This window comes from Lytechinus pictus, chromosome 12, assembly GCF_037042905.1.
Source record: "Lytechinus pictus isolate F3 Inbred chromosome 12, Lp3.0, whole genome shotgun sequence".
Taxonomy (NCBI): Eukaryota; Metazoa; Echinodermata; class Echinoidea; order Temnopleuroida; family Toxopneustidae; genus Lytechinus; species Lytechinus pictus.
In genome coordinates this window covers 7678502-7746793 of record NC_087256.1, presented here as the reverse complement: position 1 = coordinate 7746793, position 68292 = coordinate 7678502, and the positions used below count along the sequence as shown (strand labels likewise).

Here is a 68292-nt window from a genome sequence, read left to right as displayed (position 1 = left end):
AAATGAAAAAGTATGATCATGATAATTATAGTGATGATTATAGTATGCCATCAATCAGTTTGTTTCCGTCGCAATGTGTGTATATTGTTATTAAATAAGAACATTCTTTTCCAGGACTTTAAAACAGATGGGTGGAGGTTCAAGATGACAAAAATTTAAATGTTTATGTATATGATATTTTTTAACACATGACATAAAAGGACCCCGATGAACCAAAAAACAACTTTTGTTGATAGGGTGTTCTATCCCACCAGGCATTGGTGAATAAATACATTTTAATAAATCAATTAATTCAAAAGGGTGGGAAAATAAACGGGGGGAAAAATAAACGGGAGTAAACAGGGAAAACCCCATGGACGTAAATCCCAGAGGGCCGCAATTTTGAAAAAGTACAAATAACTTTTCTCAGATTTACCCCTCCCCACATCCAAGTGCATGATGTTTGTTCCATTTAATCTACAACCCTTTTGAATATCATTTCATTTTTGAAGTTATGTAAAATAAGTAAATCGCCAGGGATCGCTGTCATAAAAAGTTATTTGCAATGAGGTCTGACATGAGGCGAAAGATTTTCGGACATTATTGAGACTACCTGAAATAGATGTTGTTCTATTTCACCTTTTTCTTATTCATTCCCAGAAAATTCAGAGAAAAAGAAAAATACCTTTGCGTTTCTATAGAGTATAGGCTTATCACTTCATTTATTTGCCTGGTTATACACACTTTACCGATGTATGTCATGGTAGTTATATATTAAGTTCGGCATTCAGTAACTTGAACAAGAAAATATACCAAAAGCAAGATGTGCACAAAACGAAAGTCACCCCTACTTGTATATCCAAATACCTTGACTTGAACGATAACTTTTGGTCAATAATATTTTGCAGGAGAGCATCGATGTCCTCATTATCTATCTATGTGGAAATGAGGTGCCTATAGTCATGAAAGAGTGAGCCCACATCAAATGCAAAAATTTCACTTTAAAAAAAGTCATAATGGTCGTTTGGTGATCAGTAGCTCATATATGGTGCCTTTGTTGTATGCGGTTGGATGTAATTGATATTAAAACATTTTATCATGTGACCCCATCAGATACCTCTCATGAAAATATTGAGGTTCAGTGAGCTCAATATAATATGATCATATTTTTACAATTTTTTTAATAAGTGAAATCAATTGATGGTTTCAGAAAGAATAATCATTCATTCTCTCTAAAGCGGATATGAGGATATGAACATCGGATGTTTTTTTCATGTTATTCTTGTTATTGTTATGGACTTGAATAACTAAACTTGATTATTTTTTTCTTATTTTGGCAAAAAGAAATATCTTTTGAGTTTGGAAAGGGATGGCAGTTTTACATTCTATATGAGCACACTCATGCGGTACGTAAATTTCATTTTAACACATAATGTATATTAGCTGATATTACACACTGATGGTTCAAGAAAATGTTGGAGAAATATCATAACATGACAGTTGAGTTTTGATTGTTTTAATGTTTGTTTTTGTTTCATGCACTTATAAAGTATTTAAAACATGTTAAAATCCAGGGTTAAAATCGTCTAAGGAATGACGGTAAGCCCGATGGCACACGAGAAGCCACACAGTTTGTAATTTGTGCTAGTCTTATATTTTTTGTCCGAATGTGCATTTTATCATGATCATGCATTAAGAAGAAAAAAGATATTGCCAGTCGGGTTAGATTTAAGAGAGAAGTTGTATACATCATGCTCAATAAACATATCACTTTGTACATGGTCCAGACAATTTTTGTCATTTTTCTTTCGTATGGGTTTATAATAAGCTTACTTGTAACACAAATTGAATTAAAAAAAAAATTATATAAGTAAAGTACACTGCAACAATCCCCTACTTTTCCCCTACGTCCAGTGAAGAAACGCTAGTTCATGCTTTTTGCATTAAGCAATTTCCAAGAACACCATGCATATCAACCACTCTCAAATGTCCTAACTTGTAATTTTAGTGGGGGTAATGTTGAAAGATCCCCATCCACAAGAACATTTGTGTCAATCACCCCCCCCCCCCCCACCAAGCATACCAATCGACACCCATGGTCAGAGAGTATGACAAAAAGGGTTGAGAAGTACATGTACTTTGTACAGATTAGTACAGAGCTGTGAAAGGGATAAGGAAAACAGAATAAAAATCATTATTGATTTTTAAAAGTAGATTAATCTCACAAATTTGGATTTTGATGCGTGCATTAGATTTTGGAAGAAAATCTTTACAATTGTCCTTGGAACTTTTAGTTTATTTATTTACTTTACATGAACATGTAGATAATGCGTACAATTATTTTTGTTGTTCAGCTACATTATTATATAGCTACAGGTAGCCAGGAAATGATATTGCCAATGATGTACATGAAGCCTCTTCGATAAAGACCCTGACCGGTGTAAAAACAATCATATATTAAAATAAAGGTAATGATTCTTCCAATAGTTAAAAATATTAAATAAAAATCAAAGAAACTACTCCTCCAAAGTACGCTTCGATTGAGCACCCCCATGTCGCCTGGAAATGATGACGTCACGTTGTGTCAGGAGGGTTGTGGTTCCATAGGTTTGTGTACAAAAGCATTGGGTATTTTCTTCCATTTCCATGTTATGAATCCATTTTTTTTTCGTTTTCAGATGAAAATGGCACTCAAAATTATTCACTGTTCAAATTGTTGTAAACCTACAACTATTCACTACTTTTTTGTGATTTCTTTGTTTGGCTCTTATTGGGCCTAAATTGCTATGTCAGGAAAAGTTATTATACATAATCTAAATGCAGATAGAATTGAAATTTGCGCCAAGTAAGCAGGAAATAAATATGGCAAAAACTAGTTCAAAACTGTAGATTTCATAAATTCAAGCTTGTGGGTAAAAATATATGTGATATCCCTCTGTGATAGAAGTGAAGAGAATGAAATGCGTTATCTGGAAAGCAAAAAAAATCACCCAGTGTTTCTGTGTACAAACCTATGGAATCACGACGCTTCTTACACAACGTGACGTTAGGGTCTCGAGGCAAGTGAAAAGCACAATAAATCCTATTTTCTAAGCGGGGTTCGAAGCCCGATAATTGGAATATTCTTAAGCAAAATACTCAGCTGGGAAGCGGTGAAAATTAATATAGCATACCTTGCTGTATTTAGTAGCTTATAAGCTTTCGATTGGTATATAATTTATGAATTTCATTTTCGGGTCCGGTCTGGATCTATAAATAAAGGCATCTTTTCTCATTACCTTTGAAGTACAGTATTTATGAAATATATTTTTTGCAGCCATTATGAAAGAGCATTATGTTCAGATCTACATGTACCTTGCCAGTTAATTAAATTGCTAGTAACTATTCCATTGCAGTGTAACTTTTACATGTAGTTTGCATAGGCGGATCCAGCTTTTGGCGAAAGGGGGGGGGGGGGGACCGCCGAGCGGCGCACATATTTTTGCACTATAAATGAAAATGAAAAGGGGAAAAGTCAAATTCAATTCAAATTCAAATTCATTTATTTCACTTCCATCAAACAAAAACAAATTGTATACCATATATAAACATAAATATTTGTATCCGTTGCAAACAAAATTAATAATACATATGTTGTGAAAAAAAACACTTAGACGATTTGGGCAACACATTGTAGGTTTTAAATATATATACTATTTTTCAATAGAAATTAAATTAAGATGGAAATGGAGGAACCCACTAAAAAGCAATGCTGGTACAATGTGGGCCCCTCAAGAAATAGATAACACAACAAATAACAAAATAACAAAGTATAAATACAGATAATCAAATGAGAAAAGAATGAATAAAGGAGAGGGAAATACTCACAAAATAAATACAAAGTAATAAAAAATATACAGTTTGGTGAAGGACAAAACAACCCGTCCTAAAAATATCTACCCTTCCCACCCCCCCCCCCCCAGAAAAAGAGAAGAAAAAAAGGGGGAGAATGCCCTGAGAAGATGGATGGGTGCTGCTGTACGTAGGAAGGCGGATAAGCGGAGAGGAGAAAATAGAGGAGAGGATAGACACAATAATGAGCACATCTGAGAAGGACTTGTGTCAGTTTTTTTGTTTTTTTTAAGAAACAAAGGATAATAATTATTTTATGTTTTAATTGTAGTTTAAAGTAATAATGATGACTTGACAGAAGTCTGACCCTGTCAAATGCTCTTTTCAAAATGTAGGATTTCCAGTCATGCCATTTTGCATGACCACACGCAGATAATATTTCCGGGGGGGGGGGGCAAATCTCGAACATATTTTTGAAAAATAAAAACGGACCGAGCTGCTCATGTGGCGATTATTATTTTTTTATAAAGTGTAATAAAAGTATTTGGTACACATCTCACATTTGCACATTTTTCATAGTTTTCATGAAATGTTAAGGGAAAAAATGTGTTTTCACAACAACTGATCGGGAATTTGCCCCCCCCCCCTTCCCCCTTGCTGCGTACGACCATTCCCTGAAGTCCACTTAAACATATATCATTACAACATAAAATATACATGAATTTAGACATATAATCTTTCTTAGACATATATAGAGAGAGATTGAAAAACTTATTAAAGAAAGAAACAAGCAAAAAGTAACACAAAATCTCGTGTACTAACCCTTTTATTGCGATGAGGCCGATACTTGTGTATATTAATTGAGATGCAATTTTTTTACTATATATACACAGGGGCGTCAATCTTTTTTTCACATTGGGGGGGGGGGGAATCATGAATCAACTTTCCAACGGCGCTCGATCACACAAAACAAACAAACTCACACACACTCATATATATATATATATATATATATATATATATATATATATATATATATAACTGAAATTTTTTAGTAAACTGACCTGAAAATAGGAAAAAGGTGCCTTTTAAAGACTGTTTGTAGTAACTCATGAGGAGAATACATATCTCACTACACAGATAATGCGAGTGCCGAGGGCGAGCTGAAATTTCTTTATATTCTGACCAGAAAGCTTGATATCCTCTGCATTTTGGTACCTATGATTAAGATGGGTATCTAAAAAAGACAAAACATGCGAGCGCAAAGCGCGAGCTTAAAATTTTGATATTTCGATCTGAAAAAAAATGACAGTTTAATGGACGTTTTTAATAAAGAACAAGATTATATCCAACAAAAGATTATTGCAAATCGAAGCGGGACTTCTTTTGAGGCTTAGAACTGAGAACGGGACATTCTATTCACCTATTTAATGATGAAAAGTGTGGGGTTTTGCTACAGAAATGGTGCGAGCGCGAAGCGCGAGCTGAAAATTTTTGTATTCCAATCTGAAAAGCGGACAATTTGAGCACGATTTTAAACAAAGAACGAGTTGTGTAGCTCAATATCGCTTGCTGATTTCTGTGTAACATTACTATCTTATTTTATTTTTGTACATGCGGAATTATTGGAGGAGGGGGGGGGGGGCAAAACGATATGTTTGCCCCCCAATCATTTCTATTGGTGGGGCGAAGGACTATCTTGGCCCCCTGACGAGCTTGAAAAAATAGCCTTTTTTGCCCCCTGACGAGCTTGAAGACCTTTTTTTGTTTTGCTTGTCAATTTTTTTTCCAGGTACGAAGTCCTTTATTTGTGATTGAAGACTTTTTTCTTGCTTGTCAATTTTTTTGGCGGACGGTTTTGCCCCCCCCCCCCCTGTGGAAAATTGTAGGTACGCCACTGTTTAAAGTGCTATACTGTACGTACAAATATGACCGACTTGTGAGTTTTGTTTTGGTCATGGTTCTTTAGGATTTTTTTTGTTCCAGAGAGAGTTTACTCAGTCCACTTCAATATATGCAAAAGGGAGACAATTACTGTATTCTTGTTCTACTGCAAATTCCAATTATTGTTTGGTCAGCCATATTATGAAAGAACAGTACATTTCAGACCAAACTTGCCAGTTAAAGGACAAGTCCACCCCAACAAGCTGACTTGAATAGATAAAGAAAAATCAAACAAACATAACTCTGAAAATTTCATCAAAATTGGATGTAAAATAAGAAAGTTATAACAATTTCAAGTTTCGCTTAATTTTTCAAAACAGTTATATGCACATCTTAGTCAGCATGCAAATGTGGGGACCGATGACATCATTCACTTCCTATTTCTTTTGTATTTTATTTTATGAAATATGAAATATTTTGATTTTCTCGTCATTGTCTGTTAACAAAGTTTCATTCCTCCCTGAACACATGTATTTCCATTATTCTAACATTTTGTGGTTCGAGCAAAGGGGTACTAATATTGTCGAATTCGTAAAAATTGAAATAGTGTATTATTCAAACAAAAAACAAAAGAAATAGTGAGTGAGTGACATCATCGTCTCTCTCATTTGCATATCACCGAGTTGAGTATAGAACTGTTTTGTGAAAAATAAGCCAAATTTTAAAATGTCATAACTTTCTTATTTTACATCCGATTTTGATGAAATTTTCACCATTATTCATGTTTGATTTGTCTCTATTTATTCAAATCATTTTTTTTCTGGGGTGGACTTGACCTTTAATGACTTTGCCATTATTTTCCTGCTATATATTACTGTCATGCGAACAAAAGAAGCAACTCTGTGGAACAAGTTTATGAGGAAATGTGTAAAATTGTCATTGTCATTTTACATGTGGAAATATAGAATTTCTTGCTTTTTAAGTGACTCCATTTATGAAACTTGGGGCCACGTGACTTCAATTAAACTGGCATCATGAAGAAATTACATAATTAACCCAAATCAAGGGGAGTGTCAATTTTGAAGGATATAAAGTCGCTACCCTCTTTCCATATATACCCAGTAGATATATTCAAGAAGACATCGTGGCCTCGGAGGAAACTTTCGAGAGCTAGCTTTGTTCTGTAGGATCTTCAAAGTCGTTGTTCCCAACTGTTTGGAAATATGCAGGATGGAATCTCTGATAGAATGACGTTAATTTCCCGTCGCCATCACACCATATATGAAAAAAAACGAAGATAAGTGATCAAGACTTGTCTGATTTGGTAAACACGCAAGAAACTGAATTTGGAAACCGCGCGCTGTATAATTATGTATAGGCCTACACCCCGGGGGGGCCACTTACATTGACGAGTGGATACCATGCGCGACCAAAAAAACACGTAAAAAGGATGTCTTTTTCACGATAGGGCACGTTACGTACGTAACGTGATAAGGGTGTCAAAAACACAAAAATATTGAAAAAAGGGTATCTATTTCGCTGGGACAATTACGTGTTTAGGGTCGAATTTGCGGGGATGATAAAACAAAATTAAAATGTTTTATAAAGGATGTCCTTTTTGCCCCAACACTTCGTGTTTAGAGTCCAATTTGCGCGAGGTGTAGAAGGTGGGGTCGTACTTAACCAAATAAGGTAAAGCCGACGACCTAAGGACCCGTAACAATAAAACATTCCTGTAGGCTGTACTTGTTTAGGGGTTCATTTCAGGGAATATTTGCCAAGAGTATCGTTTTGTTTCACGCCAATACTTATTAAGGGGTGCATTTTCAGAATATGGAAATTACGTGTTTAGGGTGCTTTTCGAGACCCCATGGTCGCGCATGGTATCCACTCGTGAATGGAAGTGGCCCCCCCGGGGCCTACACAATACAACCAGGGAGTTGGGAGTCTCCCTAATACAACAGCGCAGCACGGCAGACGGTACAGTACACAAGTCTATGGCTTATGTTGTGCTGCTTTGTGCGATCCGATTGATTATGTAATCCATATACGATAGTCTACGCTCAAAAACCTTATTGTAGGTATCAGGGGAAACATACACGATGCGATTCATTTATGATGTTTTTGTGTGTTTAATTTGATTTCTTTTATAATTATTTACAACGAAAAGTCCTTTCTTAGGTAATTAATATTCATTTTATCGGTAGATCACACCATATTTCCCAACCCAGTAATCTTCCCTGCTGTTAACAAAGACTAACAGCTGAACGGGAGGCGTGTCCACTTTTAACGACTTTCCCTCAAAAATCTGAGGGAGTGACGTCACCGCTGAGCAACTGATCTAGACGATATTTCCTCGGAGTACAGGTTCTCGGTTTTGCGCGCACACTCGGCTGGGCGTACGCACGGAATAGAACGTACATGTATATACATCGGTGCAAATAAATTCGTTTAATATCGTCTAGAACTAGACTAGGTATTCTAGGGAGGGGGAGGGGGTTCTCGTATTGCGAATTTTGTAGAGCAGCTCATAGGAGATGGTCATCTCTCAAATTTCAGGAAATCAACGCGCATAATTGGTTATGCGAAGAAGGAGGAGGAGGAGAAGAAGAAGCAGAAGAAGCAGAAAGCAGTAGAAGAAGAAGAAGAAGAGGAAGGAGGAGGAGGGGAGGAGGAAGTGGAGAGAGGAGGAGAGAGATGAGGAGAAGGAGGAGAAGAGTATGCGTATGGCCATGGGAGAGGAAGGAGAAGATGAAGAAAGAAGAGACGAAAAAGACTAGAAGAAGAATGAGGAAGAGGAGAGGGGGAGGAGAAGAAGAAAACAATTGCATATAATTTGGCTCTTACATTAAAAATCATCTCCTTGATCAAGGTATTCTGTATTTAAATAGATCAGCAAAATATTCAGCCATTTTCCTCAAAAAACACGATTTCCTTGAGGTCCAAATTTTAATAATACTCTTAATCTTACATCTCGCGAACAGTTCATAAATGCAATCTCACAGCGGCAAGCGATGTATGAGTGCTATACTCTCAACATTAAGGCTCATTGGATACAAAATGCAGATTGAAATAATTGACAAGTCGGTCACTCATAGTGATACCCATGTGTAAAGAAATGATTCTAAAGGGAATTAAAGGGATGGTCCGGGCTGAAAATATTTATATCTTAATACATAGATAAGAATTCACTGAGCAAAATGCCGAAAATTTAATCAAAATCGGATAACAAATAATAAAGTTATTGAAGTTTAAAGTTTAACAATATTTTGTGAAAACAGTCGTCATGAATATTCATTAGGTGGGCTGATGATGTCACATCTCCACTTTCCGTTTTCTTATGTTATTACATAAAATCATATTTTTTTCATTATTTCATACTTGTGTGAATAATATGTCTCCCTTATAATGAAATAAGTTGCAGCAATAAATATCTAATGCACTAAATCAGTTGTCAATCCAACTTTTCTAGTTCTTGGAGGAAAAATTTTGAATAAACCTTATTTCATATAATAAAATACAAAAGAACAAGTGGAGATGTGACATCATCAGCCCACCTAATGAATATTCATGACGACCGTTCTTACAAAATATTACTTAAAGGAGAATGAAACCCTTGAAACCAGCTGAATCCATATCAAAGAGAAAAATCGAAGAAACATATTGTTCAAAGTTTGAGGAAGATTGAATGAATAATAAGAAAGTTATGAGCATTTGAATATTGAGATCACTAATGCCATGTAGATCCTCTCATTGGCAATGCGACCAAGATCTGTGATGTCACACACGTACAACTCCCTCATTACTCTAGTACTTATTTCACTTATATTCTCACTTTTATAGAGTCTTTCACAAGGTGAGGTGTTCTCTTTATGAGAGGACATGTACAGAGGTTTCACAACATTATATCATTGATGAATCGTTTGTCATATGATTAGAATGAGCAAAAAGAGATGTTTTGGGGTATATTTTCAGTGTCCAAAAGGGGAGAGTTGTTCATCTGTGACATCATAGATCTTGGTCGCATTGCCAATGGGAGGATCTCCATAGCATTAGTGATCTCGACATTCAAATGCTCGTAACTCTTCTATTGCTAGTCCTATTTTACTCAAACTTTTGTTGATCTTATTCTTTGATTTTTCTGCTTTCACAAAAGCTAACTTGCTCCAAGAGTTTCATTCTCCTTTAACTTAAAAATTCAATAACTTCGTTGTTTGTTATCCGAATTTGATGAAATTTTCGGCATTTTGCTCAGTGAATTCTACTCTATTTATTAGGCTGTAAATACTTTCAGCCCGGACCACCCCTTTAAAGCAGATACGAACCAATAGCGCCATCTCGAGTCCTCAACTACACATACCTGCATGGCCAGTTTCCTGACCCATAATGCCAGTGTAGTCTAGTTGTAGAGACCCACTTGATTGATAACACACTATAATTAACTACTCGATACCTTTATACCGCAGTAATTATGTTACCAAGTAGCAAAACAATTACTTTTCCTCTCAAAACATTTTAGTTTCACTATACAAATACTGTATACAATTATAGGTCAGTTTATTCTCTGTAGTATTGATATCTGGAAACGTATATGTATTTATAACACACAGTTCACTCCCCCTTTAAGTTTTGGAAAGATTTAAAAGTACACTTGATTGAACATCCCCGTGTTTCAAAATATTAGCGGTCATTGCAGACGAGAGATAACGCGAACTAGTTTATTCAAAGGCATACAAGAAACCTAGAACCCAATTCCAACTGCTGCCCTTGAAGAGATCTTCTATGTCTTATCTGGAGTGCAAAATAGTCAAGCATGTTAAACTAAATATAATTAGCCAATCTGGATGTGAAGACATACTGTAATTGTTATTTTGGCAAGTGGAAAATGGACAAAATTGTATGGAGATGGCAGGTTGTATACAAAAAGTGAGACCAGGGCCTCATAGCATTAAAGTTACTATTAATTCATAGTAATTCGGTTGTCCAATAGTAACTACCATGGTAATAATACATCCAATCAAAATCAAGTTCTCCACGGAAGTTACTATTGGATGCAAAAAGTTACAATAAAAGTAAATTTTATGAAACCAGGCCCTGATCGAGTTTGACCATTTATTACCTTATTACAGGACAAGACCACCCCAACTAAAAGTTGATTCGAATAAAAAGAGAAAAATCCAACAAGCATAACAATGGATATTTCATCAAAATCGGATGTAAAATAAGAAAGTTTTGATATTTAGAAGTTTCACTTAATTTCACAAAACAGTTATATTCACATCCTCGTTGGTATGCAAATGAGGAGACTGATGACATCACTCACTCACTATTTCTTTTGTATTTTATTATATGAAATATGAAAAAAATATTCCCATTTTCTCCCTCCTGTTGTGTGAAACGATTAATTCCTCCCTGAACATGTGCAATTAGCATTGTTTAATAATGTATGGTTCAACCAAGTTGGTCCTGATTGTAAAATCTTTAAAAAATGAAATATTGTATAATTCAAACAATAAAAAAAAAACAAAAAAAAAACAAATAGTGAGTGAGGGACATCGACTGTCTCATTTGCATATCACTATTTTGTGAAAAATATGCGAAACTTTAAAATGTCATAATTTCTTATTTCACATCCGATTTTGATGAAATTTTCAGCGTAACGCTTGTTTGATTATTCTCTATTTATTCAAATCAACATTTTTCTGGGGTGGACTTGACCTTTAACATAATATATAGACAGAGCAAGATTGCACCAAATAAGTTGAACAGAAAATTGGAAATAAAAACAAATGAATGCATGACACCATACATAAAATATGTACACAATTCTTTATTTACAATGAGTTTGGTAGCTGGCAGAACAACAGCTAATAAGGCTGACATAAATAATTACAGCACTTTGAAAGCACATACATAATAATATAGATCATGAACACTTACACATTAACACTTGCATTCAACAGTATACTTTATTTGGCCCTAGCTTCAGTTGTACTTTATACTTATCAAATTTAATGGGGTCCCTTACAAAAAGCTCAATTGCATTGCAATATTCTGCTTTAAAATAAATAATCAGAGCAAGAGGGGTATTTCTGAGGTGGGAGACACTGTTACCAAAGGTTGATAATAAACTTCTTAAATTAGGGATAATAATGATGCTATTCCACTTTCATATAGCGCTATATAATAAGACGTCTCAAGGTTTTTACAGATACATTATCCCCGCCATTGAATCCTGCCTTGCCAGCAAACTTTTTACACACTTTCTCCACTCCATGGGCAGCATTTTCACAAGAGTTTCCAATCTTAATTGCTAGGCATACCAGATAGGCTTTTGCATCCTCTTGGAAACCATTTAACACCTGGGTGGAGGCAAAGTGTGGGAGGATGCATGATGGCTTAAGTTAAGGAGGTGAAATTCAATCAGTGTTTTGAGTTTTCTAGTAGCTTGTGACCTTTGACTTGGGTTCAGCTGGCTTCAGACTACATCTGGTATACAGTTAAAATTTTGTGTAATGAAAAAAAAAATCATCTAATTTCTTTGTCAATCTGACAGATTCCTTAAGGAGAATCAGATTAGGTGTTTAAGTTCACAATCCCATTTTCCGAAGTCTTTATGCTTTACGAGAAAGTGATCATGTAAGCTGATAATCTTCGTCTAGTCTGCAGGAACAGACCATGATTGAAACGTTTGATCAACAAGTGGGTCTTCACAAAAGACTAGCTAAGATACAACTTGCTCTTCCCGAGCAAGTTGGACCTTCTGTACACAAGTCACTGTAGGCTGAGAATTCAGACCACTTTCCTTGAGTGAAGGGTTTGCACAGCAGACTACCCTCCATCTAGCAGCAAGCAACAGCTTAAGATTGAACACTATTTACGGTGTACATTTATGCAATACATCTCTCAATGGACATACTGTATGGTCATCTTCAATACAAAGGGTAAGAAAAACATCTTGGGTTCTGATATATCTGGCAACTCTTCCTAAAAAAAGAGACCCTAAGCAGCATGACAATAATATAGTGACTTGAAAGTCTGTAGAAATCACCCATAATGCACGTGCATCAAATGCAGAGCATGTATTCCATTGAGAACCAAAAAATGTATTTAAAAAATATTTAAAAAAAGAATATCAACCAATTAAAATGTCATGTATTTAAATTTTGACTAGGTATGTTGATCATCATGCCACAAAATGAAATCAGATCTATGAAAATGAAAAATAATAATAAAACCAGTGTAGTAATTACTTACATTCATCTCTGCCCGTTTAACAAACATGAAATCAATAACATTTGCTAAATCTCTAGCAAATTCACTCTCTACATGTATCATTCACTAACAGGTAAAATCATTTTTAAATGCTGCAGTGAAATATCACATAATAGATTAAACCTCTAAAAACTGAATTTAGCAGTTTTAGTGAATTAGTCCCAGAACATACAAATTATGCCTAAGAAGATTTGATTTCCCACTTGGTGCACTAGTGCCCTTTGGTAAGGAATTTATCCTCATTACCAGTTTCCTCAGAGAGGACCTTAAGCCTTCAGTCCTCTGGTTGCTTTCTTACAAGCATTCACACAATAGCAACCAGGTAAAAATAAAATCACCACCAAGAAACAGAATAGCAGGATTCAACGATGGAATTAATTGATACAACAGACTAAATGGGATAAAAACCCATCCATGAATATACTTTTCTTGATACATACTCACTGAAATGGAACAAGTCATAATATTGATTGTGCATTCATTACATTGATATAAAAGTGTGACAAATACAAAGAATAGAATAAACAAACTTCATTGCATGATATTTCATTGTACATATGAAAGGGTAGATTAGAGACATAATCTCGACTTTCTTACTGGAATACACTTGAGAGAAGATCAGTCACAGATATCATTTTCCAAACATCACAATGCTTTGTGGTTCTCTCCTCAAATTGGCAAAACACCAATATTTACTTTCCATTCATATTCTATCAGCAGTCAATATATCTAAAATAAAACTGTTATAATAAATATATTGCATAATGCAGTACAATCTGCCAACTTTAGTGGAAGATTTATTTATGCATCTGAATAAGTTGGGTGCCAATTTGAGGATGTGAAAGTTTGTTTGCATTGGATAACTTAAGTTTGTTTTATTGAATGCAAGCCATGTATTTCATTATACTTATTTCATAATTGAATTACCAAAACACATATAATTTCTTATACTAAGGATTCAAATCAATATGAACAGATTTTCAACTAAGTGTAATGCGAGGTTTGAGCAAAAGAGTATTGAGAGTTACCACTTCTGAATATGCTACTAAATCTCATGCTTCAGTTAGACCAATGAAACCAACTCTAGACCAATCAAAGCAAATATGTTATTTTGAATGGTATTTGATCAGTCTGAGTAACGTCAGTTTCGTTGGTTTGATTGTGGCATAATAGGCTTCTGGGAAGTGTTTCAATAACCTAAATGGCTTTATGAATGAATTAAATATGGATTGCTGAATGGTATGGCCAAAAAATTTCCTCCTCATTCGAAGCCAACTACATTTCCAGATATCTAACTTGAACTGAGAAAAAAAATGCCCTTTGAATGAAATATAATTATTTATGATAAGATTGTTACTCTGAATCTGCATACTTTAATTTTAGCTGAAGTGATTATAAAATGATTGACCACACCCATTTGGCTTGTCATATTTCAAACCAATTGTAAAGTCATGCATACGTTTCCAACACATTCGTCCGACATACCCCTGGACCTAACAGCCTAAAGTCTGTTTGCATAAGCCTCTGGTCCTCTACTGACTTTCTTTGAATTTAAAGAACCAAAAAACTTCTTACCACAGGTTTAGGTGCTCATGGATTAAAGAAAAGGACGTTCAGGATCTTACATAAAACAGTTATCAAGGTGGACAAGACTGATGAATCAGCAAAAGATGGAAAGAACACAATTGGTGATATCAATTTTGGTGTTGACATTAGTGCTGGCTGGTGTTTAAGTCGAGAGTACACATTTGGCCACCTAAGATACCCCCATCACCAAATGCAGATTTACACCAATCATCAACACTATTGACACTATCAATGGCTCAAAAGTTCAGATCTTGCACTACCTTTAATTCAAATGCCGAGGCTGGCATAAAAATTGACCAAACACCTATACCATCTGTCAACACTGAACTTGAAATCACCATGTGAATTGGAGATATAGAAGAATGAACAGGTTGGAAGAAGAGAAAAGGATCAACCCGATAAGTCACTTGAATCAAATTTGTCTTGGTCGTAGATCTCTGCCCGGACCATCCTGCCACCAAACCATCTACTGTTGAGAGCATCAGCTGCTTGCTCGGCTTCTGTTGAGCAAAGAATGAAATATAAAAATGAAATTTAGAACAGGTTATGTTATGCATTATTTTTACGCCTTAATTGATCAATAATTTTTAAGTTACTCATAAAATCATGAATTTTAGTATGATTTGCCATTAATGTATTTGGTTGTGTTCCAAAAAGGCTGAACATCATTTATGCACAAATGGCTATATGAAGAACTGGGGCATGTTGCATAACAAATTAGCCATGAAAAAACTCTGGCAAAAAAATTGTTATTGATAATAACACATTGAAAAACTCTCCCAAAAAAAATGCAAGAGTTTCTATTTCATGCAATAGGCCCCTGATGTATGTATGAAGTGCCATATTGACAGCCCCAAGTCTGCTTTTGATAAAAGCAGAAGAATTAGATAAATATCATACATGTAGTTTTGACACAATTAATCAATGAATTAAAAATGAACTTTAGATAATCAAAATATACTAAAAATCAAGGAGTATGTTTAGAGTAGTGAGTCTGTGTGACACAGGTATGAGATATGTTCAAAATGCAATCAAATTTTGGTAAAATGATATCCTTGTTGCAAGGTCAATTCTGTACAATTAAACCAAAAAAGGAAATGAATTCGGAAAAACATTTTTTTTAACATGTTGCAACCAAATCATCTTTTGAGGTGAGCCATTCTTCTGTAACCAGCAAACTCCACAGAGCTATCTCAATAACACAAACTTGGCTCGGCCATTCTCTGTTATGGTACAAGGGTCACATGTTTTCCGCATCGATTTGCTTATCTTGTTCAAACATGGCTAGGAAGTTTAGTCATGGTCATTGGGTGACAACGAAGGACACAGTGGAAATGATAGCACAGGGGGATCTGACGCAATGTTTACAAACAAACTGAAATCTACATCCATCATCAATGGAAATGTACATGAAGAAATTGGATTGTGCATTTTGAAAGTGACCTTGAGCTGAAAGGAAAAAGAACTAGGCTGGGTTACAACATCTCATCGATGATATCTGATGATGTAGGAAGTTCAACAGAGCTTATTCAAATATTGACTAAAATGACCAAATTCTTGAGATGAAAAGTGAACTAGTAAAGCTAATCAGTCACTGCAGACTGGTCAGTGAATAATTATTTTTAATTAAGTAGGACAGTTCAAATGAACTGATAGCAATATATTCTATACAGCCATACTTTTTTTCAATATCTACGATATAAATGATCCCATGCACAAATCATGATTTAGATTCTTGCTATTGAACGGAAGATGTGTGTTGTCAAACAGAATACATCATGAGATAAGCTCCACCTGTTGCATTAGTTGGGCATGTCCTCAGCACGCCCCTCCTGTCCCCTTCCCATCTGGGTATACTCATTCCACCACGTGTAGATTACAGCCTTTTTTTAGATGTTAACTTATCTACCACTACCATTGGTAAACATTGACAAATCAAGAGATAATAATACGCACCTCAAACAAGTCAATGTTTGTATTGGGAGTTTTTATTGCTTCAGGCTAAAGGGCAGACATAATAACTAACTGATGATGTTCATTCATAACTTTATATTTTCCTGCATATAGTAAGATAGATATCTGTGTTTCTATTTTGATGTGAGAATTCACAAAGGTTTGTGATTGGCCTTTGAACTGCACAACTAAATACATCTGCTTACTTATTTAGGATATTTATTTATTTTATTAAGAGGAGTTAACAAGCACTACATTGCTTGCAATATCGTTTGAACATATTTTTCCTCCATCAGTTTTATATAGAATGAAAGAAATTGCCCTTGAGAAATTATAAAAATAACTATCAACTAAATTTGACTGCAAATCGTTTTGATGAAAAATGAAGCTTGTCCATCAAGCTAATTCTGTCACTTTGGAATTGTGATAGATGTGTTAATGTAATATATATCATGCCTTGGAGATATTTTCTCTTCACTGAAACATTACAGAAAAATAAATAAGTTTTTGGTTCCTTGTTGTTTCTTCAATCTGGTCACTAACAAACTAAGTTTACCTTGATTTAATTCTTCACACAGCAGATTTAATTTGAATACATTTCAAAATCTCTTTAAAGCACTTCACTGGTAGCTTTGATACACCTTGGATAATAATTCTCCCTCTCAAAATGAGACGATCCCCAACAATGTCATTTAAAGGTCAAGTCCACCCCAGAAAAATGTTGATTTGAATAAATGGAGAAAAATAAAACTAGCACAACACTGAAAATTTCATCAAAATCGGATATAAAATAAGAAAGTTATGACATTTTAAAGTTTCGCTTATTTTTCACAAAACAGTGATATGCACAACTAGGTGAGTCAGTCGATGATGTCCATCACTCACTATTTCTTTTGTTTTTTATTGTTTGAATTATACAATATTTCATTTTTTACAAACCAACTTGACTGAACCATATAGTATTAAACAATGCTAATTCCACATGTTCAGGGAGGAGTTAATCGTTGTTTCACTTGGCAATGAAGAGAAAATTAGATTATTTCATATTTCATATAATAAAATACAAAAGAAATAATGAGTGGATGACGTCATCAGTCTCCTCATTTGCATACTGACCAGGATGTGCATATAACTGTTTTGTGATATTAAGCGAAACTTTCAAATGTCATAACTTTCTTATTTTACATCCGATTTTGATGAAATTTTCAGTATTATGTTTGTTGGATTTTTCTCTTTTTATTCAAATCAACTTTTTGTTGGAGTGGACTTGTCCTTTAAGAAGTCCCTTAAAATTTGTTTGTTCTAGGCAACTGCCTTCATTTCCTACGTCATTCTGATTTTTTGTTTCTATAAATAAGTTAACTGAAATTGTGAGCGCTTTGGGCCATGTGAGAAAAGCATTTTAGAAATATTGAGCATTATTATTATCATTAAATGTAGAGCACTTAGAGTGCCATGTCTAAAAGACAAGAGAGTTATAAAAATCATCTATTACTATTATTATTCACAGTTTTTTTGTGTGTATTAAATAGGGATGATTATTTCTTTGCTTGTTCATTAGAGATTAAAATTTATGTAAACATGCTTTCTAATAGCATTTCAAAAGGTAACAGCACACTGCTCAGACACAAAGCCCTTTTCATATCAAAGATACACTCATAAGGTGTCCTAAGTAGTAGCTAGGTCATCATCGCTGTGCAAAATCAATAAACTTTCAAAGTGTTGTTGTTCAGTCATAATTATCAATTTCATTCTAAAATGGCCAGGGGGTTTAATCAACCAACTTATTTTCCAACAACATTCCTATGTTGGAAATTTTTCTGACCAAGCTATTCACAGACTTTTAACTTAAGTTTTGCACATCTTTTGAGAAGAAATTTACGTCACCGAGGTATGTTATTCAGAAATTACAGAATATTTTGTAAGTGCATGTTAGATCCATAATTGCTTCAAAATCAAAATGAGATTTTTTTGGGTACAAATTCAAAGCAAATTACTTTTTTTCCCTCCTTATTTATAAAGATATGACGATTTTCACTTTCATTGGCTGAAATTAATTGAGATTTTTATGCTAAATTGTTTATCCCGATGTAGCTGAGCACCTAAAAATGTGTTCCATGCATAAAGCCTAAAGTAATTTACAAACAGCTTTACGAAACATCACCCTAGTACTTGCAAAAGAAAGTTTAATACAAATATTGTAAATTTGTAAGAATAATTGACAATCGATTGCACATTGGTTATCATGACATACCTTACTTCCAGAATAAACCCAATGAGAATAATTTAATTTTTTCTTACCTGCTGGATCTCCAAATTCCACAAAGATTTTGACGATGACCTCCGCATCTTCCTCTTCTCCCTGTCTCTCTTGGTAGATGACCACTCTGTTGACCGTTCCAAACTTGCCGCATTCTTCCGTCACCTCTCCTTCCAGGTCATCATCAAGGTCCTCTACGCCCACCATGTTGCGCAACACCATAACACATGACTGGAATGTGAACAATATCAGTAACTTCATTATTGTCTATTGTAGAAACCGGTATTCAAGTGTATAGGCTCTGTTTTCAAAATCTAAACTCATTCTGCATATTCAAAAGTTTTATATTCAATATGTTATAATTATTCCCATCATCAGCAAATGCAATATGCAGGGAGAAATGTTTTCACAATGTTGAACTCGAAGTGAAAATACAACCAAAGAGAAAATGTTGACAGTTGCAATAAGATGGAATTTTGTTGTTAATCTATGAGTCAAGTAAGTGTTCATAAAAATAATACATGTTTGAATGAAAAAAAGCATGATTTTAGTGTTTAACATACTTAGTTTAGTATTTGATTAAGTTTTGTATGCAGATTGCTCAGTTACAAAGCTATTTTCATATCAAAGATACACTCATAGGTGTCCTAAGTAAAGCTAAGTCATCATAGCAATTAACTGCATTATTATAACTTCAAACGACCCCTACATCGTACATGTAATACTTGGCTTGGTCCATTCGAAAAAACTGACTAAACAGAGGAAAACATTTCATGAAAGTCAGAAGTAGAATCCACTTGGTCAACTAGCAATTTAATCTATTGTTTTTCCAACCATCACTTTGTCTAAATGTCATTAAGTCTATGCAAAGATAGTCTTATTTCCAATTTGTATCCTTTTGGTTGGTGTTCGAACTGGATAATAGGCAAAATAGCATTGCGTACCTGGAAATAAAAAAAGTGGTAAATGGACTACACACCAAATTAGACCAAATAGTTAGTAGATAAACTGGTTATAGACAAGTAGGAATAGACAAATGAGACAACAAAAAAAGTAGGGAAAGTGGGTGTAGACCAAGTAGCAATTTACTGCTTATATCACTCAAACTTACATCTGATTTTCTGAGTAGTTTCTGCATGACCATGTGCCTTGCGTTGCTGCCTGATATCGTCATGTTCTCCTGCTCGCTGATGGTCTGCGGAAGCTCTGCATCTTTCGTCTCCACCACTTCCTCCTTGGGTAGTTCCGTTGTGATACCGGCCGTTGCTGCGGCTACCATGGTAGGGGCCATCAAGCCAGCAGTCATCCCGGGGGCCGTCGTTAGGACACCAGGAGCTGCTGTGGAGATAGGGATCGTAGCAATCTGGGGTCTGACGGGTGTCACTCCTGCGAGGAGGCATGTCGATTTGATTTGCATCAATTAACTACCAAAGTCACATCACATGGATATAGTGCATTTGAAATGCATTATAAAGGAACATGATGCATAAGAGTAGTCTAGTTCTTATTGTTGCTTACATTTCTCCATCATTTTATCTCAATAATCAATTCAATTTTGTTAAAAAAACATACTATAATAGGCTTTATTTATGGTTCCAAGGAACTTATTTATTCATTTCTATCTTTCGACAGAATGGCCTCTTTGTTGTACATCAGAAAATATCTTATTGAGAGACCTTAGCATTTAAAGAATTAAAATATTACAGATGAAAATGAGTAATTGTACATAAAATTCAATCCAAGTCCACAGAGTGAAACAATAGTTTCAATTTCCTTATTTTACAACTGTGGCAAATAATGGGTAGAAGCAGATTGCTCAGACACAAAGCTATTTTCATATCAAAGATACACTCATAGGTGTCCTAAGTAAAGCTAAGTCATCATAGCAAAAGTGCTGAAATTACATTCAATTCAATTATTGTACAATAATTTGTTTACTATTCAACCAGCCCACCCACCCACCTATCTCTCTCTCTATCTCTCTATCTATCTTCGTCAGTATGCATCTGGTTTTTACAATTTGCATTAATGGCCAAATAATTCCATTCCAGGGGCCTCACAGAAAATGCCAATGTTACAAAACCCATAGCAGTGTTCCATAGGATATTTTATTTTTATTTTATTTTTTTTTGCAGAAGAAAACATTTACCTTTCCTCCAAGGCTCCAAGAAACATAATAAGCAAATGAATTTTGAAGAAACCATAATATTTTTGACAAAAAGTGGAAAAACTACTGTAAAAAAAAAAGAATTTCAAATTTCTACCCACTCCTAAATAAACTACATTTGAACTATGACGAATCACAAGACATGCATTATGCATGAAAGAATCAAAAGATTTAAATCTCACCTGTGATAACTCCAGCAGCTGAACTTGCCATGACGGCATGGGGCATACCCAGAATGCCAACCTGAGGCGTTGCCAGAAGTCCGGGAGCAGCGGTCAAGGCGGTAGGGTTGATGAGGCTGGTCGGGGCTCCACTCACCATGCTGAGAGCTGCAGCTGCAGCTGGTGCTGTCACAGCATCAAGGGCCTGGTGTGAATATCAAGAAAGAGAGAAAGTGAGGGGAGGGCAAGCAATTTAGATTTGTACTGTACTTCATAGAGCAAAGAAAATACATTTCTTAAGGAATGTAGTTGCAGCAAACACGGATTTTAGGGGAAAGTCTGTAAAATCACGGTCAATTGTCATCACAACATGGTACATCTAGATCAGCGGCCCATTTCATAAAAGCTTGTTATAATAACAAATTTTCAATAACAGTTTAAAGCTACTGAAATCCATCACTTTGATTGGCTAATAGTAAACCTGATATAGAAATGGTGCATTTGTTATTATAACAAGACTTTACAAATTGAACCAAGGTGGGTGTTTCGTAAAGTTTTTTTAAGTTACGAGCAACTTTACAAAAGACTGGTGATCCTTTCTTGGGGTAATGTGGTAAGTGATACACATCGGTTTTCCACTAGCAATGATTTAGTTCATAAGAAAGGGTCACCAGTCATTTATAAAGTTGCTTGTAACTTATGAACAGCTTTATAAAACACTCATAAATGCAACTCTGTGAAATCATGAAATCTTAGCTGAAAAGTGACCATACTGAAGACCACCACTACTGGAATATGCACATTGCTCAGACACAAAGCCCTTTTCATATCAAAGATACACTCATAAGGTGTCCTAAGTAGTAGCTAAGTCATCACAGCAGTGCACAATGTCTTTCTAATAACTCTACTCCTTCAAGTGCTAATCCTGGTATAGAATTATCTTACAGAATTGGGTCCCAGGTACCCTATATTAAAGTAAATGAAGGTTGCCTAGACTTTACTTGGGATTTAATATGTAGCTTACACCACTGCTATCAGTTCTAAATTCCTCTGTAATTTTTTTTTGGTATGTTTTTATGCAATGATTTTGCTATGTAGAATCATACATTCTTGGTAAGATTTTCTATGCAATCAAATTCAAAATAATTTATTTCTTCAACTTCAAAGACTATCATAGATCAAAGGCCTTGGCTTCCAATGCAATGTTAGCAAAAGTAGCAAGAATTTGAACATTCTTAATGAGTCAAGTATGCATTCTTGTGCAGAGGCACGATAAAATTTTAGTGCTTTCAAACTGATGACATTATCTAGCTTATTGATTCTGTTGACTGAGAATCTAACTCAAAGGTTGAGATATATGATTGCCCTAATACATTACATGTAAACATCAAAGGTAAAAGTCCCTCTAAAGAGGCAAGAAATTCAGAGACTGTTTAGCAGGTTTGAACATTCAGATTGTTGCTTACGTCACTTCCATTGAATCGACATTACCTGTATCTTAGCTGTAGCAGCGGCGGCAGCAACAGCAGCAGCGGGTGGAAGACCAGTGCCAGTAAGAACAGCAGGAATCGCAGTCATTGTTGAAGGGGTAATCGCCTGTTGGCAGAGAGGATAAAGAGATGGTTGAAAGTCTCTTTACCCTTTCATCACAACATACAAAATTTTCAAGATGATTTGTTTTCCCCTTCAAATCGGAGGAAATGTATGTTTCTTGTATACTGGTACAATTGTTCTTGAAATAAACTAAACATCTCTGGAAAAACATACACTAACAAAGAGTTTAGAAAAATGGATGTGCAATTTTGATATCAAGAGGGGGGAATTTTCGCGCTGATCTTGTCCAGCGTACTGGGCACACGATATAGGTTAACTTCGGCAATGGAAGTCTGGTGAAGCCCGAGTTTATATCGGCGCAGATCATTTAATCATCAATTTCATCATCATAGATACATCTGTAGTGCTAAATGAAAGCTCTTCATTATAAGGCCTATTTTGGCTTGCTACTGGGCAATGTCCACCAAGCAAAAGTGACATAATGATTTTACCATTTTACCATATGTTTATCATAATCTACAATAGATTCCATCCTGTATAATTAACAACACCTATAACAATGGAAATATCAGATGGGGACAGATTCCCCATGAAACCTCACATTTCGGACTTCACAAAGCACTTACTCTTCCAACTCTAAGAAACTGGCCTCCGAGATCAAAGAGGTTCATCGATGAAATGGCATCCGAAGCTGACTGCATGTTCTCGTATTCAATCAACCCATGACCCCTATAAAAAGAAAGGGAAATGTAACAATGGCATTTCATATTAAAACAAAAATTGAAACTAGAATATAGAGAATTGAATTTTTAGGTATGCACATTTCTGAAAGCAATGGAAAAAAAAGTGGAGCGCCTGTGGCAGTCTCACCTGCATCATGCGATTCAATATAGCAGCAGTGCTGACTTTGAATACTATAAAATAATTATTCACAAAAAACACCATTCATATAATGATACAATAATACGTTCATTGACAATAAATGACATTTGACCTTGATCATGCGACCTTAGACTTGTCAGTGATACTTGATTACCCCTATATCCACATTTTATAAACTATTTCTATGTTATGACAGCAATCTAATAATTACCTCCCAAATGGCCAGTTTATTGACCTTTGACATTAGTCATGTGACCTGAAACTCGCACAGGATGTTCAGTGATACTTGATTACTCTTATGTCCAAGTTTCATGAATCAGATCCATAAACTTTCAAAGTTATGATGGTAATTCAACAAATACCCCCAACTTGGCCAAAGTTTAATGACGTTAGTCATGTGACCTGAAACTCGAACAGGATGTTCAGTGATACTCTATTACTCTTATGTCCAAGTTTTATGAATCAGATCCATAAACTATCACAGTTATGATGGTAATTCAACAGATACCCCCAACATGGTCAAAGTTCATTGACCTTTGACCTTGGGTCATGTGACCTGAAATTCGCACAGGATGTTCAGTGATACTTGATTAATCTTATATCCAATTTTTATGAATTAGACCAAAAAACATTCAAAGTTATGATGGTAATTCAAAGAATACCCCCAACTTGGCCAAAGTTCATTGACCCTAAATGACCTTTGACCTTGGTCATGTGACTTGAAACTCAGGCAGGATGTTCAGTAATGTCCAAGTTTCATAAACTAGGTCCATATGTTTTTAAAGTAATGATGACATTTCAAAAACTTAACCTTAGGTTAAGATTTTGATGTTGATTCCCCCAACATGGTCTAAGTTCATTGACCCTAAATGACCTTTGAACTTGGTCATGTGACATGAAACTCGGGCAAGATGTTTAGTATTACTTGATTAACCTTGTGGCCAAGTTTCATGAACTAGGTCCATATACTTTCTAAGTTATGCTGTCATTTCAAAACTGAACCTTCGGTTAAGATCTGGTGTTGACGCCGCCGTCAGAAAAGCGGCGCCTATAGTCTCACCTGCGAAAACTACAGGCTTATTCATAATTATACAGTTCATACTAAGCAGTAAAAAAAGGTGATATGTACACAAAACAAGCAAGTATTCCTGGCTTGAATTCAAGTGAGTACCATCAGCATCATCTTCATCATTATCAAGACCATCATCATCACCACCACCACCACCACCACCCCTATCACAATCACCACGACCATGGCACCACTACCATCATTATCATCATCATCATCATCACCACCATCATCATCATGACAATCGGCACCATAATCTAGTCATCGGTCCTGTACATTTTCCATCAAATAAATTTCTATTCATGACAAAACAATAAAAGGTAAGAATGGGGCTTACTTGTGTTTTCCTCCAATAGAGTCTGATGGTAGACTACAGGTTACAATTTTACCAAAGGCTTCAAATACACTGCACAAGAAAAAGGGAAAATATTGTATTATTACAATAGAGCATTGTGACACAGTGGATTATTTGATAGACTTTGAAACAGTGGGTCATTGGTTGAAATCCCAGCCATGCCGCATTTTCCTTCAGCAAGAAATTGATGCACATTGTACTGCACTCAACCCAGATGAGCTAAATGGTTAACAGCTTCTTCAAATCTGGTGTTTGTCTGAAATTCATCTTGACTTCATTTTTTTCATTGTAATAAAAATTACTGTATTAAAAAACAAGCCAATATTTGCATTACCTTCTTTTTTCTTCCAAACACATTTAGCTTACCGCAGTCATAAGTTTTTATTTTATGATTCATGCATTATGTAAATGTTCAGCAATAACTAACCTAGTGGAAATTTGGGCGATTAAAGAAACATCGAATTAGCCAAATAAAGTGACAAGGTGTAGCAACAAACCTTTTGATATCATCAGCTGAGAGATCTGAATGAATTGATGTGATAAATATCCTAGGCTGATTCTTAGCTTCTTCCATAATTTGGTCTACTACTGGCTGTGCCTGGGGCATATTGCTTGGTCGACCAACCTGCGAAACACAAAACAGACAGGAGAAACTATTACAGGGTCTAGGATGCAGTAGGGGATCTCAGAATCCGGTTTCATAAACAATATATGCTTAATAAAGGACTCTTAGGATATTTAATTCCATACACCATTAACTTTGTGCTATACACGTGACTATCACTGTCAATCATGTCAATGTTACCACCAAGTTTTATGCAACTTACACCCCTTACCCCACTGTTCCTGGTCATGACACAATCAAACAAGAGTTATACCTTGAAAATATACATTTGAAATAGGCATTTAGACACATAAAAAGACAGGATTTGGGCTGGTTGAGTTGGTTTGCACTTGGATCCCATATTGAAACGCCTCAATGCCCCTCACAGTGGCCTTGGATATTTTCTGTGCCCTTTTTAATTTTTCCCCATTTGTGCCCCGTCTTATTTTTGCCCTTTTTGCTCTTATTTTTGCCCTTTTGTAAATGTGACCTCTGGAAAATTTATTATCATTGAAAGAATAAGACCTGGATTTCTTCAACCAGCTTTCTGAGCCCTTACCTTGATATTCCTTCCACCTATCATGACACCGTTCATCTGCTCCAGGGCCAGCTGGGCTGCTTCAGGAAGGTCATACTCCACAAAGGCAAATCCCTTGTGCTTCATGGTGATGGGGTCCCAGGACATGTTGATGCTCTTGATGGGACCGAAGGGATGGAAGGCTTGACGGATGGTGTCTTCCTTCAGTTCAAAGCTGATGGAGCCGACGTACACCCTGCACATCAGGGCGATAGCACGCTGCCTCTGGGCTTGCATCTGGAGGTTGGACATTTGCTGCGGGAAAGAGAATACGGAATAACCAGTTACGTTTAATCGTTAAGCTCCAGCACTATTCAAGCCTACAGTCGAGGGCCAAGAACAGCGAAAAAAATACACGGGGGTGGCGGGCGAATTCGCCCCGAAAATGCCAAAAGTCGCCCTCCAAATCACCCAAAATCATGCTTTCGGGGGCGACATAAAATCTTAATGTTGCCCCCGAAATTATTGCCGAGCGATAACAACTCAGCGGCTCAGGAGCACCATGTGCCCGAGTTCTGCTTACCATTTAAAAATCATCCAAAATCAGCACTCAAAATCATGAACAAGCCTTGAAAATAGCGAAGAGCACAGTTTCAAATTCCGAAGTTGCGTATTTTTTTCTGTACCACATTTTTCCATACCCATGGTATGAAAAAAATAAATAAACGCAACTGTCGGGAAACACTTGCATGTATAGGGGTCCATTATGACTACCACCATGTGCAATTTCTAATGCACATTTTCCCCTACAGATATCACAATTCTGTGATAAAATAATTCGAAATACACAGGAAATAAATCCCAGAGTCTAGTAACCTCGCAATGGTGAGTTGTCATTCGGCTTTGCTTTTCAAAACGGCCTATTAACATCCAAAATAACTTACCTTATTTGTTAATTATAACTTAAAAAACCTTTTGTTTTATTTTTCTAGGGGATGAGGTAAATATCAGACAATAAATCATCAAACGAAGCTCCATCTATTTTACAAGGCCGGCGGGAGGCTCACGCACGCACGCATTGGCGCTCGTACTAGCTAGCCAGTCTGAGCTCTGTCTCTCTGACAGATCTCTGGGGGACAATTCGCTCAGTAAAGGCCTCAATGATGGTGATTTTCTGTTTCAAACAGAGTTTACATTTCGGGTATATTATTTAAAACTGCCAATAAAGTTTGAAGATTTCTTCATTGTCATGTATATTTAATAAGTTATTAATAAATACATTCTCACCGAATTTAGACTCCCCCATAGAGAAATGCAATTTTCGTAGAGATCTGCGTTTTCAAAGAACTTCAGGAAAAGTTAGGGTATGTCGGCCTTTATCACATGGCCGAGTACAGGTTATTATACTGGAATAGACGGAGTAGAAATTAGATATTGAATTCATTTATATCCAAGTTCAACTCACAGTCACACCCACCCAAACACACACACACCCAAGATTTTAAGCATGAAAAAAATAACTTAAAAAATCATACATTAAACAATAATAATTCATTAATAAGTGAACAGGTATTCCTCAAAATACAAAAAAGTAGCATTTGAAAAGAGCACCTGAAATGCAAAAAGTAGCCCCCGAAAGGTAGAAATGGAGCCCCTGAAACTAAAAAAAAATTAAAAAAGGAGCCCCCATAAAAAATGTATGACAGATTCCATAATTTGGAACATTCTACAAGTGTGACATTGTTTTTTAAGAACAGACTTAGTAGGATGTACGAATTAAAGGAAACATACACTACAAGCCAATGTCACTAAGTATATTGATTCCTCTACCTACATCTGTTTGAAACATGTATTAACCAAAATACATTTTTAATGGGTTGTTTGAGAAGTTGGACTTAGTATGTGCAAAAAGTTAAGACGTAATATTGATTTCTACCTGTTGCTGGTGTGCTAATGTCTGTTTGACCAGCACACTCTTGATGCTCTGCTCCATGGCGTACTTCTTAGCTCTCATCACTGCCTCCTGCTGCTCTGAGCTCAGCTTCGGTAGCCCCATCATGGACGGCATCCCAGGCATCGACAGCAGGCTCTCTTTCTTTGCTCCAGGGCCGGCGAGCACCGGCCCCGTCTGCTCGGCAAACTGGAACTCGAAGCTCTGCGGTGCTGACGGGGGCGAGGACTGCTCTTCGCCTGCTAGGTCCGATAGATCGCCATGGAGGGAAGGAAAGGACAAACTGAGAATGTTAGAGACTGTCTTGTCTAGGAAGACTTGATGGTATGCACTGTGTGTATAACATGCATGTCACCAATGCATACCATCAAGAGGTTATACCCTTTGAGCCCTTCCCCAATTTTTAAAAATTCAAAGTCTAAACCGATTACAGTGAAAGAGAAATTGGAGGTAAAGGCCGATTGGCATATTTGAAGAAAAACACAAGAAGCAAGAGTTTGAATATCCTACTCCCTTTCCATTTGCCTTTTTTTTCACTTAAAACTACTTCCAAACCAAATATATATAGCTTTGATTGTTCAAGCCAAAAGAGAGAAAGAAAAAAAGCCCACCCCATTTTCAGTCTAATGTTGCTCATTTGAGATAGCATAACTTCTCCCTTGACAACCAAATCAAAATCAATCCCATCTATACAACATTAAGAGGTCACAGCAGACAACATACAAGAAACGAAATCACATAAAAATGCTTGTTTTATACCAACGCTTGCCACAAAGAAATGAAAGAGAAAACATTGGTATAGAGATGAGTGGCAAAGATCTAGAATTCAATCCACCATTCTATACAAACAGCACTGTTTGTTTACCACTAGAGTAGCGTTAAGGGGTGGTTGGACCGATAGCTGAATGACGGGTTGTGGTGCAGCATCGGGCCAATTTATTTTTTTACATGGGATCGATCCGACTGTCTGAAGAGCGGAAAGGTCAGCGACCTCACTGGCCATGGTGGATTGCTTGTGGGTCGACTAAGGTCAGAGGTCATACGTTTATATATGACCTCTTCACCCCCTTTCACACATGCTGCTAGCTGAAGCTACATGGCATAAAATAAATAAATAATGCAAAGAAGAAAAAAAATACAAAGACAGGGAAGAAAAAACCTTGAGTCATATCCAACATCACCAAAAGACAAATATCATTTGCAGGAGAGGGCAATTCTTTGTAATTATGGCTCTGTGGTTTAATAGTGGACTCTAATGTCAGTTTGAAGGGTCCTAAAAAATAAATTCATAACATTTGGGAAATTCTAATTTACCAAGTTATCTGGGTTATTATTGTGATATCATTGGAAGGATTCCACATTCAAGTTTTAAAGAAATTCTGTATATAAATTCGCGTCATCCTATATACATGACCATAGAAAATTCATAAATAGACCTACAATTTCAACATGTACAGATGACACAAATACATTTTCAAGATTGGCCATGTGGTATATGTAAAATAGCTAAATTCTTCAACATTGAGTGAACTGGAAATCTCTTAAAATTGAATGAGGGTATAGTAAGGGGAGCAAATTTTACTGCAAGGGATTAAAAATGTACCAATATGGCCATCAGAGTAATTTTAATTTACACTACTGATCAAAGTGAAGGGAAATATGGGATGGGAGAAATAAAGAGAGAAAAAATGTGATGATGTTGTCTCAGTCGCCCAGTTCTGTCAGCTGCTCAGAAAGACAATGCATCACTCCCTGCTGCTTTCGCTTTTATATGCAAATAAAAGACGACCAAAAAACAAGAGAAGAAACAAATAGGTTACGATACATGGGGCCTTAAAGCAGGCCAAAATAATTTCCTTCCTTCTCAATTTTACCCTTCACACCAACACATAAGCTTCTTTGAAAAAAAAGAGATATCTGATATTGTAATAAAAAAAGAACATTTGTCTCTACTTGAAAAAAATATGTACCACTCTGACTTTAAAATCAACAATGATGCTTTTTTTTCTACCACATGGAGACACTTAATGCACTTCACCCATTTGGGACTATGAATTGATCACATTTTATTCCTCAAATTGGCAACACTAGCATTTTTCTTCATTGCTACATTTTCTTCCTTTTGGAATTGATGTATCAGAAACAGATTGATATTGTCTTGAGAAGTGTGAAGCAAAGAATTTCGAAAAATTGGCACAAAAAACATTGATTTTGATGTATCCACCCATTGCCAATTTAAAAACTTTAGTAATTTTTTTTAAATATGTGGTTTTTAGCACTAAACAAAACAAATGAAAAATGAAAAAGGGGCATAGTTGGAAAAAAAAAAACCTGTATTTTTATGAATTTCAGGGCTTTGTCTGAAAATTTTTAAGGCAAAACAACAATACTAGTCACTTTCCCAAATGGGTTGTCTCATATCCTCTCATACTAAAAATTGTGAAAGACTTAATAACTGAAATTACCCATTCCAACCTTCTGATACTTTTCAGTATTTGCAAATATGATTGTACAAAAGGGCTATAGCATGCAGAAATCAGAACAAACAAATTCATGATACTTTTCTTTTCCCTACTCTATCAAATTAGTCGTGTTACTTTTGATTTTCTTTAATGCACACATTAGAGTGCCTCATCGGCAAGCCGCCTGCGTCAAGTGCATGGAGAAAGCGTCAACCTGGAAGAATAACGAACAAGGAAAGAGAAAAAAAGAGAGAAAGAAAGAGCAGACTATTTACACTGGTCTTAATCCATTCCTTTGAAATGTCTAGCAAAGATTTTGCTTAAATGTTTTGAATGTACAAGGTTTGGGATGATACTACATTGGGTATTCTTTCATAAAGCTGCTTGTAAGTAAAGTTACAAATGACTTTACAAATGATTTAAACATGGTAAGCCAAATAGGATGCCATAATTCTGTTGGATATAAGATTGCTGGGGTGAAAACACTTTGTATCTAAAAATTAAATATTTTGGGGCCTATTGCAGAAAAGAGTCCAATCAAATGCAAAGAAGATATTAAACCCACAAGAAAAGCGCATTTGGAACTAGCGTATTAACGCAACTCCCTCTGAAACGGGCGCTAGGACAGCATTAAAAACATGCAATGTATTCACCATCTAAACATCTATAATTGGCCAGTCTTCAATTTGAGATGGCATAAGTTAATTTCTTAAGATAGAAAGTAGAGTTTGACAGGAAATAACTTGAGGATTTAGCCACATATGTAGTCATTGGAATGAAAATGTGACCCCCCCCCCCCCAATGTATAAAAACAAGATCTTGTTATCACCCCTACCATTTATACAGCAAAAAATACTATGTTTTGAATATCAGAATGTTTAAAGGTTCAACTGCAGTGGCTACGATTGAACATAAAAGACAGTTTCATTTACATGTAGTTTGCAATATTCAGATCATTTGTAAAGTCATGCGTAATTAGATGAACAGCATTATAAAAATACTCTGTTTAATTATTCAAGGACAAGACATTTGATCAGACTTTTAAGATGTAAAAGATGAATTACAAAGGGTCTCTGGAAAAACGGATAGGTAAAATTAATATGGATATATATGCCCCACCCCCTTATCTAAATTGGATGCATAGCACACATAAATGTGTAAAGTAAATGAATTCACAAATGTGGTTATGTTATTTAATCTTTTTCAACCATATATTGGTTCCTACATGTAGCAATATTTATGTACCATTTTAACTTAGGTTTTTAAATTTACTATAGTGTTTTGAAATGGATAGGATTTTTTTTACCACAAGGAAAGTAAATCTAAAGCCTTACAATATTCCTATCAATAGTCATTTACACTACATGAGACTCTTGTATTCCACGAGTTGATTCTGAGTATAAAACCCATTCAGTTCTGCGGCCATGATGATGCTTAACCGAAGCCTATAAAGAACAAAACTCAAAAACAAAGAGAAACAGAAAAAAAGACAAATATCAGAAGCGGTCTTAATGATTGCATGAAACTCATACGGGTATGAAGTTAGCGAAGGAGTACTGCTTATATACACAATGTGAAGGGGAAATGCATGATAATTTGAAAATTTTGAAAAATATAGTTTGCAAAACCTCCCAAGGCATTTCTTGTCACACGTTGACATCATATAGCTCTAGCCAATTATAAGTTAACTATTCAATTCCTCAATGTCTTATCCAAATAAGAAAAGATTAACCTTTTCAAAAAAAATTTCAGTATGAAATTTCTGCTCTAAACATTTAATTTCTATCTAATCACCAGTAAAAAGAGTCCCACATACACATTTAAGATTAATAAAGAAAACACAAATGAACAAAATGGCACTGACTAAAAACACACAGATTTTCTCACCAGCAAGAGCTTTTGTTCACAAATAATTACCCTGTCTTCCATGTCATCAATTAAATAGGTATAGCTTAATCAATATAAAAAACTTTGAAGCTATTCTCTTGATGGTAAGAAAAGACATGTTTATTAGTCAAGGAAGTTTGAGGATCATGATGTCATATGATCAATTGTGTTTAACCTTAATAACAACATGACAATTTATTTTTTAAATACTTCAATTAAAAAAAAAAAACTACAGTTGCAAATGTAATGGATTATAGAAGTGCGTACACAATAAGTTGCACTCATTCATTATTTAATAACATTCCAGTGTTTATTACAAATACACTAGGAGATATAAATATAAGCAATAAAATAAGAATGTAAAAAAAAAAAAAAAGTTTTCTCAAATATCACATCCACAACAACTCATACATCTCTTAAAATCCTTTTTTTTCTGTGGGCAAATTTTTTACTGGAGTATGATTGGCCTTGCTTGGGGTTGTGCAAACTTCATTTTCCAGCATCAAGCTGTATATATACCCACCAGGTTGTGACTCCAGCTCTAACTTGATCTTCTTAGGGGATGGTTCTTGGACATGGTTTTCTTCCATCAAGGGAACTGGCTCCTGCAAAAAAAATGAAGGTAAAATTTTAAAGGAAAAGTGAAACCCTAGGAACAAATTAGCTTACAAGTGCGAAAACAGAAAAATCAAAGAACATGATCAATGAAAATTTACATTGCCAATGGTAGGATCTCCATATCATTAGTTATCTCAACATTCAAATGCTCAGACCTATCTTATTGTTTGTCCTAGTCCTCTCAAACTTTCATTGGCCTTATTCTTTAATTTTGCTAGTTTCACACAAGCCAATTTGTCCCAAGCATTTTGTTATCATTTGATAACAAAAGGTATATAAAATATGTTTTTACTTGTTAGCACCTCATATCAATTTCAAAACGTTCCTGATTGTTTGTTAAGTGATCTGAGATATTTACGACTTCTAATGTTTTATTTTCCTTTCTGTCATTGTCTGAATAATACGTCATTTAAATTTCTTTTTGGAGAACGGGATTTCATAACGAAAGGTATATAAAATATATTTTTACTTGTTAGCACCTCAAATCAATTTTAAAATGTTCCTCATTGTCCGTTTAGTAATCTGGAGCCTGTTGCATGAAATGGTCTTTCGTAGAACCGTTCTATGTAAGAACGAGATATAGCTCAACTGTTTCACAAAGCCGATTTGGGCGATACGAAGAATGGCCCTTGGAAAGACACCTCCAGACATGTCCTACGTAGGCATGATCTTCTTTGCACATCGCCCGCCACCGTCAGCATTGAGAGAAAATGTGTTTACGGCAAGCCACACTGACATATCACCTTTAAACATTTTAGGGGGTTGCACTCTGATGCATTTTATCTGGGATGGCGCCACGTTTTTCTTATATGAGGGCTAGCTGTCATCAATTTCAATTACTTGAAATATCGAAATGGGCGGCACTATTGATCTCTCTGACCCCTCATGCTTTCTCATTACAGATAATTAAAACAACATGAAAACAAAATTCTTTAAAAGAAAATATGTAAGGTAAAAAACGTGTTTATAACGTTCAACCCCCCCCCAAAAAAAAAAAACTAAGATGTTAAACATGCTAAATCATTTATTTATTTTTATTTCATTTTCATTATAATTATTATTTTTTGGCTGAGATTAATTTTAATCATTAATTTTAATCAATTAAAGTTAATTGTTGGATTTGGGCTAACTTGAGATATGAAACAGTGAAACAAAACAAAAAATCTGCAGTAACAAAATAGCTAATTGAATTTAAGATACAGATTAGGCCTATATAGCTTACGAATCCATCACAATCATTACAAATGAAAATAAGTTCATTAAAGAAAAGATTATGGAAAGTCCATACGAAGAGACGCATTTTAAATCGTAGGATAGGCCCCTTTCGGCCCCTACATGTATGTCATGTTAAAGCAATAATGTAGTCTCTACTCCATAAATTTGAAATGTTGAACATATATATTTTTTATATTCTTAAACCTTATATTCTTATATAAACTTCCATAAATTAAGTGATCAACTTTAAATATGACATAGGTTTATGATCGTTGTAATTTTTAGCATTATTTCTGTAAATAGTATTTTTCAATATTTTGATTATTATTGCAAAGCACTACTTTATGTTTGCAGCAATTTTCATATTTTCCTTGTCTTCGGTTACTCATCATGCAACTGAGGTATGTTTATACTCTAAACACTCACATTTGTATTTCTTGCGTTATATCTGACAAATAAAATAAATAAATCAGATTTTTCACACGCAGCCTCTCATATTTTCCTTTTTAGTCTCATTCAATCAGACACTGTTGATTCTGTTTACTCAATTCAAACCCTATCTTTACCTCAACAAATAACATATTAACGCACAATTTGCAAAATCATCATTATATATTTATAAGTATTCTATAAAAATACAGAATATTGAACTAAGAAAATGTCGAAATTACTTAGTTACATCAATTTTCATGTCGGACAAGGGTCTCTTTCGTTGAAATATCAATGAAAGGTGTCTCTAAAAGGACACCGTGTTATAAATAAGGGAAATAATGAAAATTTCGATTTTATCCAGTTATGTTTGTGAATCTTTAAAGTTTTTTCTCTTTTTACCTCATAATGTAAGCTCCATACATCAATTCTACAATCAGTAATAAATAAAACACTATTTGATCTCCTTTTATTGAAATATATGATTTTATGAAAAGTCGTCATTCCGAAATAAAAGGTTCAGGTGACGATGTAGACTAAATATTTTTCCGATACTATCGATATCAAACGATGTCGCGGACTTGGAAGACAAAATTGCCTTCGTGAAACGGAAAGCGCTGATTTGTCGCCAATCTTCCTATCTCTCAAGAATGGTCCTAGGACGTTCCTACGTATCGCTCATCTCGTCATGCAACAGGCCCCTCAGATATTTACGACTTCCATTCTGTTTTATTTTCCTTTCCGTCGTTGTCTGAATAATACGTCATTTATATTTCTTTTTGGAGAACGGGATTTCATAGCGAAAAATACATTTTCACTTGTTAGCACCTCAAATTTATGTCAAAACAAATCTAAAACTTTCCTGATTGTCCGTTTAGTAATCTGGGGCCTGTTGCACGATGAGATGATCGACACCTAGGACTAATATTGGCGACAAATCAGCGCTTTCCGTTTCACAAAGGCAATTTTGTCTTCCAAGTCCGCGACATCGTTTGATATCGATAGTATCGGAAAAATATTTAGTCTTTATCGCCACCTGAACCTTTTATTTCGGAATGACTACTTTTCATAAAATCTTATATTTCAATAAATGGAGATCAAATAATGTTTTATTTGTTACTGATTGTAGAATTGATGAAAGGTATTCTCGGAGGATCTATTTTCTCACCGATACCGCACAGGTAAGCGAATTTCAATTACTTCTTGCTTTTTCCATCAAAATCTTACGAATTAGCATCGGTATGGCATCGTGTTCGTTGGAATTTGTAGAGTCTATCGCAACGTGCACAAAGTTGATTGGCTTCCGGGTTTCGGAGCGTCGCGTGAATATGCATGAAATTGCAGAGTTTCGATAATTTTTGATCGATACCGGAGCGATCCGATCACGAACCAAGACCATTTCCCACGTACACAACCTGACCGGATATCGTTATTGATACTTCCGCACGCAGTCCGAAGGAATTATTTTGGCGACCACGTAGTCATGACGTGATCTGCGCGATTGACAAATCAGCAGTCTCCGAATCGCTGTGCGGAGACGATCTATCCGTTGTACACAGTCTATGGACGATTTGTCGTTGTGCGAAAGACCCTTTCATGCAACAGGCCCCTGAGATAGTATTTAGTAGGTACGTGACAATCCGCGCTTCCGCAGGTTATTTCCTTGCACCGCGCTATCGTTCCGCCTCTTGTTCGAGTGCACAGTGCATGTCTCTGCTAAAATTGCTGTAGCGGTGCTATTTTTAGACCTTACATCATGAATGGGGTATCGATCAAGAGATCGGGAATCCCACTTGATATCGCTTTTTTTTTTCCGTACGATGAACAAGGACTGAGATACGTCGACCATCAAAAGATTGGAGACGGATTCGATGCCTTGAATTTCAAAAAAGGAAGGTATGTATAGCTTTGAACGTTATATATCTACGTAGAATATTTATTTAATTACCTGCATATGAAATATCTAAGTGATTTGATTATCGAAACAATGTTCTTTAGCTCCGAAACTTGCTGTATGTGCCAAGCAAAAATTGGCTGCATGACCGCGCGTGCATTATAGGCATCCTGGCGAGTTTTCACGGTGCTGCGCTGGGCTAGTATGTGGCTGGCTGCCAGCTGTGCTAGGGCGCTGATCTTGCTGCTTGCTGAAGTGGGGTTTGTTTGTTTACCAAATTAACTGCTCTTTTCTTTCGTGTTTTGGATTAATATAACTGCATTCAAAGATATTGGGGGGGGGGCACATCTCCAAATTTATTTTGAAAAAGAAAGCTGGGCAGATTGAGGCTTAATATCAGTGTGTGAATCGGCTCCCCAGGACTACAAGGCAGGACCCATTCCCCTTCTTTTAAAAAGGATTATTTTTTAATAGCGTCTTTCATATTCTTTATTTTCTCTTTTCTTTTTTATTTTCTTCACTTTTCTTTTCCTTTTTTAAAATTTTCATTTCTTTTTTTTTTTAATGTTCTTTTGTTTCTTTTCTTTTCATATTTCCCCTTTAGGTTTTCTTTTATTTTTATATTTCTTTTTAAAATTTTTGTATTGTTTATTTTTTCAATTTTTTGGGTCAAGTTTCATTATTTGGAGACTGGATTTGCTTTTGAAAGGAGAATATCTTATATGTTGATTTTTTTATTAAAATGCACGAACTATATGTTGTTTATTTTTTTGTTGTAATTTTTTTTCACTCTTGTAAGAAAATACATGAAAACTCAGAGGAAAGAATATTTCATTTCCAGATGGGTCTAAGTCCTGTATTCATGTTTTTTTTTTAATTTACTTTTCTCTTTTTTTCATTAGGGGTGCAGGTGGGGGGTTGTATTTTAAACTGGAAAATGGGGATGGGATTGGTACAAGTTTTTGTGTCACTTTTGTTTCTCTTGTTTTAATGTTTGTTTGGAGCTTTGATGTCTGTTTTGTTGTTTAGAGCTTTGTTATCTTTTTTTTCCTGGTTGTTTTTTGTTTTGTGTTGAAAGAAATAGACCACTCTTTTCCTTTTCTTTTGGCTTCAACTAATAATTTGAATTTATTTATTTTTCTTTGGAAAAAAGAGAGCTCAAACGGCCTTTGTAATACAATGTGTGTATACAAATCTAAGAAATACATTGAAAACTGATAGAATATATTAAAGCTTAATTTTTATACTTCTTGATACTTGAAATAAATTGCATACAATGCTACATCACATATTTTACACTCAGCTGCTCATCCCTCCTAAAAAAATGTAATCAAATGTCCATTGTCTCTAAAATCAAAAGCTACATATTATACATGTATAACAAATTGTTAAAACAATAGAATACATAAGGAATTGGTGAAACAATCAAATACATCAGAAAAAAGCACACTTGTATTTTTATTTGGTCATACAAAGTACAAAAGGGATAATTTTTATACGTAAAAAAGGACCCCCGTACATACATGTATACAAAAAAGATTCCAATACTTAAAGGTCAAGTCCACCCCAGGAAAATGCTGACTTGAATAAATAGAGATAAATCAAACTAGCATAGTGCTAAAAATTTCATCAAAATCGGATGTAAAATAAGAAAGTTATGACATTTTAAAGTTTCGCCTATTTTTCACAAAACAGTGATATGCACAACTGGGTGAGTCAGTCGATGATGTCCATCACTCACTATTTCTTTTGTTTTTTATTGTTTGAATTATACAATATATAATTTTTTATAGATTTGACAATAAGGACAAACTTGACTGAACCATATAGTGTTAAACAATGCTAATTTCTCCTGTTCAGGGAGGAATTAATCGTTCTATCACTTGACACTGAGAAGAAAATTAGAATATTCCATATTTCATATAATAAAATACAAAAGAAATAGTGAGTGGATGATGTCATAGTCTTCTCATTTGCATACAAGCCAGGATGTGCATATAACTGTTTTGTGAAATTAAGTGAAACTTTAAAATGTCATAACTTTCTTATTTTACATCCGATTTTGATGAAATTTTCAGTGTTATGCTTGTTGGATTTTTCTCTTTATATTTAAATCAACTTTGTGTTGGGGTGGACTTGTCCTTTAAGTTGCAAAAGAGCTTGTAATTTATATCAGAAAAACAAGGAAATACATTAGAAATTACAAAAACAATACTTTAAACAAATTTATTTAGGAAATTATCTAAATGATGCTGTTTTGATGCCAACTAAATTATATAAATTATCTATCATGATCACCTTCATTTGGCAAAAAAAGAGGCGAGTAATTGTGATTTTGTGTAATTTGCATAATTAATTAGAAGAAATTATTTTACACATAATAAGAAGAAAAATTACAAGATGAAATGATTACACATCGATTGAGTCTTCTTTCACCTTTCCATTGATACCTAAATTACTTCATAGGGTTAAAAAACAAAGAAGTTAAAGAAGTTAAAGCCTGTTGAAGACTTGGGTTCAAAATGGTCACAAAAATCGGTTCTGTACGGTACTCCATTGACCACAAATTTGGATGAATATGCGCGACTTAAACTGGAATAACTTTATAATTTCTTGATGAAAATTAGAGTTCTTGGTATCATTTGAAAGGTGAACAAAGTCAAAGGTCTTTTTAAGAAGAGCTTTCAAATGATAGTACCATTATTTATTCATGCTTGATGATTTTCATTTTATTGTCACATAGGATTTAGTATGTACGAGATATATAAAAAATGTTTAAAAAACTCCTCGAAACAGACAGCTGCCAAGGTTCAGCAGCCTTTTTAAAATCTCAACACCAACACCAAAAGGCAAACACCGAACTTGAAATCACCCATTCACCATTGTCGTCATGTCATGACTGCACACACGCATTCGCACACCAACTCACACGAGACATGCATGCGAATTTGCAAGCCATGGCAAGAGATGGGTGGTGACGTCAGCGTCAGTCGCCCATAAAAATTCACACTTGCACACACGTACTGTATGGGCGGGATTTGACCTTCTTTTTACTAGTTTTCTTAAATTTCCCATTACTAATTTCACGAATAACCCAACCTCTCTTTAACTGAAAATGATAAACTATGCGTTTTGGGGCTATACTCACTGAATCTCCATTTGTTTCTGCCATTTTTGAACTGTCGTTTCTTCTCCTTCTGTCGCTTGATCCACGATCTTCTTGATCTTCGGCAGCAATTCCTTTTTCGCTTTACCTTTTTAATACGTACCGTTCCGTTCCCATTATTACGCTGCATGGCCGCGCCGACGAGCGAGTTTGAGGCGTGGAGAGGCAGCGCAGCGAAATGTCATTTTTTATCTAGCGCCATCTTTAGGCCATTCGAGAATATTTGTGTGTTGATCTTCACGCAAGACAGAGGCCCGTATTCTGAAGTCGGGTTTAACTTAAACCTCGGTCTAAGTTAAACTAGAGTCTAACTAATCCACACTTAGACCGCGGGTCCGTACTAACTCCAGTTTTGCGCGATTTGTGTTTCTGAAACTCCGTTTTAGTTAAACCCCGGGTTTAAGTGTAGTCCAACTTAAACCCGCGGTCTAACTTTAGACCGCGGGTTTAAGTTGGTGGTCGTAGTGGTAGTGGATTACTGCGCATGTGCAATTGAAGCAGAAATTTGGTCTGCTGCCATTACACATGCGCAGTAAATAAGGGTCCGTTGAGTTGTGATAATCTTCTGCTACTACTAAGTTATACTCGAGATAAATTCCTTCAACAAGTTACAATATGGAGGAAAGTCACAAGAAGGCGAGGAAAAGAAACTGGGACAGTACTGAAAAAACCCTCCTCGTTCACCTTGTTGGGGATAAAATAGATATTATCGAAAAGAAGAGGAACGATTTCCAGGCCAACTCGGCCAAAATCGGGGCCTGGGAGGAGATTTTCCGTGAATTCCGCGCCCGGTATGGCGAGAGGAGGAGCCTAAAAGAACTGAGAGATCAATGGAAAAGGATCAAGCTAGCCGGGAAGGCTGAATGGGCAGACTTCTCAAAAAAGAGGAGGATGACGGGAGGAGGAGAGCCACCCCATCAGCCCTCTGGCCTCTCCGTCCAAATTCCACGATTTCGACGTATATTATGGGGAAAATGTTGCGTCGATATAGATATGATGGGCTTTGATGCGCGTAGCTAACTTGACGGCCAGCGCAGCCGGCGCGGCCCGTATACTATACTTTAAGCATTGTCGTTTCGCATCGCGCGCGCGAGCGCTACCCGACCGGGAGCTGGGATGGGTGGGGGCATAATCACCCCTCATTTAAATAAAAATAAATAATGATAGGCCCTATTGAAATTAATGAAATTTATTTCACCAATGCTTCCCACTTGTACTTCGGACTATTTCATTGAATTACTAAAGCCTAGATATAACACTTATCAAGATCAATCACATATAGGGGAGGGCTTTTGGGGCCCGGGTCCCCATGTAGCGGGTAGTTGAATGGGGGGAGGGGGGTGCCAAAAAGAGGAAGGGAAGAGAGGGGGGAAATAGAAAAGAAAAAAGGAAAGGAAAAGAAGAATCATGAAGATCAGAAAGCCCCAAAAACAAAACAAAGAAAAACAATATAAAAAAAAGAGAAAAAGCAAAGAGAGGGAAAATGGGTATAGGGCGTGTAACTTGCACCCCCCCTCTGTGCTTAAATTATCGAAAAAGGCAAATTAGAACCACCTGCCCCCCCCCCCCTCCCCATTGAAAAAATTGTAATCCTGTCCCATTATGAATGCCACATTTGATGTTTTTAAGAAAATAGTAACAAGGATGTTTTCGGGAAGGGGGGGGATGTTAATGCAGCCCTTTTATCGTTGGTATTGAGAAGAAAAAAAATGCAGAAAACCTCTTTTGCCATACACTGCTAATTATCACCCTTCATCTCACTTTTGACAATGAATGATGTTCATGATTTAAACTTTGGCAACTAATCCTTCATAAAATCATGCATTATTACAAGGCAGATGCAGAACTGATGTACCCCCCCCCCCCCCTCACTCACACAAAAGTTTCCATGTGCCCTGTGTTATTTCGGTTAAAATTTTCTAATGCTTAATTATCATGTATTATTATTTGACTATTTAAATTCATTCAGCTCTCTTAACACAGTACAATGTTAAATCTTGCAGAAGTGAGCCAACTTTGTCCACAATCACAGATGCTACCAGTATCCACCCCTCTTTCACCTCTGCCAGCTCTCATGCCCTTCACAGTACCTGTATTGAGGTCACTCCTGAAAAACAGTATTTTTCAATTTTTTATTTCACAACTATATTTCTTGTATTTTTAAATAAAACTTTTCCGATATATCATATGCATATCTATATAACATATGTAATAGCATAAATTTACATAAATACAAATAACATCAAGATAATATTATGTTTATATTTTAACATTCATTGCACCAATAGAAGGACCCAAATACTAAACTTTACAATTGGTTCTTTTCAATAAAGAACTTTTTTTTTAAATTTCTTTACACCTATGTTCTTACATGTTTAATATTTAAAGAATTATGATGCTTAATTGTCATGTTTTATCATTTGAGTTTGTGAGTTCATTTAGCTTTCTTAACACAGCACAATCTTGATTCTTGCAGAAGTGAGCCAACTTTGTCCACAATCACAGATGCTACCAGCATCCACCCCTCTTTCACCTCTGCCAGGTCTCATGCCTTTCACAGTGCCTGTATTGAGGTCACTCCTGGAAAACGGTATTTTTAAATTCCAATTTCTAATTCTACTTTCTCTTTTTCAAATGATTTTTGTCTGACATACGAATTATGATATAAATAATTAAAAAAAATTGAAAGATAATATTTCATGTATATCATATGACATATATATATTGCATAATATAAATACATAAATATAAGTATAAATATAAATATAGCAACCTCATAATAGAAAAATATGTTATACATGTATATTCAGCTTTCATTGCACCTATGGAATAACTCACAGACTAACTATACTTTACAATTTGTTCTTTTAAATACAGAACATCTTTCTAGATTTCTTTACAGCTTTTTGCTATAATCATTTGAATACATGTTTCAATTTCATTATTTGAGTATTTGAATTCATTCAGCTCTCTTAACACAGCACAATGTTAAATCTTGCAGAAGTGACTTGGTTCAGCCAACACTGTCCACAACCACAGATGCTAACATCATCCACCCCTCTATCACCTCTGCCAGCACTGATGCCCTTCGCAGTACCTCTATTGATGTCACTCCTGTAAAACGGTAATTTTCATTTCCAATTTCTAATAATATTTCCTAATATTCCTATAAGAAAAGATTTCTGATAGATAATATAGATAAATATGAATATAGAAACATCAAGATACTAGAAAAATATTTGAATCTAACATTCATTGCACTTATGAAAGAACTCACAGAATGCATTTTACAATTAATTCATTTAAATACAGAATTTCTTTCTAAATATCTATACAGCTTTTTGCTATAATTATTTGATTACATTGTTTAAAGTTTAAAGGGATACTCTGGGCTGAACATGATGAAATCTTAATTTAACATCAACAAATTACCTCTGGTCGAAAAAGATCAATAAAATATGAATTTAAAAAAAATAAGGAAAACACTGAAACTTTAATCAAAAGAAATGAAAATATTGAATTTTAAAGTTCGGCACTATTTGGTGAAAACAATTACATGTTTTAGCACTCGTGAATATGTATTAGGTAGTAAATTGATGTCATGTCCTCACTTTCCCTTTCCATATTTTATTACATGAAATCAAAGTTATTTCAATATTTTCAAACCTGTGTGTAAGAACAGGTCTCCATTGCAACAAAAAGATGTTTCTGCAAAAAAAAAAACAATTTGGCAAAATATTTACCTCATGCATTAAATCCGAAAGGGTAAAGCACATCCCTTAATTTTCAGACTTGAGTACACTTTATTCTTTTACATATGAGGAGAGTGCAGTCATAATTTAGGATGGCATATAACACTTAAGATAAGATTATTTCATTATGTCAGAGTTGAAAACTTGTTCCAGTTCACACATCATACAATAAAATGAATGTTTCCCAAACAGCAATTTAAAAATATGCAGTAACAATTGATGGTTTGGCTTCATATGACATAGGAATTCACAAACAAAGAGAAGGGTGTCAACTCCTGCAGCAACAACTTCATCACCCAGCCTTGAAGAAACCCTGAAATTACATGCTGAAGAGGAACATTGTCTGAAAATAGAGGAACATCGTCAGAGAATGAAGTTCCTTGAAGATGAACAGAGGATCAAACTTGGTTACCTCGAGGAACAGCAAAAGGTCAAGATGGAGATACTACAAATGAAGAATAAAGTGCAGCAAAGGAAACTAGATCTCATGCAAAACCAGCAAGATTCTAATTAAATATTTGTCATGGGAAAGCGTCTCTTGTTCATCTGCATTTACCATGTTTTCTCATTTTGTTGTTAATATTGCTACCTTGAAACAAATTCTTCATCGACCCCAAAACACACTCAATGATATTACAATCTGAGTAAACTCTGTTGTACCTAATCTACCCTATACCCACTGGATTTTGGATTGGTGTCATAAGGTATGGTTGAAAAGGATATACAGTATGTTAACGGATGTTCCGCAAAATTGACAAGTTCCATAGCACATCTACTGCTACTATTGTTATGAGAGTAGTGTTAAGCATTATGCAGAGCACATTCAGACAAGGAAATATCCTCTTTGTCAACCCAAAAACACACTCAATGATATCGCAATCTGAGTGAACTCTGTTGTACCTAATCTACCCTATACCCACTGGATTTTGGATTGGTGTCATAAGGTATGGTTGAAAAGGATATACAGTATGTTAACGGATGTTCCGCAAAATTGACAAGTTCCATAGCACATCCACTGCTACTATTGTTATGAGAGTAATGTTAAGCATTATGCAGAGCACATTCAGACAAGTATTCCTCATTCAATTGAACATCATTAGATAAAGCGGACAAAGTGTGATTATACAAAATTATCTTGAATGATCCGTTGTCTTCTCAGGTGACCAGCCACATTATTCATGCCTGGAGGAGGAAGTTGATCACCTGGAACTTGGATTCCATCTGGACCTGCAATCTCTGGTTCGTTCCGCAAAATTGACAAGTTCCATAAAACACCTACTGCTACAATTGTTATAAGGGTTGTATTGAGCTTCAAGCGAAGCTCGTTCATGCAGGGAAACCTTCTTTTCATCATTCCAAATGTTCGTTCAATTATGTTGCGACCTCTGACTTGAGCTCTATTATATCTGATTTCTCCCCTTCCCACTGGATTTTGAATTGGCGTCATAAGATACGGCTGACAAGGATATCTGAAACAAAATCAAGAGATTTCAAAATCTTTATAGAAATATGGAACTATGCATTTCATACCTAAATGTTAACTTGTAAATTGCCATAAAATAAAACTGTTTAGTTTAATACATGATATCACAGCCAGAAATGAGATAAAGGTAAAACTAGAAATGAACACCCTTAACCCTAAAATGGCCGGGGGGGGGGTTGAATCAACCCCCCCCTCAACATTTTCTGCGATCATTCCGCCGCGCGAAATTTTTTGACCGCGCCACTTTCAGAGTTTATACTTTTAAGTCTCGCGCATCTTTTGAGACCAAATTTACGACGCCCGGGTACGCGATTCAGAAATTACGCAACATTTTGTAAGTGCATGTCAGACCAAAAATTGTTCCAAAACGTGATTTTGTGTACAAAGTCAATGCAAATTGAGTTTTCTCATCTTATTCATAAAGATATGATTATTTTTACTTTAAACAGCTGAAAGCAATTGATTTTAGCATAATTATGCTTCAAAAAGGTTATGCAATAAATCTGGTGAAAAAAACAAAGAAAAACAAAAGGTTGAAAAACAAAGAAATACATAAGAAATTCATAAAACAATAAAATACATAAGAAATTGATTTCCAAACCAAAGTTTTTTTCAATTGCCATTCTTATGAATGCTACAAAGAATATTTTTACCAAAAATTAGCATTCTATGAGCTTTATTTGGTGAATTAGAGCAAAAAGTATGATTTATGCATAAATTAGCATAATTAATTCATATAAAATAAAATCTCACTATTTTGGAAAATTTTACCATACAGCCTTGTAGATTACATCGCACACTACCAGCGTGCAAATTTTTGCGGCGCTCGCGCGATCGGCGGCCGAGATCTCAGGGGGGGGTTGAATCAACCCCCCCCCGGCCACTGTTCATTTGCTAATCTTTCCTGTTATTTCATCATAACAGTTACAAAACATGGTTCTTCCATACTTGAGAAGGTTTTAAATAAACAAGACAACAGTACACAGATATTATATTTTGATCAGGCACTTTGAATTTGGTCTAGATAATTCACTCTTTTTATTTTTACATGGTTACAATACTTTACAAAAAATGGTTCACTTTTTCTGCAGCTTGTACCCTGTACCACCCCCACCCATTTTAAACCAATAAGGTTGCAACATCATTTCCGTTTTGTGTACTACAATATTAATTAACTGGTTTAGCTGCAACCTTCTTGGAAATTTATAATCCTTGCAATTTTGCAAACTCATTAAATCTTTGGTGAGGAATTATTAGGTGCAATTCCAAAGCTTTATCAATAATATGCTTCTCGAGGTCCCTGAGCCAAACCATAGCCATTATGTGGAAACTGGAACGAAATAAATTGTCGTTGTACGATAACACGTTAATAAAGAATGTGTATTAATATTATGCAAACAATTCAATACTTACCCACTGTCGCCAAGAAGCCATTTTTCTTCATGACTTTCTCGTTCAAGATTTTCTTTCAGTTGGCATTCTCTAAATATTCTGGAATCATGAGTTCCTCCTGGCCACCTAGCAACAAGGTTGATTAGCAGTCCATTGTGATTGCATACTGCCTAAAATATCACAGAAAATAAAATGAATGAAAATATAATAAACAGGAAATATTAACAAGCAAACACCTGGAAATCAAAGAAATGACACCCAAGTACTTAAAGGGATGGTCGAGGCTGGAGATATTTATATCTCAATAAATACATGTAGGGTAAAAATCACAAAGCAATATGCTGAAAATTTCATCAAAATCGGATAACAAATAACAAAGTTATTGAATTTTTAAGATTTTCATTATTTTGGTGAAACAGTTCTATGCATGTCTTATGAATATTCATTAGGTGGGCTGATGATGTCATATCGCCACTTGTTCTTTTGTATTTTATTATATAAAATTAGGTTCAAACATTTTCTACCAAGAACTAAAACAATTGGATTGACAACTGATTAAGTGCATTAGTTATTTATTGCCGCAACTTATTTCATCATAATGGAGACACATCATGTATGAAACAATGAAACATTTATGATTTCATGTAATAAAATAAGAAAAAGGAAAGTGGGGATGTGACATCATAAGCCCACCCAATGAATATTCACAACGATGTGCGAATAATTGTTTTCAAAAAATATTGTTAACTTTTAATTCATTAACTTCGTTATTTGTTATCTGATTTTGATGAAATTTTCAGCACTTTGCTCTGTGAATTTTATTTTACTCTATTTATTTAGATATTAATATTTTCAGCCTGGACCATCCCTTTAAACCAATGAACAGATGTAAAGTCCTAAACATGTGTTCTTTTTCAGAGTTGAATATGATTTTTTTTTTTACTTCATTTGGAATGGGGGTAGAGACAGAGTTCAGAGAAAGATTATGTGTAATGATTATACTGAATCTGGATTGAACATGAATGATCCTGTAGCATTTGCAAATGCACAGAGATGGTGTGGGTGAAAAATATTTTAGATGTAAACTATGTTGCCCCTTAGAAACATATTGAACTTTATATTTTAGTAAAACTTAATGCTGATGTTTTTTGTAGAATTCTTATGCTCCAGAATCTATTCTTAACTCACTGGGTAATATACAACTAGCCGAATCTCTTCGTGTTTGGTATTTATAAAGAGAAGAAGCTACAGTAGAGTTTTATGGCCATAAGTTTTTTTTTATTTAAGTGCTTGTCAATGTCTATGGTTTAATAGGTCAATTTGTTCAAAATCTAAATCATACTTCTTTTTAAAAATCTTGGTTTGATAAAAACATTATTACTTTATCAGATTTTATTTGATTTTGTTGTAAATCTGCGCTTGTTCATTTTGTGTATGTTGTATTTTTTTAAAGCTTTTGCAAATCAGACAAATTGTTTGTAAATTTTGTGATTTGATCATGATTTCCTAATAAAACATATAATTATATTAAAAAAAGTGCTAGACATGTGAAGCATTCATCATTACATGTATTTCAATAATTGCACCTTTTTTAAACAAATTATAATAAAGGCTTCAAATGATTTCCTACATTTGCTAGAACTTCTTGTCTTTGAAACACAATGAAATGTGTTTGTAGTACAAACAATGGCACAGGTTGGATTAACATTAAGAAATGGTATTCCTGTTTCAATGATTAATGACTGATTACTAGGAATTTTTTTATAGTTCACAAGTCATCACATTTACAATGAAACATCTATTTTATAGAAGATATTTCCATTTATTTTTAATTCATCTCTTTTATAGAATAGTAAAAAAAAAATCCTTCCATTCTTAAGATTAAATCCAAACCAGGACTGGGGACCATTAGAGAGGTGTGAGCTACTCCCCTCATGTCATATCATGCAATTTTGCTATTTAAGGGCACAAATGCAAGTAATGTACCTGGACGTTGACAGAGAACCTCCCTTTTCGGTTGATAAATCTCTGTGCATTTTCTCCACCAGGGCATCTGATAGGCACATGGGTGCAGTCAATAGCACCAACTACACCTGGAAAATCGCAGTATTGGAAAAATTCTTCTTGAGTACGTGCCACCTGTTCAGGTGTATTCGGGAAGTGTATGTACCTGAGGGGAAAAAATGAAAATATTTATCAAAGAGTAATGATAACATTATCTACAACTAAAAAAAGCAACTCAATTTTCAGTTTAATACAATTTCCACATTAGCACAAAATCTTCTGGAAAAATAATGTATTAAATAGTAGACTTTGTCAGTCCATTATTTCATTCTGCCACATCAAAAGTAACCCAAGTGTTTCGGTTGGTGATTGACATTTGGAATTTATTTAACATTCGCTCTTATCTTTGGACAAGTGGGCAAATACAAAATACCTCAGATCGACGGCTGAATATATTTGGTTTAAATCCGTTATCTGTATTAATGCAAGAATGAATTAACAATGAGAAATCTCTGTGTTCGAGTGAGAAAGAATTAATAATCCTTGGTATTTTGCCAATTTTGTGACTTCGGTAACATGAAGGATTGAGACCAATCACCTTTTCAGATTATTATTATTATGACGTATATAGCAGTATATTCTTTCTTTTTCTTTTCTTAATTCATGTATCAATTATTGCCATTATCTTCAAATTCTTGGTTTCAAGTTGTACTTACACAGTCTTAAGTTGTAGTTATTTCTTTCCATCATATAATTGGATTGCGTTTTAACAATTTATGTACAAGTAAATGTGAAATAAAATTTGAATCAATTCATAACCTTCACATAATTCAGCCTTTTGGTTTTTTTAATAAACACAATGTTACTTTAATAGTACTAAGTACATTTAAATTGTAAAATCAGTCATTTCTCATCAATTGGTGTTGAATAGGTATTTTATCTAACTAGACCATCAAGAGATAGGAGAAAAGTGCAATTCAATACCTTCTTCGCCATCGAGCAATTTCAGTTGACACTTGAACTATTATCCGTGACAAAGAACTCTGAGACAGACCACACTCATCACCATGTAGTAATTGGAACGTGCCTATAATGAAATAAGAAAACAATATCACTCACTCATATTTAAAACTTAAAGATTAAGAATTACATGCTAGTTTGTAAGAGTTTTTGTCTCGCCTGCATAGCAGAGCAAGACTATAGGCGCCGCTTTTCTGAAACGATCAAATCTTAACCTAAATTTAAGGTTTTGAAATTACATCATAACTTAAAAAGTATATGGACCTACATGTAGTTTATGAAAATTTGACATGAGGGTAATCAAGTATTACTGAATATCCTGCGCTGGTTTCAAGTCACATGATCAAGGTTAAAGGTCATTTAGGGGCAATGAACTTAGACCATCAATATCGAAATCTTAACCTAAGGTTAAGTTTCTGAAATGTCATCATAACTTAGAAAATATATGTACCTAGTTTTTGAACTTCCAAAAGAGTAATCACGTATCACTGATCATTATGTGCGAGTTTCAGGTCACATGACCAAGGTCAGAGGTCATACAGGGTCAAAGAACTTTGGGCATGCTGGGATATTTGTTGAATTTCCATCATAACAAAGGAAATTTCAATTTCTAATAATTTTACTGATTAAACTGTTAAGTTCAAACACTGCCTGAAACCATTATTGGCAAGGCAAAAGAAGATTGAAAATATTGCAGGTAGCAATGATTTTGGGTGATTCGAGGGCGACTATAGGCATTTCCAGGGCGAATTCGCCCGCCGCCCCCGTGTATTTTTTCGTTGCTTTTGTTCTACTTTAAGCTATATAAAATATTTGAACTCAAATTCATTTGACCGTGAAATTCTTCCAAATCTTTGTGCTTCATAAGAAGCATATTAAATCACGCATATACAGGATGTACTTTGCAACACATTTCAAAATGGATTTTCTCATAAAAATCCCTTAGAATCAGGTTTTTTGCAGTTTCAAGTTCTTTGAGGGTCTACAGATTAATTAGGCCTAACTATTCATAATATTAATAACCATGATAACCTTGAAAATACAGCTGAAAATCATAAAAATCAATGTCGCGATACCTCTCCTAGTATTTCTACTCCAGACTCGATCGGCCATTTTGATATGAATTTTGAAAGGAGAGGTACCGGTACATCGCGACAATTTTTCAGGGTTTTTTGAGGTACCAGTCTGTGCCTCGATATCAGGATGCTGCCACACGATACTCGATAGACCTAGCCAGGCGGCTTCTCGAGAGTAAAAATCATTTACTAACGTAAGGTTACTCTCATACGAAGCCAGGCCTTCAATCTCATAATAAACCCATACAGAGCCAGCCAAAACGTCGCGTAACGTTGGGGAAGTACAATAAGAAACAAGATGGCGGCGTAAACATCGGGCAAGTCTCTTTCTTTCTTTTCACAATATTTTTTCATTTTTTTGATGAATTCTTGTTTTAAAAATAACAACGAGAGCGTAGAAATGTCGGAAATGAAGTTTTATCCCATGTACATGATTTAGAGCTAGATCTTTTAGAAGGAAAGTAGAAATGTCGGGGGTGAAACTTTCACTTTCAGGTTTTGGCTGGCTCTGTATGGGTCTATGAGATTGAAGGTCTGGCTTCGTATGATTGACATGATGATGTTGTAACTTGTATGACTATGTCATGAGACTGAGAGTAACCTTACGAGTTACGTTAGTAAATAGTAGGCCTAAATGATTTTTACTCTCTAGAAGCCGCCTGGCTAGATAGACCTTCATCCATATAATCGTGGTAAGTGCATAATTTCTGTTTTCACAATTTTCTTTCCAAGTTATTGTGACCACAATCTACCCTAGTCCCGAGAGTATGTGTATTTATGCACGGTGAGCTCCTGGGCTCCGGCCGGAGCTCCCTGCCTGGCCCCTGGCTGGTTAGCAGGATGGTACTACTGACTAGCGCTAGCGGTGCACTGAGCAGTGAACCAGTGTGTACGATAACCTGTGCCTGGGTTTACCGGTATTCAAAATAAATGCCATGCACGCAGACCAAAACTTCATGCCATACCTCAAAAAGCTCAATTTCGTTATCATCATCATCACCACTAAGAATTCTAACACTTAAACTTACAATTACAACTACAGGAACAGCTATTTGCGTGGCATTCGATCCGAAAGTTCCCGAAATGAAACCCTCGTGGCTGACTTGGCTAACTCGACTCGTGGATGCTTTATCGATGATCAGCTGATCATATCAGCTGATTATCGATCACAAGCAGAGCGCGATCCGCTGCAGAGTGAGTCATTTTGAGCGATGATCATAGGCCTACCACTTTTCTACAATAATTCTAAGTTGGGTAAAAACATGAAAATAAACGATGTTAGATCTAATGATCAAAAGAATGTAAATGCTGATCGACTTACCAACTGCGTAAAAACGCATGGCGGTGAGCACTTGAAGGTGCACTGGCACCGCATTAGTGCGACTCGTGTGTCTCTCCAAAGCTGGCGTAAGTTCTTCAATAATGTGTAACGCAGTGTGCTTAGTGAAGCGATACCGCTGCAGAAAATCGTTGTTCTCATAAATATGAAAGGGGTTTTTCCTTTCCACCAACGGCCTCTCGATCTCTTCTTCTTGATTATTCAGCTCGAGCATTTGCTCTCCCCGTCGCAAGGCAGCAAGCAGATCAGCCATTTTGAAAGTTAAACCATGGTTTAAACTACCCCTAGGCGGAGTCTAAATTTTGCGCAAGTTAGACTCGACTTAGACCGAGGTTTTAAGTTAAACCGGACTTCAGAAAGTGAATTCTTAAACCCGCGGTCTAAAGTGAGATTTAGACTGGAGTTAGACCGGACTTAAGCCGAGGTTTAAGTTAAACCCGACTTCAGAATACGGGCCAGAATATCAAAGTCCATATTTATGGCAAATTCACAGGCAAGTATGATAATAAATTGTGTATGATTTGCAACTCGTATGTTTCTGTATTTCCTGCAATTAAAAAGAAATTAACTTTGAAAGAAACGTTGGTGAAAAGAAGAGTGTGGGTAGATCTGTCCCCGGCAAGATCAAGAATTAAGAATAAGACCCGACCCAAGGCCAAGCAAGAACTGAATTAATGTACCGGTATGTCAACGCAATGTAGGTAACGTTGGACAGGTAATTAAGCTCCTGTGCTAATCGGACTGCTTTATCACGGAATCGTGATGATACTAATGGGATATATGTGTATAAGAATTACACTTGTTGGTGATAAAGATGTTGATTAAATTTTTCGAAGCGAGCCTTAATGCCTACTGTAAATAACAAACTAATTTTAGTTGAAAACTTGAATATCTGAGACTGAGACGATGTGTACGGTAGATCTAGAATTTAGTCTCTAGATTATAGATAGACTAAAGCAGTAGAGGCGCACGGCCAATATGGGAGACTCTCTCCAATTGAATAGGGGAGACAATCTCCCACATTGGAGACTTGCTTTGCAAAAGGACAAAAGAAACAACACCAACAAAAGCATGATTTTTTCCACCCAAAATTTTGTCTCACTGAGGTCAGAAGCCCATTTGTTTTGTGTGTGATTGACAACAAAAATCCTTATCAAAACAAAAGTAGACGGTGAAATTTTAAAGTAGACGGTGAAAAGGGGTAATTTTTCATGAGGAATCTGCTTATCACATTTTTATTTGCCCTAAGGTAATCCTTTTGCAGCAAATGTAAACAAAGGGAATCTTCCAAAACTGGAGACTCTCTGAAATTGGATACCCAAATTCTTTACAAAAGTCTCTGATATTGGAGATAATCTCCCACATTGGAGACAGTCTCCAATATTGCCTTGGCCGTGCGCCTCTACTGTAAAGTTACTTAGTCTTAGTCTTTTGAATCCGCCATGGCATTAATTATATCATAATATTCATATTATTATTAACCTCGTTCATTGAATGAGTGGAATCCGCTGTTTCTGAATCTGAGACAGGAGTTGTTTTTTTCAACATTTCCTGATTTTTTTTTGTCCTCGTAGCTTGTCCTACACTACAGTCACACAGACTGATGATGGTCCTTGGGCTCATAATGGTCGATCAAAGCGTCTATGGAGGAAAGGGTGCGATTTTGCACCCTCATGTCATGACATTGATTACTCCTAAATTTTGCTTTTTCATGGGGAAAAAAGGAAAAAGATAAATTTATACAATCAGCTTACCACCTGTCCGATAAATATGCTGGAAAATAGCGAATTTTGATGACAAACAGATCAGGATTTGAATCAGCCAGATTTTTCCTTGATCATCGTCAGCGCAGCTACAGCTGAGCGTTGAATGTGCCAGCCAATTTGCGAAGAATTTTCAGTCAGAGTTTTCAGTCAGCCTTCGACACTTGATCTGAATACTGCTTCCTGATAGGTTGAGTATTGCCAGTCTTTTTTCCCATGATCACATGATCTAAATGGTGCTTCCTGATTGGTCAAATACCGCCAGTCCTTATAGTATACGGAAAATATGTTTTGTGAGTGGAAACTTGTAAACTCTGAGAAAAGTTGTGAGTAGATCTAGACCGAAATACTCAAGTTTGATGGGAAATTGAAAAATAAGTCTCCTTTGTTGGATGTTTATTAAGCATTACATTTATTTATTATCTCATTACAAAACTTTTACAGAGCATGTTTGCAAATTATGGATTCATTCAATCATTCTTTCCCTTCATAATTGAAAAGTTATATTTTAATTTATGTTCTTATTTTCTGTTATTTCTTCTTATGGTATATTATTATCATTTTCTTTGTTTTTATTTTCAGTAAATTATTATTTTTATTTCATTATCTTATTTGTTATTGAATCTTAAGGGACTTCTTTGTTGATTTCATTAGGCATTACATTGGTTTATATTATGATTTTTCTTTTAACGGATGTACAAATTAGTGGATTCATTCATTTGTTTTTTCCCTTGATAATAGATTTTTTTATTGTATCATTCTTTAATATTCTATTCATTACATTGTTGTTTTTCTTCTTGTATATTGAGATTTATTTTCCTTGACAAATATCATCTTTCAATTATATTTAACTTATTTCATTAACTTATTTATTATTGAAAATATATAAAGGGACTTCTTTCGTGAATGTTTATTTCATAATAAAATATTGCATTGATTTATTTCTCATGAAATGAAGGTATTTTCTAGTTTATTGTAAGCATCTTTTATTATTATTTTTTTTTCCCAGAAAAATATCACTCCTGTATTGCACAAAATTCATGTCCTGGGGAAAGTCACATGTACTTACATCATATTTTATCCTCTTTTTTGGTCAAAATGATGTTTTTTTCCAGGTTATTGAATTGTAAATAGAGAATTTATTGTTAAAGTATTACTGAGCATATTTTGAGCTTTCCAATGATACATAATTCATAAAATTTTATAAACGAATAAGAAAACTTAAAAACATTTGCCGAGGCCCACCTTTTTTATGGTTTCGGTCACAAAGTTTTAGCCCGTAATCCATTGTTTTTAATGCTATTCAAGGGAGCGATAATTATGCTAAATCAAAGGTACAAAAACGATAACTTTTCTTTTTTTTGTAGCCATATGGAGATGATCTTGGTGTCATTGGAAAGAACTTTTCACATGTCAGGCCTCTACAAAAAAAATTTTGTCACTTGCACTGTCGGGCAAGTGATGAAAAAATTTGCTTGCCCGATAGAAAAAACTGCTTGCCCAATTTGTTTTATAATTTTTTATTATGACGGCACTTCTCTTATTTTTAAAGGTCATACAAAATAACAACAATTGAGAATCATGTACAGTATAAAAGAACACACATTTAAAAGTTTATTTTCAGCAATGTAGGCCTGAGTCATTGTGTTTCTTTTGAAAAAAACTTTTCGCTATTTATAATGGGCGTTTAAGATTAGAAAAAAAAAACCCTTCACCAAAAGTTGCTAAAATGTCATATTTTGCATCTTTAAATCCACGAATTGGTTATCTGTTTGCCATATTTCCTTAGAATTGTTTTTATTTAGTTGGAAACTATAAAGAAAGCCATAGAAAAATATTCAGCTCTTTATTGACTCTGAAAAAGATTGTTTCATGATGTAAAAAAATAAATAAATAAAAAATTATCAAAAGTGGAGTGGCGAAAATTTGACATTTTGCATCTTTAGATCCATGAAATGGTCATTTATTTTCCATATTTCCTTGAATTTTTTAAAAATTAGTTGGAAACTATCAAGAAAATTAAGAATATTCTTCATCATTTTATGTTACACTTGATCAATATTTTTTTTTATTGTAGTCCTGCATGTAGACTTTCATGGATTTTTTCATGGTGTTGCAACAACTGAAAATGAACGTTGATCATTTTGATCGTTCTACACTTGGTCAACACCATCAAAGTCTCCATGTGGGACCACAATAATAAAAAACATTTATCGAGTGTATCATCATCGTAATCCTAATGAACGTTGATTGTTTTGATCGTTTTACACTTGGTCAACACCATCAAAGTCTACATGTGGGACCACAATAATAAAAAACATTTACCGAGTGTATCATCATCGTAATCCTAATGAACGTTGATTGTTTTGATCGTTTTACACTTGGTCAACACCATCAAAGTCTACATGTGGGACCACAATAATAAAAAACATTTACTGAGTGAATCATCATCTTAATTCAGAGTCAAGAAAGAGCTGTATATTCTTCATTTTCTCAGTAGTTCCCAACTAAATCAAAACAATTTTAAGGTAATATGGAAAATAGATGGCCATTTCATGGATTTTTGCAAAATGGGAAATTTTAGCCACTGTTGGTGTTGTTTTTTTTTTTTGGTTTGCACTGGCAAATTGCGCAAGATAGAAGCGCATGCGCAGTTGTTACACACATAGAACGTAAGATGCGATGGCACGGTTTTTCGAACGAGGTACCTGGCGATAAATTATTGGTAATTGGCGCTGATTTTACATCAGTTTCCACTGGTTATTTTTTACTGGTTTGACATAATATGAGAGATAGTTGTGATTATCCAAAAGATATTGACATATAGAGGGTCTACTGATATGTTTTTTCCAAAACAACCACTTGCCCGATCGGGCAATTGACTTTGAGAAATGCTTGCCCGCACGTCATTTTCTTTCCAGCAATTTCATTGTTATCCAGATTTTAAACCACATACCTACATGTAGATCTATGGCAGTATATAACACACATTTAAAAAATTCATTTAGATATCACTTTTGTAACCAAAAATACTCATTTTCATACAGTTGCATTTTATTTTTTGAGTCTAGACCTTGGGGATCATTTTTGTATTCACCAAAGCGCTCAAAAACTTGAATTTTGGGCATGTTTTTTCTATAGGCCCTCTATTGTTGGAAAGTAAAATTGCAAGAAAAAAGTAATTCATCAATCTCTATTTTTTATTTAGAAAAAATAATTAAAGGAATACAATTTGCTTAAGAGCCAGGTTACATGATGACTAGTTGTCATGGTTGTAATGAAAACTGACAGGGTTAGAAAATCAAGCATTTGTTCTCAAGAACAAGAGATAATGAATAAGCCAAACATTGCCAGCTATATTTCACCACACAGGGAATAGTAACAGAGAACAAGGCTATATTATTACCTTGTTAATTGAATGAATGTGCCAGTGCCAGATTTAAGCTTTCCTACAATATATATATTTTTTGTTCCAAATGTCTTTAGAAAAATAAAATTTCTTTTCACACACACAAAAATTTCATCAATGTTTGTTGAATTATTTGTCTCTTTTTATTTTCGACTTTCATCTCGACATAAAATCATGAAACGTTGTTGTTGTTTTAGCTTATACGGCGCGTATCATTCATTAGTGAATATTTGCGCCATCTTTTGTGGCCTCGATTCAAGAGTCCCTGCCCTTCGTTTTACATAGGGCTTCGCATGTTCGAAAGTAAATGCTCTTGAGAACCAGAGTTGCGCTGCACAGCACGCGATATGCAACTTGGACGTTACAGTTGCCATTTACTCCCGCATTGCACTTGGCACCTGTCGAATGAAGGCAACATGGAAGCATGCCGTTGACTCTATTTCTGTGCAAATTCAATAAATTCATAGGTGCATTATGAACATCGAGATGGGCTTTAAATGAAAGAGGGGAAGCATATCTTTTTATTGATGTACATCACATGAAGAAAATTTATGATTATGATGACAAAAACATTCACTGAATTACGGTTTCCTCTTTTCCGGGACGCACTGTATATGTTTACATGTAGGTAATCTCTGTTGTATATTATTGCAAGATTAAAGTTGAATTAAGAAGACGATTCCAAATATTGAGATATTTACATTAATAGCAACCTTACAACCCCCCAAACACTAATAGGTGATTCGACCCCCCATTTTCTTTTTTCAAAATAGTGAATTTGAACGATTTATCCGTACCCATTTTCCCTGAGTTCGCTCCTGCAATGCCTACCGAGACGGGTGTTCTTTGAGTGTGACGTCACCGGGGGGTATTCGGTCCCGGTTTAGTAAACAAGGCAGTGCCGTTTTGTGTACTATGCACGTACTCCTTCATATGGAATAACTGCAGTTGAAGTTGTATCTGCGAGCCATAGAACTTGCAAAGAGGAAATGATTAAAATATTTGTGGCCGTACTATTATTCCAAATATGTGAATTCCCTCAGAATGATACCATAGACCCTAAAGGAATAATTTCAAGGTGAATAATATGAAATGTGATCGAGATCTTCTCACCAGTCGATAACGTAGCAGACGTGTTATTATGACATATTTATCCGCGTGTGACGCGGCTCTTGCAAAAAAACACAGTTGGTTGCGGAATTGCTTTGTGCCGCCCGCTCCGGCGCAGCTAGCTGTCGAGCTACCGTACCGTTCTTGTTGTCTTCAACCATAGAGATGTATACTAATTACTATATATCTTTCTGTCTTCAACTCACTTCCGAATTGCGTTTGTATGTGTGACGGTGACCCCTAGCGTAATTAAATATAGAAAACAACTCAGAAGGCCGAGAAAGAATACTATACGTTTGGTTCAAGATTGTTCTGTGGAATGAGCTATGAGTGGAAATGATCCAGAGGATATAAAAGTGGAGTCAAAGACAAAAGAAAAGAAGAAAAAAACGCCAGGGGGTCGCTGCACGGCCATGAACTAAGTCAACATACCAGACCATAACAGTACACTCAATGCCTAGGTGTTGTGTGTACTAGTATTATGCGTTCAGCGCGCGCTGAGCTAGCCGCCGGAATTACTTTCCAGCTACTCACTTGATTGAACATCGTGATAAAATAAATGAGAAATAGTGAAAATATCATTCAATAACTCACTGTTTGCTATCTTACATCATGATTGAAGAGTTCATGGTGGTTATTCATACTGTTTTTTATACAGGGAAAGTAAAGATTTGTACATATCAGTCCTATTTGTTTGATTTGAGTTGCTTTGAAAAAAAATTGTAAAATATCTTTCTCTCTCTGCATAGCATTTCTGTATGACATTCAGGCACCTCTTATACTAAATTCCCCCCGGTGACGTCACACTCCGAGTGACTTTTCTGTACACTCGTCTCTCGGGCTCTGACAGGTGGCTAATTTCATAGACTTTCAAAGCAAAATATCGAGAAGGCAGAGGATTATTGTGACATGCTATGTGTTTGAACAACTTATATATACTATATATTGTATGTAGAACCTATATTTATGGAAACTCACCCCCTTCTTAATTCAACTTTAACACACAGAAACCCTTTTCCATTAGTTGCATAGTATAATGTGTCCTTGCACTTTGATTTATGAAAGGTGACATATTCTCGAAGTGATCAGAGTTTTTTAACCCATGATGCACTTGCATTCACCATTTGCAAAATTGTTTTTAGTTTTGGTCAATTCATCACTATACAGTGTACATATTCAGCCAGTTTGAAATTACTAATAATGAACTTTCAAAACTTTGTAACTTAGAGTATTATTTGTCTGATTTTGTTCAAACTTTCATGGATCTGCTTGTCTGATGTTTTACTTTTGGGACATCTTGCCATTTGGGTTTGGTTCTACCAAATGAAAAAAAAGTATTATTTTGTATATTTGGTACAAAAATTCAGAAAGAAATATCTACCTGCACAACTTGATTCAAATTTGATAAGACAGGGTAAGCATTAGTATAATCAAAGTTGTCAATTTGAATATTTTACCATCATTTCCCCTGTTTGTTTGTATAGAATATAGCCATGGAGAACATCACAAGGCAACTCCAAGGCAAGGTGTTCATTCAACGAGACTACTCTGAAGGCACAGGAGTTAAATTCCAGACAAAGCTTCCTCAAGAACTCGTAGAACGGGTAATTACTCTTATCTTGGGTCACGTAACACGAACTTCGGGAATTAATCATACGCTTGATTTTCACGATTAACACTATACATTGTAGTCAATGCAATCAATCGTTTAAAAAAATGTATGATAATTGCCATGTTTTGTGTTACGGGCCACTATAGGTCTTCATCTAATTCACAAAGCTTTGCTATTGATTGTAGGTCGGATGTGTTTGAATGATTGTACAAAATAAATAGTTCAGTCATTTGTAAAAATCAGCCTGACGATAGGTTAATAAGCCTTGTGTCAGAGCACAAAGGGCAGCAATGTCTTAATGTTGATATCTAGCTGAAGAAACTATTATGTACTAGGGAAACGGTTAATGTTTTATTTCATTTTATTTTATTATTTTATTCATTTATTATTTATTTATTTATTTGATTTTTTTTGGGGGGATCCTTTTCACAACCTACTACCTAAATCTGCAACATCGGAAGACATTGCAGTGAATGAGGATTTTCGGGGGCTCTTTTTTATTTTCCATGGTTCGGGGGCAAAATCACCCTTAGTCCCTGACTCCCTGTGTAATTTTTTCCTACCATGTACTTTGGAATGATATGATACTACATATAATATTCTTTTCACACTGCATTTCCCTAACCCCATACTATCTTTTTTTTAATTCACTCTGTTTTTCTTATTACCCCACACTATTTGCTTAGCCGGGGTTAACACGTTAACCCTGGACTATCACACAGTTCATGGATATTGTTGATTTTGCCACACAGCGTGTGATTAACATCCAATTTCGACTTCTGTGATTGGCTAATGCTTAGCCCCACTTTTCCTTAGCCTGTTTTTTTTTCACACTGCATCTTCTAAGCCGACTAACACTGCTTTTCAGCAGGGCCAGATAGTACCGTACTATATACCATGCTAGCCCACTTTGCTAAAATGTAGTGTGAAACCGCAATGGGCTAAGCTTAACCCTGGGAAATTGGTGGGGCTAAGGCCCCCCTTAGCCCTACCTACATGTATTTCCTGGGGTTAAGGAAAAAAAGTGCAGCGTGAAAAGCATAACAGTAACAGATGTGAAATCATGAAAATTATTGACTTATATTGTTAAACACATGCTATTGTTTATCATAATTTTGCTAGAAATTTATTTATCTACCATTTCACAACTAAACTTTTTATTCTCTTGTTTACTTTCTGTCTATTTCTAGATTGATCAAACCAGGTTCGAGTTCACCATCAACAAACTGAACGAGTTTTATGCAGAGGCTGAGAGGTTAGGTGCAAGGACTTACTGTGAAAGCTGCCTTGCATGTTTGACAGCCTACACAGTCCTTGTCTGTATGACTACACATTATGATAAGGTACAGTTTTCAAAAAGAAATTTTGAATTTCATCTTTTCAATAAGAAATTCATTTTTAGATACTTGTAGGGTCTGAAGAATATTTGGGTACTGACTGAAATTTTTAAAAACTTTTTTAAAAACTTCTCTTGTGAATGAGTGGATGGTTCTGCGTTGTTGAAGACATTGAATCGAATTCAAGTATAGAAGCGGCTATTAACATTTATATGATACCTAGATAGATCCTTGGCATTTGATTGGTTGTTTGGTATTGATCATTCAGACCATTTTACAATGACGTCATTGACCGTGTAATTTAGGATCCATTCATTGTGCAATTTTGGATCCATACGATTTTGTCCATTGCACGCAACACAAGCGACAATCAACAGACCGAGCTCGCACTGCATGATCATAATTATTTTGCATCGAAATTGATAATTTTCCTATGAAAAATAATCTAGTTTTAAGTGTCATATTAACCAAATAATGAATGTTCCTTCATTCGTGCAATGGACAGATTACTTCATTCGGTGAAAGATGAAATGAATGATCCATTCAACTCGGGCTACGCCTCATTGAATGGATCTTTTCATCTTTCACCTCATGAAGTATTCTGTCCATTGCACTCATAAACATTCATTATTTGTATAATATCAATCAGGGGAGAAATTACACCTAGGCTTTGAGCAGTTTAGCCCCCAAAATTCTCAAAAGAGCACTAGAAACTAAAAATAGAAGCTCTTGAAACCCCCATTCACTGCAATGTTAAAGCTTATCCAATGTTTTGCAGAATTAGGCAGTAAGTTGTGAAAAGTAGCCCCTGAAAATGAAAAAAAAAAAGTCTGACATCAATCTGTTAGTTCCTTGCAAACGTATATAAACATACATGTATCTACGTATCCCCCAAACGAGACATTCATGCTAACCGTAGTAAATTTAAATTTGGAATGTTTGGAAACTTCTTTATTTGAAACTCATCTTCACCAGTTTAACACTTTGAGACCTGTGTGCGTGGAATTGCCAGCTTTTCATTTACTTATATATAATTTCTTTGTGAACTTTCTTAGTGTGTAAAAAAGGCAGGACTATTCATACAGCAGCAGAATGATGAAATCTATGCTCCACGAGGGTTGGTCATCACAGACCCGTTTACAAGGGGACTCAGAGTTGTATCCTTTTGAAATCATTGAGAATAAAATATTTTATGTTCTGCTCACAGACAGGAATTTTATCTTCCTTTTAGCAGACAGTTGTGGAAATAACACTCACAAACAATATAACCTATATCTCTTCATCTTGACATGGTTTTCAAAATGGAACAACAACGTAAATGCACATCATTTTCCTATTATTTAAGCAATTTATTGTTTCCTGTATATCAAAGTTTATCAATCAGCAAAGTGATTTGGTTACAGCTTATTGGCAGATATCATCCATTCAAACTAAAGAAACATGCTTGCAATGTTATCAGGGGAAATACAGCAAATTCATTGATGATTATTTTTGGTACATGGTTAAAATGATGAATCGTTTCATTACAGCTTTATGTACAGTATATGCCTTATGTTTGCAACAGGAAGGAGATGATAATTAAACCAAATTTGAGATATTGATTTTTTTTTCATAGTTCACCTCATGTTTGTACTTCTACAAGTGTATGTGATTTTTATGCACGAACAATCTTTGTACATCCTTATAATCTTGCATTTATGTTGATGTTAATGACAGAATCGCGAACATGTACATTCAGTCTTTTTACAGGAAATGTCATCATTTCCACTATCTTTCTTGTTGGGGGTACATGTAGCTTAAATCCTTTGCATGAGTTTTGTCCTTAATTCTCTTAATTCCTTCAGATCGAGATCACAGTGTATGCCACAGACACATGATAAGAGTATGGCCATGGGAACTCATGGTTGTATCTACTTATGGCGTAACGATCGTCAATCAGGGCACGGAATACCAACATCTCTCATGTAAATAGCCTGACCAAGTAATTTTCATACCTGTTTTTATGTAAATATAAATATGACTATGAATATAAAAGTATAACGATATTCGTAACGTCTCAAAAATTTATATGATCTAATGCTTTTAACAGTTATTCTTCATACTGCTGATACTCTTCCTACTAATGGCTAAATGAAATGTAATTCTGAAAAGTATATTAAAATATGTAACATTGTATTAAAGTATACATGTTAATTGAGATGATAGTGTAATTCAAGATTTTAATTTAAAAAATAGTGTAGCACTTGGTTTCTAGCATGATACTAGTGATTAATGACATTCTGAGACCAATTTTTTATCTTGATTAGAATATGATTAGCCTCTATTTGATATTAGGGGAGGGGATGCATATTTTAAAAACTCATCTCAATGTAGATTTCATGAAACCTCTAATCGTTAAACATGAAGCATCCCAGTTGGACCTAAGAGATAGGTGATGATATCATTAATTTTGAACGTGGCTCTCAATTAAATTAAATTTTACAAGTGGTGTTCATTGAGGTTCACACATGTTCCATAATTTATACCCACATGAAAAAAACACACCAAAAAAAAAACCACACAGATGGAGCTGGATCTTTCATACTTGCACATTTATTGGCACAATATATACATGTAGATGAGACTCTGAGAGCTATACGTGTAAAAAGCTAATTAATGCACAAGTTACTTGAAAGGATGAAGGTTTATGAGTGGATATATCATAGTATTAATTGTACAATTAATAGGGAGAGGAGACTAGGACTTTGTGCATTTGATTCTTGTAATGATGATAAAAGTGACTATGAAGTATGAGATTTCAAGTTTTGTTGTACATGTATGTCAATTGAAATAAGGCAATGGTGGTATGTTCTAACTGTATTGTTCTGGCCTTAATTGTTGGCAAATGTGAATGTTGAACAAATATATTGATGTGTGTTTTCTTTCACACAAACATGCAGCAACCCCTTCAATTTCCCAACATCACAGAAATAGCAATGTTGTAGCCAAACAGACCTGGGGTTGTTTCACAAAGAGTTAAGTGTGAGTTAAGTTATGCCTAAATGCCAACATGCACACATTATTCAATGCTTTAATCTGATTGAGAGATATGAGGCAGTGCATGTCTTATGATCTGACTGATGCTGCAATGCGCTATATATGTACTGAAGCTATTGAAATGCAAGTGCTACTCTAAGTAGGCTTGTGAAACACCCCCCGCTGGTGGCTATAGTAAGGTTTTATAACTTGTCAAGTCCAGGCCAAATAAATTATTTCCTTTATAGATGATGGACATGACAGAAAAGGTTTGATCAAAGAACTCAAAAGAAATTGATTTCTTATTAACTGTTGATATTTGGTTGTACAATACAGTAGTGCTGAAAATGTAATGAACCCTACTAGAAAATGCACTCCTTGATGCTGAGTGTTAAATGTAGACAACAATGTCTGGTGAGCACACAGAAACAAACTATAATGAATGTAATATTCTATCACTTGACTTCACAATTGAAATCTAAAAGATGGTAGAAAGTTGAACCCATACATGTATGTCAATTTTCTGATGGGGTTCACTAACTTTTTAGCACCACTGTATGTAAAGTGATGAAAATTCTCACAAATCTTACTTAAAGATGCCTCTTAATCAATTATTTGACATCCTTGAAATGTCCACAAGAGCTCATATAATTATGATTTTACTCACTTTACATACTACATGTAGGTCAATTACAGGCTATCTGATTTCTTCTGGCATCTTTGAGACCAGTATGTTTTACCCTATATATCATCAGAATGAGAAAAGATTGCATTCCTTACATATGAATCAAACTTTTGAAGGCTCTTGCAGAGGGTTTTTGTCTCACCTGCATAGCAGAGTGAGACTATAGGCGCCGCTTTTCCGACGGCGACGGCGGCGGCGGCGACGGCGACGGCGACGGCGGCGTCAACACCAAATCTTAACCTGAGGTTAAGTTTTTGAAATGACAGCATAACTTAGAAAGTATATGGACCTAGTTCATGAAACTTGGCCATAAGGTTAATCAAGTATTACTGAACATCCTGCCTGAGTTTCATGTCACATGACCAAGGTCAAAGGTCATTTAGGGTCAATGAACTTAGACCATGTTGGGGGAATCAACATCAAAATCTTAACCTAAGGTTAAGTTTTTGAAATGTCATCATAACTTAGAAAATATATGGACCTAGTTCATGAAACTTATACATAAGGTTAATCAAGTATCACTGAACATCCTGCATGAGTTTCACGTCACATGACCAAGGTCAAAGGTCATTTAGGGTCAATGAACTTTGGCCGAATTGGGGGTATCTGTTGAATTACCATCATAACTTTGAAAGTTTATGGATCTGATTCATGAAACTTGGACATAATAGTAATCAAGTATTACTGAACATCCTGTGCAAGTTTCAGGTCACATGATCAAGGTCAAAGGTCATTTAGGGTCAATGAACTTTGGCCAAATTGGGGTATTTGTTGAATTACAGCCATAAATTTGAAAGTGTGTTGGTCTAGTTCATAAAACTTGGACATAATAGTAATCAAGTATCACTGAACATCCTGTGCGAGTTTCAGGTCACATGATCAAGGTCAAAGGTCATGTAAGGTCAAAGAACTTTGGCCACGTTGGGGGTATTTGTTGAATTGCCATCATATCTCTATAAGTGTATTGGTCTAGTTCATAAAACGTGGAAATAAGAGTAACCAAGTATCACTGAACATCTTGTGCGAGTTATAGTAGTTTTCAAAATCAGCACTGCTGCTATATTGAATCGCGTGATGCAGGTGAGACGGCCAGAGGCATTCCACTTGTTATTAATATAAAAGCCTTGGACACGCTGCCAAGTATGATTTAATTTCCATTTCTTAATCACTGCAAATATGACAGATTCTGGAAAATTGGCATTGACAACCTAATTGTTCCAATGAGCTTGTGTTTGAAGCTCCTCAATTGTTCAAAGGTTTTTAATTCAATGTAGTAATCATGTAGAGAAACATGGGATGATATATTTTTGCACTCTTCAATGTACATACATGTACAGTGTATCAAGGAAATAATAATTATCAATTTTCATACAGGCTTTCTGAAGACCTTGGTTTGAAAAAGTACTGCATTTCCACCTTTTGTTCTTTTTTCAGAAAAAGGAACATTTCTCTACTATAGTATATTCTCTACATGAATATATTGGAATGTGATATTAGAAAATGTGTTCCGTAAAAGATTAAGTTTTGTTCAGACAGGTTTCTACCTTAGTCCTGAATAGTATCGATAATTCAAATATCATCCAAACTAGATAAAGTACATATCGATAATTCAAATTTCATAAAAACTAGATAAAGTACATGTACTTTTTGAAACCAAGGTCTTAGTTGGTGTTTTTATTTCCATATGGTTTGTATAATGGTATAAATGTCTTTGTTTTAGTGCATTTTATTTTTGTATATTTCAGTAGTTGTGTGTGTACATGTATTTGTTCAGAATTTATTTCCATGTACCCTTGTGTAAAGTAAACAAATGGAAGATATCATTATTAACTTATCTTGTCATCGGTCATCAATGTCTTTGCATAATCCTCACTCTTCATGCACTGTTTTATGTACATTTGGGATGATAAAATCAATACTACAGTATGCAAAAGTGAAACTTTCAACACAAGATAGTTGATCACCGCAGTCAAAACATTATTTTTTGGAATTCAAAAGATCATGCAAATCTTCTGATTTGAACAGATTTCTGTTATTCCTAGATTTATTTGCCTTAGGCAGGCAGCTTTAACTCTATATCATGGCATACACACGTATATGTTTCATGCACTATATGAAATAGTTCAGGTCTATGCAATGGACCATGGCTTTCCTATTGTATTTCTTTTAAAATTCTAAATATTTGTTAGTAAATCACCCAGATTGGATATTAAATTCTTATGAATTGTATAGCTTGTTCCCATGATAATGATTCAGAAGAAGATTATTTACCGTTACAGAAAATAGCAGGAGATAATTTACTGTCATCAATCATTGACTGCCAATTTCCCTTTTGATTTTTTTTCTTTTTTTAAATGAACGAAAGGTCACATAATTGTAAAAGGTAATGAAATTGAATTATGTGTATTGTGGATAAGATCAAGATTATTTGTAAAAAAGAGATTATTTGTGTAATATATTTGCTATAATCAGGCTCATGCGCTATTGTATTTATAATGTCATTTCCATATCCAAATTAAAAATTAAAAAAATATCTAAAAAAACTAAAAAATTAAAAATGTTTTCATGTAATGTGTGGATTTTTTTTATTTTGTGGTGATACTATCATTGTATGCTCATATTTAGACAAACAACTTCGGTCTCTGTATTTTGGTTGTTCCGCTGAACTGCGTTGGCTCACTCACCAATACATATGGGGATGATAGTACAATGTCCGAAATTGTTAAATAAATCCCCAGAAACGACGGTTACTCCTGTCTAGATCATATTAAGCTGTCTCACATGATTTCATGTGTTACTTGAAGCTATATCATCAGTTTTCATTAGAAATTCAATACCAGTTGTACTACAAGAAGGGGGGGGGGGCAGCGGCTGACCTATTGTGATTTTTCAATTAGTGTAGGAAAAAAAGATGAAGGGGGGGGGGAGAAAGAGAGGCCTAAATCATGTAATTCTCCATTATCTGTAAATTAATTGAAAAACAAACAAACAATGATCTCACTTTGAAGTCGCGTACCCTGGGGCCATAGGCTGATAAAAATACATGTATGTTGGATCATGGACTCATTATTTTTATAACCCTTTTTCTGGAAGGGGGTGAAATAGGGGAAGCACACAGTGAAACAAGGATCGCACCTTGTTTCCTGTTTGGGTTAAACAAGACAATACTCATACTATAAGATGAAACATCGATCTTTCCCATGTGGTGCCCCTAATCATATGGATACTTCCCTAAATATCAAATGACAGAAGCTTTGTAAGCATGAGTCAGCAGCAAGCCATGTCCTAATAATCATACAGCATTTGATGCCTCTTTGTAATGAGTCATGTTAAATATGTCATATGGTGGGGGGGGGGGGGGGGGGAGTGGAGGATACTTGAAACATGTTTGGGATATTGACTAGTTCACTTGTTATATGGAAATGAAAATCTAATTGTTGATGTGAAAGATACTACTCCCTATCTATCTTTCAATTTTCCACTCTGTCCATCCCTTCTTTCCCCCTCTCTTCCTCTCTCTGCATTTCTTCTCTATTCTTTCTTTTTTTCTCACCTCTGTCTCCTCCCCTTTTCCTTTTTTCTCCCTCCCCACTCT

The 68292-nt window shown here is 35.2% G+C and overlaps 3 protein-coding genes across 13 annotated transcripts; 1 reads left to right on the top strand and 2 right to left on the bottom strand.

The window, feature by feature from the left end:
- Nucleotides 1-11504: 11504 nt before the first annotated feature.
- On the bottom strand, nt 11505-39819 carry LOC129273464 (poly(U)-binding-splicing factor PUF60-like). 11 transcript variants are annotated; one of them, XM_054910493.2, is made up of 12 exons: nt 39683-39819; nt 32902-32983; nt 28015-28271; nt 26121-26393; nt 25455-25582; nt 24940-25008; nt 23278-23380; nt 22589-22693; nt 21119-21302; nt 19881-20155; nt 18811-19000; nt 11505-15056 (listed from the first exon to the last, which is right to left on the bottom strand). In XM_054910493.2, the coding sequence occupies exons 1-12, from the start codon at nt 39704-39706 to the stop codon at nt 14947-14949; spliced, it is 1800 nt and encodes a 599-aa protein (XP_054766468.2). In that variant the 5' UTR covers nt 39707-39819; the 3' UTR covers nt 11505-14946. The 11 variants fall into 11 exon arrangements, with proteins under 11 accessions (XP_054766468.2, XP_054766473.2, XP_054766474.2 ...); XM_054910498.2 differs by having other exon boundaries at nt 19881-20107; nt 39683-39790; XM_054910499.2 differs by having other exon boundaries at nt 19881-20104; nt 39683-39790.
- Nucleotides 39820-42635: 2816 nt separating this feature from the next.
- On the bottom strand, nt 42636-52100 carry LOC135156222 (putative nuclease HARBI1). Its single transcript, XM_064107943.1, has 5 exons — nt 51749-52100; nt 49316-49418; nt 48314-48497; nt 46349-46497; nt 42636-44921 (listed from the first exon to the last, which is right to left on the bottom strand). Exons 1-5 carry the CDS (start codon nt 52017-52019, stop codon nt 44573-44575), a joined length of 1056 nt encoding a protein of 351 aa, XP_063964013.1. The 5' UTR covers nt 52020-52100; the 3' UTR covers nt 42636-44572.
- Nucleotides 51592-67458, top strand: LOC129273463 (golgin subfamily A member 7-like). Its single transcript, XM_054910492.2, has 5 exons — nt 51592-52259; nt 59533-59652; nt 60851-61003; nt 62053-62154; nt 62842-67458. The coding sequence occupies exons 1-5, from the start codon at nt 52245-52247 to the stop codon at nt 62872-62874; spliced, it is 423 nt and encodes a 140-aa protein (XP_054766467.1). The 5' UTR covers nt 51592-52244; the 3' UTR covers nt 62875-67458.
- Nucleotides 67459-68292: the final 834 nt, after the last annotated feature.

What these genes read in the sequence shown, in the direction of transcription:
- LOC129273463 (XM_054910492.2), top strand. An exon ending in TGACTACACATTATGATAAG is followed by an intron (nt 61,004 to 62,052) that starts GTACAGTTTTCA and finishes GAACTTTCTTAG; the next exon opens with TGTGTAAAAAAGGCAGGACT. An exon ending in TTACAAGGGGACTCAGAGTT is followed by an intron (nt 62,155 to 62,841) that starts GTATCCTTTTGA and finishes TAATTCCTTCAG; the next exon opens with ATCGAGATCACAGTGTATGC.
- LOC135156222 (XM_064107943.1), bottom strand. Translation starts at nt 52,019, where the DNA reads ATGGCTGATCTGCTTGCTGCCTTGCGACGGGGAGAGCAAATGCTCGAG. An exon ending in CATGCGTTTTTACGCAGTTG is followed by an intron (nt 49,419 to 51,748) that starts GTAAGTCGATCA and finishes ATTTCATTATAG; the next exon opens with GCACGTTCCAATTACTACAT. An exon ending in ATTGCTCGATGGCGAAGAAG is followed by an intron (nt 48,498 to 49,315) that starts GTATTGAATTGC and finishes TTTTCCCCTCAG; the next exon opens with GTACATACACTTCCCGAATA.
- LOC129273464 (XM_054910493.2), bottom strand. Translation starts at nt 39,706, where the DNA reads ATGGCAGAAACAAATGGAGATTCA. An exon ending in AGAGCTGGAGTCACAACCTG is followed by an intron (nt 28,272 to 32,901) that starts GTGGGTATATAT and finishes TATCGGACCTAG; the next exon opens with CAGGCGAAGAGCAGTCCTCG. An exon ending in TAGGTGGAAGGAATATCAAG is followed by an intron (nt 25,583 to 26,120) that starts GTAAGGGCTCAG and finishes TGTGTTTCGCAG; the next exon opens with GTTGGTCGACCAAGCAATAT.